Source organism: Lathyrus oleraceus, chromosome 5 (genome assembly GCF_024323335.1).
Source record: "Lathyrus oleraceus cultivar Zhongwan6 chromosome 5, CAAS_Psat_ZW6_1.0, whole genome shotgun sequence".
Lineage (NCBI taxonomy): Eukaryota > Viridiplantae > Streptophyta > Magnoliopsida > Fabales > Fabaceae > Lathyrus > Lathyrus oleraceus.
In genome coordinates, this window is record NC_066583.1 from 220890142 (window position 1) to 220962230 (window position 72089).

Below are 72089 nucleotides of genomic sequence, written 5' to 3' on the forward strand. Positions count from 1 at the left end.
TTGGTATTTGTGTTAGTGATATTTTTATAAGTTTGACATGTATCATATAGAATGTGTTAGTAGATTCAATGTGTCTCGTCATTATGATAAGTCTGGCACCTTTCAGGCCTTTGTGGCAGAAGTTTTAGAGACAAATTCGACACTTTTAGGTCTTTGTGGCAGTTTCCCATTAGAATGGGGCTTATGTATCAGGATCATTCGTGTTTCATATATTAGTCTTAGTTACATTGCATTAAGCAATTATATAGAAAGAAAAAATTAATTATATTTTGATTGGTGAAGTCTTTGTTATTCTTTTATGATATTTTCTTATGATGAGCATGATTCAACGTGGGTACGAAATTTGACATTTACAATTAACATTGTTGGTACTCAAGGAGAAAGAAATGATTGAATATGTTGTTTTGAGTGCGTACGGGGGAAAATATGATTTTGCAAAGTTATCATTTTATTTAATTAAATAAGTCGTTGTGATACATTATTTTATTTCATTTATATTAGCATCTGAACTCGTTTAGAAATGCGAATATGAATTTTCTTCCGCTATGAATTTTCAAACTATTCTTCAATTTTATTAAATCTACGGTTCTCTAAATTTAATTTCAGTTATCGTTATAACTATCCCGCATTATAGATTTTTTTATAAAAAAAGCCGCATTTTTAATTGCACTTTTAAATAATATCTTGGAAAAAATCCAGGATGTTACATGGCTCTTCATCAACTTGACATCAAAAATGTTTTTTTAAATGGTGATCTTTGTTGAATTATAATTCCTTGTGTCGAAACAGGTTGCTCGATATAATCAAGGAAATATCGAATTGTGATAGTTGTCGAAACGTCGAAGTAGTGTACCTCGACATAAATTTCAACTTGGGTCTAATTTCGTAGTGTTAGCAGAATTAAGTATTTTTGGTTTTGCTTGAGGAACAAGCTTTCCCAAAATCTATAAATAGAGAGTAACCCCCTATCATTGTAACATAACACATATTTGAAGTTACGAAGAATAAAATTCTCAGTTTGAGAGCAGAGAGAAACTATGCAAAAATTCTCAATCTTTTCTTCTTCCTTCTTCTTTCGAAAACCCTAATCTTTCTTTCTTTCCTAGTTCAATTTTGTTTATTTTCATTAAAATTGTGCAGCAAAATCTTACAACTAAGGTTGGTTGATTCACTCGAGTGAAGAGTGAAGAAAAAATGAGTAATCAATCAGAAAAATTGATTATTGTTCATCAAGATTCAATTCAGAATTCTCCATGGATGTTTGTGAATTTATTGAAGGGAAATTGGTGAATTTCCAATATCTGGTATCTAGAGAACTGGATGAGCCATTTGTGGGAAGAAAAACACGATGGTGATGAATCATCTGAACGGACATTTTTGGGCGAGTCACCCAATTCTGAAGAATAAGAATTTGATTCGTTGTCGCACACTAGTCAAAACGAGTAATTAGAAAATTGTAGTTTAGCGGAAGCGACAACTCGAGTATCGTATCGCAAGGGTTCTTGTATTATTGTTAACCTAATGAAATCGATTTAAGGGGGGTTATATTTTAGTGGTCGATTTAGAAAACAAAGCAAAAAAGTGATTAAAATAAGTGATTGTAAAATAAGTCAATCTACTATTTTTGGTTTCCGGCTAATCACTGGTTTTTACCTACCAATTCCCTAAGCGGCTTCAATCTCTATTCCATTCAAATTCGATTGACAAGCACAATAGATATATGACAGATTTATATTCCGAATTAAGCAAACGGATAAATACAATCGTGAATTAAGCAAACACGATTTACAAACGCAATTTAACGACAAAGCGACGAAAACGGCGATTAATAGTTAGGAATGCAATCATACAAATTTAATCAAAACCATTCCATAAAATACAGATTAAGCAAATGAAATTTCATAGAATAGAATTGAAAGAGAACGAAATTAAATTGATAGAATAAAAACCTCAAAGCCTTGGAAATTCGGTTACAGCAGATTGACTCTAGAAGATTAGTTCCTCTTCATGATCGCACAAAAGCAAAAAGTTATCGTGAATAATGTGTATTTGCTACAGTACCGCGGCTGCCCTTTTAAACAGAATAAGGGTTTCACTTATAATTCAAACTGGGTCGGAAAACCTAAATTCAGCCCAACAAATGGCCCAAAAGAAAATATTTCCTAAAGTACGAAACTTTAACTAATTATTTGAGACGTATGAACTCCTAATCATCTTTTGGCTTCAACATAAAAGTTGTAGCTATTTCTCTTAGATTTCTAACGTATGTCAGAACTTACAAAACAGCATCTCGTAGCTCAAGTTATGATCTGAACAGTGGACATGTATCAAATAACCGCTAAAACTGAAAATAGCAAACGAAAATAGATTAAAGGAAAACATGAACTTAAATCTAAAAACATAATAAAATAGTAAAATAAGCAAAATAAATTAGATAAATGCCTAAGTACAATTATAGAAGAATGTGCATCAAAATGCACTGATCAAATTCCCCCACACTTGAACTTTTGCACTCCGAGCAAAATTACAATTTCAAAACAAAAGGAAAGAAAACAGAGCATGCACTTCCAAAAGTTTTCAAGATACAAGGTATAAGCATAATTCTAAGTCTAAGCTTCAAGAATATGGTGTTAGTGAACAATTTTTTGTGACATTCAAAGCAGATAGAAAAATAGATTACCAAAAAGTACATCAACAACAGTAAGATCCTCACAAGATATAATTCACTCAACTCTCAAGTGTTTAGATTAACTGTTTATACTCAAAGCACAACATGAAAATTAGTACTACCGTAAGCTTGAAAGGACTCTAACATCCACAGTTGAAATACATGCACACAAAGATCAAAAGGACTTTTATTTTGTTGTAGCGTGGCCAAGGTAAGGGTGAGATAAATCCTAAGGGGTACTAGGCTAAAATTCAAAGAGATAAAAGAGACTTGAAAGAAACCCCGGGAGTAGAATTTACAAAATATTTCATTAACTTGAACAACTCTATAGCAATTATTTTCTCTTCTCCTTCCTTTTTTTATTCTTTTTTTTGAAGGAGTATGTATTGACATGTATTGAAATATTACAAACATAATTCATTTTTTTTCTTCCTCTTATCCTTCTTTTTTTTCATTCCTTTTTTTTCTTTTCTATTTTTTTTTCTTTTTCGGCCAACTTCTGAAATATTACAAATATAATTATTCAACCCCACACAACTCCAAACAAGACTCTTTCAACCTTTTGAATAGGGTGATAACATTGTTTTTCACTTATCGACTTGTAATGAGTTTTAAATAAAAAAGGATAATAGGCTCAAGGGGATTTCAAACAAGGGATGCAATTATTTTAGGGTTGGCTTTTTGGCTAATTGACTAAAAAAACAAAAGAAAACAAAATTGTCTTTATCATATCAGTGTGCACAAGTAAACAATAGCATCAACAAGAGTCAATTCAAGTTCTAGAGACCAACAGACATGAGTGAATCACACAAGAAAGAAAGAGATGGATTTTTATATGTTATCCATATAAGGCTCAAAGCTCACCAGGATTAATGATCTACTGCTAAAGATATACAATTTAGAGTCTAGTCTTACCTATCATACTAAAAATGCACAGCAAATTTTTCACATGACACCACAAGACTTTAGTCAAGAGATCTAAGAAAAATACTCAAAATTGTAACTCAAAAACCAAAGGAAAAAGCATGCAATTTTTTTTAAAGAAAGAAAACAAAAACCAAAATAAAGAAAAACTGAAAACAAAACAAATAAATGGTTCCCTCCTCCGCACTTAAAACATACATTGTCCTCAATTAAAGAGCATACATATAAAAGAAGAGTGAGAGAAAGGAAAGAACACATCCGAGAAGTCAAGGCGGATAAATGATTGCATAAGCAGCTTTTCCCAAAGAGAGATCTTCTACGGTCTCTTCTTCCAAAGTAGGGTTCTCATGGAGTAGCTTTGGGTAGTGTCTATTGATCTTGAAATTTTGATTAGTGCATTTGCCTTGTATTCCAGGATCAAAGAAGAATCTTCGATAAGTAAAAGTGTTGAATGAGCACGTGAAAGTGATCTCCTTTTTCACAACATCAAGAATCAAAGGATTACGGGGTTGCCTTACTACTTTTATTTCATCTTTAAGTGAGATCATGTGCATACATATGAAGGGGCTAATATCACGAGTGTCAGCCATGGTCCATCCAATTCACTTCTTATGTTTCTGCTTAAGTTGAAGCTTTGATGAATAATATGAATCCTCAGAAAGTGGTTTAGGCTCTAAAGAATGTGGTTGCTCAATAAATGGTATGTTTGGGGCAGCCAAAATGTCAAGAGTTTCAGCTACATAAACAACTTCATTTACACTGTTACCCTACAAGGCAGTATCAATCTCAGCACAAATATCATAAATGTTAGTGTTAGTACAATCATCACATGAGTAAATATCATCAAAACCAGATAAAGTTGGAAAATCAGCTGAAAATAAATCAGAATAAACTTCATCAACAACTTCAGAAAGCAACTCTATTTGAAAAACAAAATGTTTTTCCTCGTCAATCTTCTTATTTTTCAGTACTCTTTATGGGAAAGGGATTGATGATACATACTTTTTTTCAACCTCAACATCAATACAAGGTTCAGGTTTATTTTCAGGTGTTACACTAACAATTTTTTTTATTTTTTTCTAGGGTTGGTTTTGTTACCTTCTCGGATCTCAAGGAAATTGCACTCACATTTGGGACTTTTGGATTCACTACTGTTTGGGCAGGTAGTTGGTTCGATCCTCGAGCTTGTTGCATGACATTCATTGAAGTGACAAACTATCCAATTTGTGTTTGTAAAGTCTGAATACTAGAATTTGTTTGTTGTTGAAACTGAAGATTATTTACAGCCATTTGCTTGACAAGATCCTCAAGTGAAGGTTCAGAAGGTGAAAAGGTGGTTACTTGTGGAGGATTATATGGTGGTGGTGGTGGTGGTGGAATGGGTGGCATCAATTGTTTCACTAAAGAGGTAAGTTCATCAATTCTGGTTTCTAGAGCTTTGTTGAAAGAAGAAACCTGAATCTCATTCACACCTTTTGCTTGAACCATAAAATTATCCCTTGTTGTGAACTGTTGAGAGTTAAGTGACATCTTCTCAATCAAGGATTTGACAACAGCTGGAGTCTTATCAATACACAAAATATTATAATCAACATCAGGGGAAACAAATTCTCTCAGAGTTCTTTGGTCAGCCATGTTAAACTCAATAAAAAAGAAAAAAAAATTAACAAACAATGAGAAAACACAACTAATTCAGCAATGCAGCAACAAATAGAAAAATACCGACAATATCCTTATTAAAAAAAACAATTGAAATACGAAGAAAAAAAACTATTAAAATAAAAGGAAAAAAATACAAAAACATGAAAAATAATCTAATAACGTCAAGTAAGAATTTTGAGAATTTTTGCGGAATTTTCTGAAACTATCAAAACGGAAAATAAATCATAAAAAATAGAAAAATAAGGAATTTCGGATTTTTAGAACGGTTTTTAATCATACTAAATAGAGGCTTTTAATCCTTGATTTTTTCCTAATGAATCAACAAAAAATCGAAATAATCTCAGACGATTTTTAAAAAAAAACTGATTTTTTCCTAATTAATCGACAAAAAATCGAAATAATCCTTGATTTTTTCCTAATGCTCAAGTTTGAGGGGGAGTTTTGATATTTGTAAATATATAGTGTTAAAGAATATTTGTATACATAATAGTCACGCGTCGACTATATCATGTAATTAGTTATAATCTCTCTTTATATAATAATGTCTCCGTAGTATTTTTCAATACACACGGTTTATTCAAATGTCTCTTAATCTCTCGTATTTCAACAATACTAATCAAATAAGTAATATTATAAATTATCAAAATGAAATATTCTAAATTATCAATGAGATGAGTTCTTGTGGGTACTAGTGTCCCCATTACCCATATCTTAAAATCGAGAAAAACTCAAACTCATGCCCGAACCCCATAAAAGCGAATTTTCCAGGTCAAACTCTAGTTGGATTAGGGCGGGTACTCGCGGATATAAATTTTGTTGATATGTCTAATTTAAACTCTCATTCATTATTTTCTCCTCTCCTCTCTTAGCTCTTCATATCTCTTAATTGTATTCTCTCTTTTAAAATATGAAAGTATAATCGAGAGATTATATAGATATTATATAGATACTAGAGACTAAGAAGAGGAAAGGAGACAATAGTGAAAGAGAGGATACAAAATCCAGGGTCGACCCAATCATATCGGAGGCCCCATTCTAATTAAAAAAATGGGGCCAATTTTTTTTTAAAATACAATTATAATAATTAAAAAAATATATCAAAAATACAATTATGTATTAATTAAAAATAAATTTAATTATAATTATTTTGAGTTTTGATCAATCTTGATTTTTGTATTTATTTTGAGTTTTGATCAATCTTTACCATTCTGTTTTTTATCGTCACTCAGTCCAAGGGTGTATTTATCTTATCGTGTATGTAAATGATATTGTCAGAATTGGTAGTGGTCTTCAAGGAATGCTCTAGGTAAAACAACATCTCTCAAATCAATTTTAGACAAAAGATCTTGGTAAACTCTACTATTTCTTGGGTATTGAGGTATCCCAATCTAAGGATGGTTTTGTGATTTCTCAGCGGAAATATGCCATGAATATTTTGGAAGAAACATGTTTTTTGAATGCTAAACCAACTGATACTTCTATGGATCCAAGTGTCAAACTATTACTCAGTCAAGGAGAGCCTTTATCTGACTTATAGGGGTATATGAGATTGATTGGAAAGTTGAATTATCTCACATTCACTCGTCCAAACATTTCTTTTACAGTCAGTGTGGTCAGCCAGTTCTTAAATTCCCCTTGTCAGGAAGACATAGATGTTGTTATCCAGATTCTGAGATACATCAAATATGCTTTAAGAAAAGATCTAGTGTAAGAAGATAAAGGGCATACTCAGAAAGTTGGATACTTCGATGCTGATTGGGCAGTGTCATCCACTGATAGACGACCCACCTCTAGGTATTGTGTACTCATTAGAGAAAACCTTATATCCTGGAAAAATAACAAACAAAACGTAGTTGTAAGATCAAGCGTCGATGCAGAGTATAAGGTCATGTCAATGGAAACATGTGAACATATTTGGTCAAATTGAAGAAGCAAGACCAATGACACTTATTTGTGATAATCAATCTGCATTGCACATTGCTTCAAATCCAGTCTTCCATGAGAGGACCAGACATATTGAGAGAGAATGTGGCTTTGTCAGAGAGAAGATCGAGTCAGGTGACATCATCATAAGTTTTGTCAACTCTAATGATCAATTGACGTATGTGTTTATACACTACGCCAAAAACTGGAATAGACAGCGCCCCTTAGAGGGCGCTTTATTACAAAAGCGCACTCTAAAGTGAAGAGAAAAAATAAGGAGCGAACAACTGGAATAGACAGCGCACTTTAGAGGGCGCTTTTGTAATAAAGCGCCCTCTAAGGTGAAGCGAAAAAATAAGGAGGAGATAGAGGGACAACAATACAGGGCGCTTTTTAGAAAGCGCCCTCTAAGGTTACCCTTAGAGGGCGCTTTTAAAAAAGCGCTCTATAAGTCCATGTGCATTTCCAGTTTATAAAGCGCTTTTGGAAAGCCTTAGAGAGCGCTTTTAGAAGCGCCCTCTTAGGCCCCTTTTAGAGGGCGCTTTTGTAACAAAGCGCCCTCTAAAGTGAAGCCAAAAAAAATATGGAGGGACAACAATAGAGGGCGCTTTTGTGAAAGCGCCCTCTAAGGTTACCCTTAGAGGGCGCTTTTGAAAAAGCGCTCTCTAAGTCCATGTACATTTCCAGTTTATAAAGCGCTTCTGGAAAGCCTTAGAGAGCGCTTTCATAAGCGCTCTCTTAGGCCCCCTTTAGAGGGCGCTTTTTTTAAAAAAGCGCCCTCTAAGGTCCCCTTTAGTAAACATTAAAAATATAACATACTGCGCGTTTTGTTATTTCACTATCTGTTATTAGCGTTCTTTTTCACGTTAGGGTTCTGAGGCGTTTTCCTTCCACCTCTGTTAGATCTACATGCGCGTTTCCTCCTTCTACCAATCAAAGGTACACGCTTTTCCCAATTACTATTTTATGTTATTGCTTTGTTTTAGCTTTGCCCAATTTCTGTTTTACCTTATTACTGCACGTTTCCTCCTTCTACGTTTGTTTCGACCATGATAGCGGATGCACTAGGAAATTGACGGTTGGTTTTTAGTGACCATGATTGCGGATGCAATGGGTTATACGACCTATGAACATCTGATTTTGTGTCAACACCAGTATCATTAGAAACCTAGGTCCAAATGTGTTTGAACTCTTCATAAAATACACCACTAAATTCTATGCGTTTAATTTTTAATTTTTTTTCATCAGGTTTGTGTCTCAATAGAGGATGGGTATCTACCTAAAGTTACTTTTGTAGTGGTCCAAAAGAGACATCACACCCGTCTCTTTCCTGTCAACCCCAAAGAGACCGATAGAAGTGGAAATATTATGCCAGGTTTTTTCAATATATTTCTCAACGCAGCTGGTATATATTATCATTTGAATTTATCACTTTTTGCTGATTTTGTTGTTCTAAATTGTCAAAGGAACCGTGGTAGACACCAGCATTTGTCACCCTAGGGAATTTGATTTTTACCTTAACAGCCATGCAGGAATTCAGGTAATATTAGCTATGTCATTTAACTTTATGCCATTGTTTACTATTTGTTGCTCAATCGCCTTTTGACAGTTCTGTGTTATTTGCATTTGGACGTGTTCTTTTTGCAGGGGACTACTTATGCTGCCATCTGTTGTTTTGGTTGAGCCTTATTTTGTATGGATGTGCGATAGAACTACTAGACAGCTTTTGGATATACAGAACATGTTTGCCACCATGGGTGGATGGGCGTTTTTGTTTAGTATTGGTTAGAACTACTAGACAGCTTTTGGATACAGTGGTCACTGGGTGTTGGTTGCTATGTTTTATTCTCTTAATTGTAGTACTTTGAGAATATGTTGTTGTATATTGTTGATCAAAGAATCATATATTAATGTTGTATATATGGAGGATTAATGTTGTATATAAATGGATTCATGTTGTATATATCAATGGATTAATGGTGTATAACATTGGATTAAAGGATGAAATCAATATGAATTTTACACTTTTGCAGCATGCGAACAGGTTACCAATTAAATATATATCCACTGTTTTTCAAACAAATTTTTTTAAAATAACTAACACTTTAGAGGGCGCTTTGTCCAGAAAGCGCCCTCTAAACACTTTACATTGACAACTTTAGAGGGCGCTTTTTCCTGAAAGCGCCCTCTAAACACTTTACATTGACAACTTTAGAGGGCGCTTTTTCCTGAAAGCGCCCTCTAAACACTTTACAATGACAACTTTAGAGGGCGCTTCTTCCTGAAAGCGCCCTCTAAACACTTTACATTGACAACTTTAGAGGGCGCTTTTTCCAGAAAGCGCCCTCTAAACACTTTACACTGACAACTTTAGAGGGCGCTTTTTCCAGAAAGCGCCCTCTAAACACTTTACACTGACAACTTTAGAGGGCGCTTTTTCCAGAAAGCGCCCTCTAAGGTGTCCCTTTATGGACCACTCCAGAGGGCGCTTTTTTCTTAAAGCGCACTATAATGTGGCCACTTTAGACAGCGCTTTCTCCAGGAGAACAAAGCGCTGTCTTTACCTATGCCAGCGCCAGATTAGAGGGCGCTTAAAAGCGCTGTTATAGGCCAAAATAAGCGCCCTCTTTTCCCTTATTTGGCGTAGTGATAAAATCGATGTGAAACCTCATAACTAATTATATATACATCAAGTTTTGTGCATTTGACTTATATGCTCAAATTTGAGGGGGAGTGTTGATATTTGTAAATATATAGTGTTAAAGAATATTTGTATACATAATAATCACACGTCGACTATATCATGTAATTAATTATAACCTCTCTTTATATAATAATGTCTCCGTAGTATTTTTCAATACACACGGTTTATTCAAATGTCTCTTAATCTCTCGTATTTCAACAATACTAATCAAATAAGTAATATTATAAATTATCAAAATGAAATATTCTAAATTATTAACGAGATGAGTTCTTGTGGGTACTAGTGTCCCCATTATCCGCCTCATATCCATATCTTAAAATCGAGAAAAACTCAAACTCATGCCCGAACCCCATAAAAGCGAATTTTCCATGTCAAACTCTAGTTGGATTAGGGCGGGTACTCGCGGATATAAATTTTGTTGATATGTCTAATTTAAATTCTCATTTATTATTTTCTCCTCTACTCTTTTAGCTCTTCATATCTCTTAATTGTATTCTCTCTTTTAAAATATGAAAGTATAATCGAGAGATTATATAGATATTATATAGATACTAGAGACTAAGAAGAGGAAAGGAGACAATAGTGAAAGAGAGGATACAAAATCCAAGGTCGACCCAATCATATCGGAGGCCCCGTTCTAATTAAAAAAATGGGTCCAATTTTTTTTTAAAAATACAATTATAATAATTAAAAAAATATATCAAAAATACAATTATGTATTAATTAAAAATAAATTTAATTATAATTATTTTGTGTTTTAATCAATTTTGATTTTTGTATATATTGAGTTTTTATCATAATATTTTTTTTAATTATTGAGTTTTTTTAATAACATTTTATTTATTTTTATTAATATTTATAAAAAAAATTAAAAATTTCAAAAATGAAAACCCTCTAATATTTGGGATCTCATGCAGGTCGTGCAGCACATGCTGCACTTACGAAGGTTCAGCCAGACAAAATCCTCTTATATTACTCTGTATCTCTCACTTTAACTATTACGTTTCTCATCAAACGCTCTCTACATTTACCAACTCACTCGTCTCAATCCCAATTCCTAACCCAAGGGTGTCACAAGTGGCAGAGATTAATGTCGTTTAGCTGGTTAAGCGTCGTTTAAAAGGAAACCAGGTTCCAGTGCCAACCAGATGTAGACACGATAGCTTTCAAGATGTCGTTTAAAGTTAAACAAAACAAATCACGAAAAACACCCCTCTCTCACTCGGTCCCTCACACTTAGAAATGAACTCAAAACAGAAAATTTGATAAACAGAACGAAAGAAGAAAAAAACCGCTTCCTATCAGCATTGAAACTTCGATACGCAGTTCAACTCTCTCTCTCTCTCTCTCTCTCTCTCTCTCTCTCTCCATGTCGCTCGCATCATTCTCCATCATCCGCCACCACCGCTTGGTGGCTACCGCCACCCCTCAACTTCTCCGGCGCTTCTGTTTCTTCCCGATTTCCGCCAGACGACAAAACCCTAAGCACGAAGCCCCAAACAAGAATCTCCTGAAAGCAAAACACACATTGAAGAATTTCTCATCTCTCGCTCCCATCCTCTCCCGCGAAGACAACCCTCCTCTTTCGGAATCCCAAGCCATCGGCGTCGTCGCTTCTTCCCAAGCCAATTTCATGCGCGTAGTCGTCCAATCAGTCCCCGAAGAATCTTCTGGAAACTTCCACGGTGCTTCCGGAGGAGTGGAACTGCTGTGCGTTGTGAGGGCGCTGCTGAAGAAGATAAAGCGTAGGGTTATGGTTGGAGATAAGGTTATAGTAGGTTCTGTTGATTGGGTGGATCGTAGGGGCATGATTGAAAACGTGTTTCAGCGAAATTCTGAAATGCTTGACCCTCCCGTGGCTAACGTGGACCATTTACTGGTTCTCTTCTCGCTTGATCAACCAAAGCTTGAGACATTTACGCTTACTCGGTTTTTGGTTGAAGCCGAGTCCACTGGGATTCCTCTCACTCTAGCTCTTAACAAGACTGAGCTTGTGGATAAAGAGGTTTGCTATCTTGTTATAATGGCTTTGTGATTATGATTATCTGGACTTAATTAGTAGGGTGTATAGTGTTGTTAGATTAAAAAGCTGTAGGTTAGATTGGACCAAGTTTGGATGTGCTTTTAGGGGGTTAAGGCTTTTTGGATAAACAACTTTGTTAAACACTTATCATATAAGTACTCATTTATAAGCTATTTTATAAGAAAAATTAAGTATATGTCAAACTGTTATCATTAAGCTCTAAGCTGCTTCAAGAAGCTATCATGGAGAATTTACGAAAATAAGATGAAAAAAACTTATTTATGGACATCCCAAACAGTCTCGCATGTTCAATCAAGTCAATCCAAACAAGGGTTTATTCAATTGCAATAAGTGCTTAGTTCTTTAAAAAAAAAAATGTTTTTATGACTTTGTAGGTGTGCTAGATAACTTACATGAATGAGCTTCTTGAATAATATGAGGGACCGAAGCTGATTTCAGTTTAGGTTCAGTATCATTGGATTATTTTAGTTTCTTTTCCTGTAAATTTAAGAACTTGTTGAAAAGTTTGTTCAAGTTAGTAGTTCTCAATCGATTTCTATGAAGTTTTCAACTACCCTTTACTATGTGAAAAGATTCATTTGAATTTTGAAGGAGTGCTGACCTTTTACGAGAATGCTTCACTTAATGTTTGGTTGTTGTGTTTAACTTATGAAAATACTTTAGTTTTTATTTCTTATGTTTCTAACTTGGAATCCAACTGTGATTATCTTCTGATGTGAAGTAATTGCTTTTACTCGTGTATAGACCTTGGATTCCTGGAAGGCTAGGTTTCATGACTGGGGCTACCAGCCAGTTTTTTGCAGTGTTAAATCCGGACAAAACCTTGATCTTCTTGCATTCCAATTGAGAGATCAAACAACAGTGGTTGTGGGTCCTAGTGGAGTTGGGAAGTCTAGTTTAATCAACGCTCTTAGAAGCAACCATCGTACTTGTGATACTGCAGATGGGGAGAATTGGTTTGAACCTGTGTGTTTCTTTCTCTCGACTTTTTATGTCTTTTACTTTGTGTATGACTTTATTATTTGTTTCACCTGTGTACCTGCATTGCTTCTCAGATTTTAGGTAGCAAGTGGTTAGAGGACCAGCGAGTTGCGGAGGTTTCGACAAGAAGTGGCAGGGGGAAGCATACTACTCGTCACGTGTCTCTGCTTCCATTAACTGGAGGGGGTTATCTTGCTGATACTCCCGGGTTTAACCAGCCTAGTTTATTGAAAGTGACAAAGCAATCTCTTGCTCAAACTTTTCCCGAAGTTAGTACGTTTAATTTATACTCAACTATATCCGGTGTATACCCAGTTTTTCTGGTTTGAATTGTTTTCCCCCCTATTCAGATCAGGAAAATGCTTGGTGGAAATGAGCCTGCAAAATGTTCGTTTAACAATTGCTTGCATCTTGGTGAACCTGGCTGTGTTGTGAAGGGGGATTGGGAAAGATATTCATTCTATTTTCAACTTCTTGATGAGATTAGAATCAGAGAGGAGTTCCAGCTGAGGACATTTGGAACAAAAAGAGAAAGTGATGTAAGGTATGATGAGCAATTTGTCTTTGTGATTGGAAACCAATGCTTCTCAGTTTTAATAGGAAAGCACGATGATTTGATCAAAGAATTCAATTCTTGGATTTGTTATATATTTATATTAGTTGTTCATAAAATGAGCTTTTTGAGCTGTTTTTGTGATCATGGACATGAGGATGCTATACTTTGTTGGAACTCGAAAGCTGGTTCTACTTTTATAGGGGTTAAAATATACTAGATGCAAATATTAATTTCATTGATATATATCATATGTTTTTCAACCCAAAAGAAGCTACTAAAGTAAGTGAATGAGTGGTTTTTAAATGGCTAGGATAATCTGCAATTGAAAAATAGTAGCCAACAATCGGAATGCAAAAGTTTTCTTACTTTTGGATGTGAGTAAATTTGCAGTGCAAGTTATACCCTACAATTCATTGCTTGTCAAACCATGCAAAAATTGTAATAAGATTTCTAACAAGTAAACAACCATAGCAAGCTTATTTACATGAGATTATTAAGTAAATCAATTACATATAAGCACAGTATTTGGTTATTAATATATTTATTTTCAGGTTAAAAATAGGAGATAAGGGTTCTCAGCAAGCAGAGCCTCGCTTGGAACTTAAGAAGCATAGACGACAATCTCGTAAGAAGACTAACCAATCAATTTTAGATGATCTGGATGATGATGACGACGACAATTTGCTTGACGAAGAGAACTATCCCATTGTAAATGCTTTTAGGAATGAAAATCCTTAAATTTTCATTAATCCCCAAAATAATGAATGTAAATATCGGCTTGTATCTTTGGGTCACAACTGAGTTCGCTCTCCTTTTCTCTTTTAGTTCAGTTCAGAGACTTCTGTCACGTTGATTCAATCTTGTATAGAGTCTGTGCAAATGACATTAACAAACACACTGTTCTGGATTATGACGATCCTTGCTGATTGCATATAAATAAATTTCAAGCAACAACAAAAAAAAATTCTTGTCATACGATCGCTTTGGATTAAATCGGCTAGTCCCGAAGAGATTATTTGACTTGAGGAACTTGGAAGTGAGGTTTTCAGCCTGAGCTAAAAGGCTGAGCATACACTTGGTCAAACGTAGCAAAAACACAAGATATCTTGTGATATGACAGTTCTTGGCCGTAACAAGTAAAGCCGTTTGAGATGCTTGCAAATTTGTGTATAGCTGGTGCTTCCTCCATTCTTTATAATGAAAAAAATGACTTTAGATTTATTATATGTTTTTTGTTTATAATAAAGACTGAAATTAATTTTTGCTTATAACAAAGAATGAATGGGTTTGGGTGTTGCACAAGTTCAGCGCTTAGCCTATTAGATTTACTTTAAAAAAATATAGCAAGTTACCATCAACAGAAAGTATATCTTTTATGTCTGTTTGCTTTATGGTTAGGCCAACTACATTTCACTAATTTAGAAAATACACCATATATGCTTGCAGTATTTATTAATTTTATGTAAGAAAAATACCAAAATATACCTCTAGCATGATGATCTGTATTTTTCATGCGGGTCTATTTGTTCGCATAAGAGTAAATACTAGACATAATAACACATAGAATAAATAAAAGAAAGAATTATATTTTTACTCCCTTATCAAGTATTGAAAATGATGAAAGTAATATTATAGAGTAGAATTGAAAAATATGTATTTAAAATTGAAATTGATCATCTATATTAAAAATTATGAAAAAAATTTATAAGAGTCATCTATAAAAATTATGAAAAAAAGTCATAGAAGAGTATACTTGTTAAAAGTACAATGACAACTTCATAAGTCGCAGAGCTATCTAAGACTTTTAAGGTTGTTGTGATGTTAGAGCAACTCACGCAAGGATGATGAGAAACATTGTATAATGGTGTTTAACGGGTAAATTGAATATTTTTTCTTAACCTTAGGGTTGAGGTATTTATAAGAATCTCTTAAGTCTGGATCTTAGGCTCCAAGTAACAACACTTATGTCTCTCAGGAACATGGGGAATGAATGGTTATTACCTTATTCTTTTAGCGAAATTGACCATTATCTTTGACTATTTTTTATGACGTTACTAAATGTGAACATGTCGCTCCCACATTTTTGCAGGTGGGCAGGCAATCCGGCCAAAAGGCGCTTGTTATGATAACCATGCGAACATTGAAAATAAAGGGTGGCTAGGGGTCCTGCTTTTGGCAACGGGCGTTGCCCAATTTCTCTTAGTGAGTATTGTGTCGGCTCCTAGGTATTTTTTTGTAAATATATCAGTACATAATCCCTCAAGCACAGATTTTGTAAAGGACGAAGTGATTTAGCCTCATACCCCTCTGCGAAGTTCCAATTGGAGTTCCTCAAACGAGACTTTATGTTGAGTTAACACCTTAAATCCCGCACACAATTTAATGCATAATTTAATAAAAATTACGATCACCTAGGGTGTCAGACACATCAAAAACAAATCATGCTCTCTAACACGGGTTACAACAATTCACATAACACATGTCATCGCATGCTCACCTTCACTTAGGGTATCATCGTAACAAAATCATTATTAAATCAATTAAACACAATAATTGCAACCCATGACGTTTAGTCTCATAAACTTAAACTTTCATAAAGCAACAAAAAGAGTTGTAATATTCAACTCGCCACAACTTTAAAATCTCATTGAACATAAATAAAAACTTCAACAAAACAAAATAAGTGAAAGCAAACGTTCTCAGCTCGATGTTACATGACCAGAGCAAGACCTACTAAAGAAAACGACAAACTATTGGAAGCAACTCCAAGATCTACCTTCCACTTACTTCAGCAATGCTACTACTGAGTATTTGCGCGATGTCCGTGTAAAGGTAACATTTAAACAGAAGGGGTGAGAAACAAAAAAACCAATATAAATAGTGTAAAGAATGCTAAGATAAAGAACACACATAATGTACACATTCATTACAAAATTATCCACAATATATTCTCACACCCAATTCGTGACAGCAACCACATAATCACATCTAATCATAAGTATCATGAAAAATCAACATATGCAATCATATATACAAATGTACTCCATAACTGACTCACTAGAACTAACTACACGCTCTTGATCCATACCACCGGACAAGAGCACACAAAAACTGGACCGAAGCCCGTAAATTATGATGCATGACTCTCATCAACATGCATTATGACAAAAAGATTCACCAAAAGGATCCTCAAACACATCTCATCATTTATGCATCACATCATATATCATACACAACAAAAAATCCATGTCACAACATTAATAAACAACAAACAACAACAGCAACTCAACAAATGTACATTCATAAGTATTTATTCATGTTACTTCACCAACACAACATATCATCATCATATAACCATAGCGATTCATTAATCGATCACACAACTTAGCACAAACATTAACACATTAGGTACATAATTATAATAAAAATAGCTAATCAATATTCATCATCTGATAGCTCTGCGCGTTAATTGTGCCTCAATTCGAGTCACAAAACTCAAGTTACGACGAAAATAGTTGAAAACGAAAAATCAGCATTTTTGGAAAACACAACAGCTGTAACCGGTTACACCAAAATCCGTAACCGGTTACAGTCAAAAAAATTTCAAAAAGAAACTCATTAGTTCAGTTGTAGCCGCAACGCGGTAACCGGTTACCACTGTACATGGACGGAAAAAATAAACGCAATTTTCATTGTTGGAGGCCTTCTGGACCTTCGATTTCGATTCTGTAAAAACTTATTATCTCAGAATTCGACATACTACACTTATTTAGTGATTAAAACATAAATTTTACAAAATCACATCAATCACATCAACAAAATCATTCAATCTCATTAATTCATGTTTATCCCAAACCTTCTGAGCCCTAAAAAATGATAGAAAACATTTAACATCTCAAAACAGAAAATAATGCACATGTAGGCATATGAGTTTCATCATCAAAACAACCAATAACATCAAAATATCATATAAATTCATAATCAATCACATCTCAATTTCTCTAAAGAGAGTAAGAACCTCTCATCTCTACCCCGTCATATAAAACACCTAGATTGGTAGCTTTTTCTCCCCTCTTACCTTAGATCTACAACAATTGATGATGATTTATGCAACCTTTATGAGTTCTCTCCTCAATTTCCTAGTTTGCTCATCTTCCACTCTTTTGCCTCTTTTCTACGTGTCTGAAGTTTTTCTAAAAACCTAGGTCTTTCTTTACTTTTAGAATATATACTCCCTCACCACTTTGTCTAATTATGAAATTTGTCCAACTCAATAATAGCTTCTCTATTTTCGCCCCTTATTTCCTTCAAATCTCACAAATGGACCAATTCCATCATTTTATTATTTAATTAATTAATTCAAATTAAAATACTATTTATAAAATACTATTTATTCTAATAATTAATTTCTAAACAATTATTCCAAAGTCTTACTCCCTCTATACCTCTACTCAAGGACACTTACCCCCAAAATCACACAGCAAATAAATTGAAACACCAATTAATCACATGAAATTCTAAATAATTCAATTAAATTAGTTAATCGAATTCGAGGTGTTACAACTCTCCCCCACTTAAAAGAATTTTCATCCTCGAAAATTATCGGAAGGAAATAGAGTCAGATATGACTCTCTCATCTGAATCTCTAGCTCCCAAGTTATGCTTCCACCAGCTGGTCCTCTTCACACTACCTCCACCAAGGCAATATCTATACCATGCAACTGTTTCACTTCTCGATCCTCTATCCGCATGGGCGATGTCTCCAAAGACATGTTCTCTCTCACTCGTATATCATCCATTTGGATCACATGAGACGAATTCGGAATGTATCTCCTCAACTAAGACACATGAAACACATCATGAAGATTAGTAAGCGCCGGTGGCAAGGCAATCTGATAGGCCACCTCTCTTATCTTCTGCAAGATTTGGTATGGACCAACAAAATATGGCATGAGCTTTCGAGACTTCAAGGCTCGACCAACACCGGTTACTGGGGTAACCCTCAAAAACACATGGTCCCCCTCTTGGAACTCAAGTGCCTTTCTCCTCTTATCATGATAACTCTTATGAAGACTTTGTGAAGCTTTCATCTTCTCTTGGATCATCTTGATCTTCTTAAAAGTTTGTTGCATAATCTCAGGTCCAATTACTGCACTCTCACTAGATTCGTATCAACACAGAAATGTATTACACCTCCTACCATACAACGCCTCAAACGGGGTCATCCCAATACTCGAATAGAAACTGTTATTGTAAGTGAACTCAATCAGCAACGAGTAGCTATCCCAAGCACTTCCTTGTTCTAGCATACAAACCCTCAACCGATCCTCCAAGGATTGGATAGTCCTCTTTGTTTACCCATCAGCCTGCGAGTGATAAGTGAAACTCAACTTTAGTTTAGTACCCAAGGTTTCTTGCAAACTCTGCCAAAACCTTGACGTGAGCCTCAGATCTCTATCTGATAATATGCTTGACGGAATACCATGAAAACTAATAATCTTCTCAATATACATCTCAGCTAACTTCTATAAGGTATAGTTGATCTCGATCAGTATGAAATGAGCTAATTTAGTCAGTCTATCAACAATCACCCAAATAGAATCACATCCCTACGTCGTCTTCGGTAAACATGTTACGCAATCCATGGAAATGTTATCCCACTTCCACTTTGGAATACTCAAAGGTTGCATCATAATTGACGGTCTCTGATGTTCAATCTTCGACTTCTGACAAGTCAAACAAGCATAGACAAATTCAACTACTTCCTTTTTTATTCTTGGCCACCAAAGTAATTTCTTTAAGTCCTGATACATCTTAGTGCTACCAAGATGAATACTCAATCCACTTTTGTGACCCTCTTAAATAATACTCTTCTTAAGCTCAGGCACATCTGGTACACAAACCCTATCTCTAAACCTCATCACACCATTCTCATCAGTTCTGAAGTCGTCACCCTTATTCTGATTGATTAACACAAGTCGGTCAACCAATCTCACATTGGTCTTCTGACCCTCTTTGATCTTCTTAAGAATGTCACTCGTCAGCTTCAACATGCCCAACTTCACACTATTAAGGATCTCTTCACATACTAAACTCATGTCTCTGAATTTCTCAATCAACTTTAGCTCTCAAACCATCAACATTGACATCTGTAAAGATTTCTTGCACAACGCGTCGGTTACAACGTTATCCTTACCAGGATTGTAATTCAAGTAAAAATTATACTTTTTCAGAAACTTGAGTCATCTGCTCTGCCTCATATTCAATTCCTTCTGATCAAATAAATATTTCAAACTCTTGTGATCACTGAACACTTCAAATATGGAGCCAAACAGATAATGCCTCCAAATCTTCAACAAGAATACCACTACGGCCAACTCAAGATCATGCGTAGGATAATTCCTTTTATGAACTCTCAACTACCTCGAAGCATAAGCCACAACCTGACCATTCTGCATCAACACACCTCCTAGACCCATCTTTGAAGCATCACAATATACAACAAATGACTCACTTGGATTCGGCAAAATCAAAACAGGAGCGGACGCCAACTTCTTCTTGAGTTCTTAGAAACTCTCTTCACAATGCACATCCCAAACATAGGCTTGATCTTTCGAGTCAACTAAGTCAACGACAATGCTAACTTCGAAAAACTTCCAATGAACTTCCTGTAGTAACCAGCCAATCCAAGAAAACTTCTAATCTCAGTGACATACTTCAGAGTCTCCCATTGTAACACATCATTTATCTTCGATGGATTCACGGCTATACCAACACTAGAAATCACATGACCAAGGAAACTCACTTCTCTTAACCAGAACTCGCACTTGGAAAACTTTGCGTACAACTGTTTCTATTTCAATGTCTACAATACAGTTCTCAGATGTTCCACATGCTCTTCATCAGACTACGAGTATATCAGAATGTCATCTATAAACACAACCACGAACTTGTCTAAATACGGATGAAATATTCTATTAATGTATTCCATGAATGCTTCATGCGTATTAGACACGCCAAATGGCATTACCGAGTACTCGTTGTGACCATACCTCGTTCTGAAAGCAGTCTTTGGAATATCTTCAGGCTTCACACGAATCTGATGATAACCCGAACGCAAATCTATCTTGATAAAAACATAAGCACCTACCAACTGATCCATCAAATCATCAATCCTCGAAAGTGGATACTTGTCCTTAATAGTTACTTTGTTCAACTGTCGGTAGTCCACACATAGCCTCATATTATAGTATTTCTTCTTCACTAACAACACTGACGCACCCCACGACGAAACACTCTGACGAATAAATTTCTTCTCAAGCAGATCTTCCAGTTGCTTCTTCAATGCACCCAGCTCTTAAGCAGGCATCCTATAAGGATCCATGATCAATCAATACTCGCTTCATATCCCAATCATCACATTGCACTGTGATAACCATGATATCATTGATATGAGGAAGAATGTGGATGTAATCTTTGTTGGAGAAAGTAATTTTGAACTTTGGCTCTTTCTGCATGGTTTCCTTGGAGTTGGCGAGTATGACTTTTGCCGTCAAAACTTGTCTGGCATATTTTATACAAGGAGAATTGTATTCTTTTCCCGCCTGCGAACCTAATAACAATGGTGTTGATAGTAATATTAGAATCTTGTTTTTGTATCCTCCGAGAGAAGGTGGTGAAAACGAAGGATGATTAATGATGAGTGTGGCTCAAGTCAATTTTACTGGAGCGTCAATTATGTTTGATAAAAGTATAATGTGTGACAACCCCTTGTGTTGTAAGACTGACATAGATTTTTAAGATTGTTATGATGTTAGAGCTGAAGGAGAATTGCCATCCAAGGCGCAGCAGAATTTAAAAATTTCTCCATTTAGTGATCCTTACGAATGAGCATGATCAGTGATAGAATCGTTACCTCTTGTGGCGATCATGAACGTTGAACGATGACAACGTCTCTACTCAGTCCACACGAACGGATTCCTTCAATCGCAGTGCTAGCTGTTATGAATGAAGGCTTTGAGTGAGAGAAAGAAAGATACGAAATTCCAACTCTTCAGTTGTGTTATATTCCCATACAATGCTTCTGCACAAGAGTTCTATTTATAGAACCACTTGTGTGGGCTCCAAGCCAAAAAGCCCACTTAAGTGTATTTTGGCCCATATCTCATAATATGCCAAAATCACTTAAGGATTTGGTACCTTACCATATTTCGTATTCTACTTAAGTACATCGTACCTTACGATGTTCCTTAGTTACTCTATCTCTCATCAATACGTCCTTTGTATGTAACCCTGTAGGTTTTCGCGACGTTGGCAATTATATTAAATCACGCATTTAACATAATAAACAGTGAGCGGTATCTAGCAACACATCACTGCTACCCAAGACACGAAAATGTCATGTGATCTGACAAAACCTCCTGTGATAATAATTATGTGTATAATTACCCCTTTGCCCTTATGTCTATATTGAACACAAGGTATAGACCGTGTCATCCTTGTCCAGTTCAATATTGGGCCCATATACATTTATCCTATTACGCAGGATGGGCAAATTCCATCTAGGTCACTCATGTCCTTCAACATGCTTTGTGGAGTACCCATCAATTGTCTTTATGGTTATCCAATTATGGACAACGTTAGATCAGCAACAAAGCACTCGACTCTACATCTAGGGTCCATAGTGGTTTCAGGTCGAAGAGTGGCTGTCATACCCCGATTTTGGTCCTGAAAAATTTCCCATCCGTCATTCATTTTTTCTTTTTCTCATATATTCGAGGTTCGGAGATTCCATCCATATTCCTCCATTCATATTCATTTTCTCATTCATTCATAATTCAAAGAATTTCCATAAATTGTCAACCGTTCATTAACAATTTTAAGACACTTTTTTTTTATTTTTCTATAAACCATCTTTTTCTTCATCTATTAATTTTCCACAAACCATTCAACTTTCATTCATTAATCCATTCATGTAGGATTTAATCCAATTTAATTCAAAATATTACATACACATCAAAAGATTTCATTTGTTTTTTCAAGTGCATTTCCACATTTGATCATTTCAAATCCATTTTTTGGAATTTTTCAACTAACATTTGTGAACATTTCAATCAAAACATTTTTCAATTGATTTTCAAAGAGAAACTTTCCAAATTGACATTTGTGAAAATTTTAATTAACTTTCTTAAATCCATTCAATTAATACTTTAAGAAAACCTTAATTCTATTTGAAATTCTTTCTAACATTTGAGTCTATCACAAACTTAAAACCATTTGATTAAATCCAATAGTTTTCAAAGTCAATCACAAGCTAATTAAATCTCAATTCCATAAAATCCACGTTTATTCATGATTATTTCTACATTTAACATTACATCCCATTACACCATACATTCATTTTCAATTTCATAAACAAATGTATCCAACAATTATGAGCATTTCAATTCCATAAACCATAATACATTCACATTTCTATTCTAATTACATCTAATTATAAAGCACAACTCACATAAATCACCCTGCTATGCGTACAACCGACATGTAATGCGGATAATATTCAACCATACACAAACCATGTCAGGCCCAATTTAATACACCCAATATCAAGCTTAATTACATTAAGTTTCTAAGCACTTTTTTATTCAATCATTTCAATTTAAATCCAAAACTAAAAAGATTACAATAGTCATTCTAAAACTCATAATCTAATCCTACACCAGTCCAATGCCACGAACCAATTTCTTTGAATTCAAACTCCGAAGCAGCTTCATTGGCATTCCAATTGGAGGTCCAGAACATGAGCACCAAAACTTCAAAACAGTTCCAAAACGGCCCTTGGACCCGAGCTAACTCACATACCGCATCGCCGAGTCAACCTGCCAATTCAAACCACGAGTCAGCATTGCATAGCAGGCCAGCAACTGCAAAACCACAACAGAAATGAAAATGTTATAAATTATCTGGATACATCTATATAATATTCTACATGCTTCATACATTGTCAATAGCATAACACGATTGTGCTTCTGCACACACATACAGCAACATTTTTACAATCACAATTATCACACACACTCAATACATTTTTAATATACATAGTAGATTATACGAACAAATTATATAGAAAATAAATACTGTTATGTTGCACGTTACAGTATATTTATTACTTGCACATACAATGTAGAATGTGCTGCACACAACGAGCACATGGTATCACTCAATAAACAGCACCCACACAGCTACTACAAACATAACTATAAAAGCATTACAAGCATAACTATAAATACCTGCATTTTTTTTCGAACCATCCATGATAACAAAACCAGCAGGAGAAGCTCAATGCATCTTTAGCATCGGGAATGAGAGTGGAAGTATTGTTATATGCACCTCCTCGACCGCTTGTAGACCTCTCAGTTGCATTTTTGTGGTTGGTGTCTGTTGGAACACTTGTATGTGCTTCACTATGGTCAGATCTAACTACTCCTGAGAAGTCCGGTGAACGCTATAATGAATTGTTTCCCAAGGAATCACGAAACGCTGCAGCAGCAAGAGGTGGTGATGATAAGCAAGTTCTTAAGATTAATTGAAAGGCTGCTGTCGTATTTGTCATAGCAGCATCCACCTTTCTTGTTCTGCTGTTTTTCTTCATGACAGTATGGTTTATGTGGGTGCTCATTATACTTTTCTGCATTTCTGGTGTTCAGGGGATGCACAATTGTATTACAAGCCTCACTTTAAGGAAATGGACAAACCTGCAGTAGAACACATCACAAAACAAGGCCATGATCATGAACAGGCAACATACCAAATGATTAATCTAATTTGACATTGTCAAACCTGCAGAACCTGCACACCGGCATACCTCCAATGCATCACACATGACCAATGTGAACCACTTTGCTCACCACATAAACCTTGTATCCAATTTGACATTGCCAGACATGAGCACAAGGCTAACAAGCTGTAGTAGGCAAGTACAACAAATCCATAACAACTCAGGCTCACTCTCAGTTAGAAATGCATCTACAACAAATCTAAGAAAAACCAAGTAACAAACACAACCTCAATAAGGGCACAACAGTTCAACTCACCATCTCCTATTCAACAACTCCGCAGCAGCATGAAGGCAGCAATCCTTCTTGATCAAATTAACTGAACGTAGGAACTAGAGATCATCAAGAAGAAGGGTGGGTAAAAAATAAATTTATATTAGTTGTTCATAAAATGAGCTTTTTGAGCTGTTTTTGTGATCATGGACATGAGGATGCTATACTTTGTTGGAACTCGAAAGCTAGTTCTACTTTTATAGGGGTTAAAATATACTAGATGCAAATATTAATTTCATTGATATATATCATATGCTTTTCAACCCAAAAGAAGCTACTAAAGTAAGTGAATGAGTGGTTTTTAAATGGCCAACAATCAGAATGCAAAAGTTTTCTTACTTTTGGATGTGAGTAAATTTGCAGTGCAAGTTATACCCTACAATTTATTGCTCGTCAAACCATGCAAAAATTGTAATAAGGTTTCTAACAACAAGTAAACAACCATTGCAAGCTTATTTACATGAGATTATTAAGTAAATCAATTACCATATAAGCACAGTATTTGGTTATTAATATATTTATTTTCAGGTTAAAAATAGGAGATAAGGGTTCTCAGCAAGCAGAACCTCGCTTGGAACTTAAGAAGCATAGACGACAATCTCGAAAGAAGACTAATCAATCAATTTTAGATGATCTGGATGATGACGACGACGACAATTTGCTTGACGAGGAGAACTATCCCATTGTAAATGCTTTTAGGAATGAAAATCCTTAAATTTTCATTAATCCCCAAAATAATGAATGTAAATATCGGCTTGTATCTTTGGGTCAACTGAGTTCGCCCTCCTTTTCTCTTTTAGTTCAGTTCAGAGACTTCTGTCACGTTGATTCAATCTTGTATAGAGTCTGTGCAAATGACATTAACAAACACACTGTTCTGGATTACGACGATCCTTGCTGATTGCATATAAATAAATTTCAAGCAACAACAAAAAAAAATTCTTGTCATACGATCGCTTTGGATTAAATCAGCTAGTCCCGAAGAGATTATTTGACTTGAGGAACTTGGAAGTGAGGTTTTCAGCCTGAGCTAAAAGGCTGAGCATACACTTGGTCAAACGTAGCAAAAACACAAGATATCTTGTGATATGACAGTTCTTGGCCGTAACAAGTAAAGCCGTTTGAGATGCTTGCAAATTTGTGTATAGCTGGTGCTTCCTCCATTCTTTATAATGAAAAAAATGACTTTAGATTTATTATATGTTTTTTTGTTTATAATAAAGACTGAAATTAATTTTTGCTTATAACAAAGAATGAATTGGTTTGGGTGTTGCACAAGTTCAGCGCTTAGCCTATTAGATTTACTTTTAAAAGATATAGCAAGTTACCATCAACAGAAAGTATATCTTTTATGTCTGTTTGCTTTATGGTTAGGCCAACTACATTTCAGTAACATATTTCACTAATTTAGAAAATACACCATATATGCTTGCAGTATTTATTAATTTTATGTAAGAAAAATACCAAAATATACCTCTAGCATGATGATCAGTATTTTTCATGTGGGTCTATTTGTTCGCATAAGAGTAAATACTAGACATAATAACACATAGAATAAATAAAAGAAAGAATTATATTTTTACTCCCTTATCAAGTATTGAAAATGGTGAAAGTAATATTATCGGATAGAATTGAAAAATATGCATTTAAAATTGAAATTGATTATCTATATTAAAAATTATGAATTTTTTTTATAAGAGTCATCTATAAAAATTATGAAAAAAAGTCATAAAAGAGTATACTTGTTAAAAGTACAATGACAACTTTATAAGTCGCAGAGCTATCAAAGACTTTTAAGATTGTTGTGATGTTAGAGCAACTCACGTAAGGATGATGAGAAACATTGTATAATGGTGTTTAACGGGTAAATTGAATATTTTTTCTTAACCTTAGGGTTGAGGTATTTATAAGAATCTCTTAAGTCTGGATCTTAGGCTCCAAGTAACAACACTTATGTCTCTCAGGAACATGGGGAATGAATGGTTATTCCCTTATTCTTTTAGCGAAATTGACCATTATCTTTGACTATTTTTTATGACGTTACTAAGTGTGAACATATCGCTCCCACGTTTTTGCAGGTGGGCAGACAATCCGGTCAAAAGGCACTTGTTATGATAACTATGTGAACATTGAAAACAAAGGGTGGCTAGGGGTCCTGCTTTGGGCGACAGGCATTGCCCAGTTTCTCTTAGTGAGTATTGTGTCGGCTCCTATGTATTTTTTACAAATATATTAGTACATAATCCCTCAAACACAAATTTTATAAAGGACGGAGTGATTTAGTCTCATACCCCTCTGCGAAGTTCCAATTAGAGTTCCTCAAACGAGACTTTATGTTGAGTTAACACCCTAAACCCCGCACACAATTTAATGCATAATTTAATAAAAATTATGATCACCTAGGGTGTCACACACATCAAAAACAAATCATGCTCTGTAACACGGGTTACAACAATTCACATAACACATGTCATCGCATGCTCACCTTCACTTAGGGTATCATCGTAACAAAATCATTATTAAATCAATTAAACACAATAATTGCAATCCATGACGTTTAGTCTCATAAACTTAAACTTTCATAAAGCAACAAAAAGAGTTGTAATATTCAACTCGCCATAACTTTAAAATCTCATTAAACATAAATAAAAACTTCAACAAAACAGAATAAGTGAAAGAAAACGTTCTTAGCTCGATGTTACATGACCAGAGCAAGACCTACTAAAGAAAACGACAAACTATTGGAAGCAACTCCAAGATCTACCTTCCACTTACTTCAGCAATGCTACTACTGAGTATTTGCGCGATGCCCGTGTAAAGGTAACATTTAAACATAAGGGGTGAGAAACAAAAAACCAATATAAATAGTGTAAAGAATGCTAAGATAAAGAATACACATTATGTACACATTCATTACAAAATTATCCATAATATATTCTCACACCCAAGTCGTGACAGCAACCACATAATCACATCTAATCATAAGTATCATGAAAAATCAACATATGCAATCATATCACTACGCCAAAAACTGGAATAGACAGCGCCCCTTAGAGGGCGCTTTATTACAAAAGCGCACTCTAAAGTGAAGAGAAAAAATAAGGAGCATACTATTGGAATAGACAGCGCACTTTAGAGGGCGCTTTTGTAACAAAGCGCACTCTAAAGTGAAGCGAAAAAATAATGAGGAAATGGAGGGACACCAATAGAGGACGCTTTATTGAAAGCGCCCTCTAAGGGTAACCTTAAAGGGCGCTTTTGAAAAAGCGCTCTCTATGTCCATGTACATTTCCAGTTTATAAGGCGCTTTTGGAAAGCCTTAGAGAGCGCTTTTAGAAGCGCCCTCTTAGGCCCCCTTTAGAGGGCGCTTTTGTAAAAAAGTGCCCTCTAAAGTGAAGTCAAAAAAAAATAATGAGGAAATGGAGGGACAACAATAGAGGGCGCTTTAGTGAAAGCGCCCTCTAAGGTTACCCTTAGAGGGCGCTTTTAAAAAAGCGCTCTCTAAGTCCATGTACATTTCCAGTTTAGAAGGCGCTTTTGGAAAGCCTTAGAGAGCGCTTTCAGAAGCGCCCTCTTAGGCCCCCTTTAGAGGGCGCTTTTTTTACAAAAGCGCCCTCTAAGGTCCCCTTTAGTAAACATTAAAATTATAACATATACCGCATGTCTCTTTATTTTCCCTTTCTACAAGCTATTTCGTTTACGTAACTGGGTTTTCTCTCTACTGCGTCCACCGTCTACTGCGATTACTCTCGTCCTCCGTTCGTTCTCCCTCCCTCACCGTCGTCGTCGCCGTCGCCTTTTTCTGCTGTTGCGTTCACGTTCACGTCCACCGTCACTGTTCACTTTCTTCTCCATCGTTACCGTCACCTTGAAGGTATTTCTCTTCTCCATCTTTACCGTTCACTTTCTTCATGTGTTTGATTAGGGCATTTTCTAAACTTAGTTTTACATTTTGTGCATTATGTTGATTAATGTTGTTTAGGGCAAACTGAGTTTTTTATTTCTGATTGAAAACTGATATCATTTGAAGTGTGTTTGAGCTTGTGCTTGGAAGTTTGATGATTATGGATGCAAGTTTGTTCATGTTCCAAACACCATAAGTTTGCATTGGTCTTTTGCATGCAGTAGGTGTGTGTGAGTTTGCATTGGTCTTTTGCATGCAGTAGGTCTTTTGCATGAGAAATGGAAGGTATATGAATGTGTTCACGTATTGAATCATTGTCTTACTTGGGTCTTATTGAATCATTTCTATATTACAGATAAAATGGCTAACCAAGACGATACCCATGACAAGAATGGATCACGTAACAATGTTGAAAAAGAAATCAAACGAGGATTGACTGTTATGAAGTCAATCATTCGTGCAAGAGACAAGGGTGTAAAATTTGAAGTGCATTGGAGTGCTGAAGACCAACTAATTGAGCCTAATGGTTCAATGTTGGCAAGTTACATTGGTTTCCTTGTTCGACAACATATTCCGATTACATGTGATAATTGGAGAAGTCCGGACTTGAAGGTTGGCAAAGAAAAAATATGGTCGGAGATACAGGTACTTACCATATATTGTTATATGTTTTTTTTTGTTGACTATTTGTTGACCATATATTGTTATAATATTACTTTATAATAACACACTCCATGTGTATGTTTTTTAGAGATCCTTTCACATCGATGAAAGCCGGCAAAAATATTGTATTCAATTGGCCGGAAAAAGACTCCGAGGATTTCGATCCTTTTTGTGCAACAAATTTCTCAAGGATGAGGAAGGAAAATTTGTTGAAGGAGAACGGCCAATGAAGTATGCCGAGATTATTTCAGCCGATGAATGGGATAACTTTGTCGCCAAATGAAGAAACGAAAAATTCCATGTAATGTCTATTAATTATGGTATTATACAATTGTTAAGTTACTTGGTTCTAATATGCCTTAAACTTTTTTATCCAGGAAGTAAGCGACAAAAATAGGGAAAGGGCATCAAAACCCGCGTATCCGTACAAAAAAGGGCGTACGGGTTATGCACGGTTACAACAAAGAATTGTGAGTATATTCAAATGCTATGAGCTTATACATTGTCACAATATGTTATAATTGATGATCTTATAATCTAATTCAATGTGTAGCTAGCCGAGGAGAAAAGTGACGCAACATCTCTTCCGGAGCACGTATTATGGAAGGCTGCTCGGGTTGGGAAGGATGGGGTTGTCGTTGAAGCGGTCCAAAATGTTTATGACGAATGTGTAAGTATATGTAACATTATTTCTTTAATTATATCGAAAATTTTGTTAGACATATAATTCATTTTTAATCTCCTCTAATAATATTTCAGGAGACTTTATCCCAAACCGTACCTTCAACCGAGGTCCAGGATTGCAGGAGCGTACTTAGTCGAGTACTAAATGTTCCTGAGTATTCCGGTCTTGTGAGGGGTAAGGGTTTTGGTGTGACTCCGTCGTCATTTTATAAAAAACCAAAAACAAAAAATCCTACCAACAAAGAGGTGATGGAGACCTTGGCGGAGTTAAGGGCACAAGTACTCCAACTGCAAATCGAGAATGCAAGGTATAGAGAGGAAAGGTGCGCCTCTGAGGCAAAAGATACTAGTGACCGAGCTAGTATCAATTATCAACCGAAATTTCCCGAGGTAATTATATATGTTATTATGAAATTAAAATAACACTTTTTTACTTGACACATATACACGTTAACAATAACATTTATTATTGGTTTAGGGCATTCCACCTTGTCAGCTATATCTATCGTCACCAACTTATCGCATGGTTGGCAAGGGAAAAGTGCACAATACTTCGGGTGAATTACTTCACCATAATCCCCTCCCGGTGGGATTTATGAAAGTTTCGGTTGACCTTGTATTAGATACGGACGCCGTTCTACCATTACCTGACGTTGTTTCAGAGACAACGTTGATGCGAGATGCAGTCGGATCCTTTGTTGGTTGGCCGTCAGATCTAATTTTCCCTGATGCCGAGGTATATATGTTCTAAATGATTATGAATATTTAGTATTCACATTTCAATTCAGCTACAATTGTGATATTTAATCAATCCTTATTACATGGTAATGTTAGACTCCTACAAGACCCACACATAAAGTTGGTAAAGGGATTTCAAGACGCATCGAGTCGGTTGCATCTCAAAAAGAGGTACAAATATATATACTCATTGAATTATATACGCAACGATTCTGTTGCATCACAAAAAGTCATGATTTATTTTATATGAATTTTTAGGTTCCCGGTCGAAAGTTGAAAAGCGCTGCTAAGGATATTCCAACGACGTCCGGGACAAAATCTCAAATTATGATGCGTCTTGAGAAAATGGTGGATGAGTCCGATATTATGCACGGGACCATTCGTACTATAGATTTTGATGAAGGTGTTTTCGGAGCTGCTCATTTCGAAATAATTGGAAAGGAGGACTTCCAACAACTTTTTGAACACACCGAATTGGGCATCGCTGTCATTCATACATACATATGGTACTCCGATCAATCTATAATTTACTTAGTTGAACAATTTATTTACACATTTCAATGAGTAGTCTAATGTTTATTATGTTTCTATTTAAGGTATATGTATGTAACATTGATGCGGGAAAATGAATTGTGTAACCGTTTCAATTTTATTGCTGCTTCCCGTATCAACGCAACGTTAATAACGAAAAATCCAACATCCGTAAAGAATGATCTAGTTGATAGATTCATGGCGGCCGGCGATAATTGTAACACCCTTCTAAAATACCCCAAAAAATTTATTAAAATAATAAACATATAATCAGAGTAATAGTGCACCAAGGGTGTCACACAAACATTCCACACCATTTAAACAATATAACAATCATGCTCTTTTATTTAATTTAAATATAAAGTATTTGCACAATTACGCAGCGGATAGAGGTCAACTCAATCATGCAAAACATGTAACATCACATGTAATTTAGTTCAACAACAACAACAATAATAGTCAAAGTTTTCTCGCCCGATGTTACATCTATCAGAGCATGACCCACTAGGGAGACTACACTAGACTCCAAGCATTTGCTTCTACTCAACTCATTTCTCGTTACCTGAAAAATAGTTGTAAGGGTGAGTTCCTCAATCAATATAATAAGCATTATAAAACAACATGTAATGCCAAGTAATTAACACATCAATCACCCTAATTGCAATACACATTCAGTAATAGCTCATTGGCTTAAACATCATACTCAACATCAATATACAATACCAGTATAATCTCAAATCATACTTAACAACAACACAACACACGTATAATATTGGAACACATCCATTCATATTATACGCCATACATATTTTTATGCAATGAGACCCTACACATGCGGTACCGACTATTCTCGAACATATAGTTCAAGCTCACCGATCCCTCCAGATACGGCTACTAAGCTCACTAGTCCCACTCATTTGAGACCTAGTGACTCACTCACTAATTCCTCACCATGGGAATTAGCTACAGCCCCGAAGGCTAGACTATGCACACTAATCATCTAGTATGCAAACATCAACAACAAACCCACAATGGTTCACTCACTAATTCCTCACTATGGGAATTAGCTACAGCCCCGAAGGCTATGCCATGCATGCTAATCATCTAGCAATGCAACATCAACAATAATTCAAGAATAAACATATGCTCACACTCTGGGCCATACAACAGTCCATTCACACATACATGCATAATATACACATTCACAGCATCATGTACATCATTATACATCATCAATCTTTCATCACATAAGCATGTCAGATTATGCCAAACAACAACCACAATATTAGTACATTTCAATATTGCATATACTGCTCAAAACAGCGGGAATTTATCCCTATTACACCATAGGCAACATAGGCCAACCCTCAATTAGGTACACCACATTTAAAAACAATAATTTTTCACTCTGCAACAGTGTTAACCGGTTAACGCCCTGGGTTAACCGGTTAACGCAGGCAAAACTCACTTTCTGGCAAAACGCAACAGCGTTAACCGGTTAACGCCCTGGGTTAACCGGTTAACGCAGGCAAAAACTCAATATTTTCACATTTCAATACAGTGTTAACCGGTTAACACCCTGGGTTAACCGGTTAACGCAGACCAAACAACAATTCCTGCGCTAACACACGGCAGAATGCAGAATTCCGCCGTTGGAGAACTTCCGGACCTCCGATTCCGATTCCGTAAACAGCTATACGATCGGGAAAACATTACTCACACAAATACCGATTTAATTTCAACTTTCAGCACAGTTCATCCAACAACATTTCAACATTTACAAATCCCAATTAGGGTCAAATTAACGGCTTATCACTACCCATGACATATTATCCCAAAATACCCATTAATCGACGATAAACCCCCCCTTACCTTAACAATCCGGCGAATCTTTGAGCTTCAAGCCTTTCCGTTCTTCAACTTTTGCTCTTCAGCTCCTTTCTCCTCTTCTCTGCCCTTTTCCCTTTTCACGATTTTCTCTGTTTCCACGTGAAATGTTTTTACTCCCAATGGGACTTTTTCCTTAATTCCAACTTATATATATTTTCCAAATAATAATTATTATTCCAAAATAATAATAATTCAAAAATAATAATAATAATAAAATTTCCAATTATTTAATTAAATTAATAATTAAATTATTAACTCAATTCAAATAATTATTTTATTATTATCGGGGTGTTACAACTCTCCCCCACTAAAAGAGTTTTCGTCCTCGAAAACATACCTCAAGCGAACAACTCTGGATAAGACTCCTTCATCTTACTCTCCAGTTCCCACGTCACGTTGCCACCTGCTGGTCCTCCCCAAGCTACCTTCACCAAGGCAATCTCTTTACCCCGCAACTGCTTCAACTCTCGATCCTCGATCCTCATAGGTGATGTTTCAACAGTCAGGTTATCTCTCACCTGTACATCATCTGTTTGGACTACATGCGACGGATCATGAATGTACCTCCTCAACTGAGACACATGAAAAACTTCATGCAAATTCGCAAGCGACGGCGGTAAGGCGATACGATAGGCTACTTCTCCTATCCTCTCCAAAATCTGATAAGGACCAATAAATCGAGGTGTCAACTTCTTCGACTTCAAAGCTCGACCAACACCAGTTATCGGAGTGACGCGAAGAAACACATGATCTCCCTCTTGGAACTCAAGTGACTTCCTCCTCTTATCGTGATAACTCTTCTGACGACTCTGAGCAATTCTCGTCTTCTCCTGAATCATCTTAATCTTTTCCGTAGTTTGTTGAACAATCTCCGGTCCAACCACAGCACTCTCACCGGACTCATACCAACATAAAGGTGTCCGACATCTCCTACCATACAAAGCTTCAAACGGTGCCATACCAATGCTCGAATGAAAACTATTGTTGTAGGTGAACTCAATCAAAGGCAAATAACAATCCCAAGCACCTCCTTTTTCTAAAACACAAGCTCTCAAAAGATCCTCCAGTGACTGAATCGTCCTCTCAGTCTGACCATCAGTCTGCGGGTGATATGCAGAACTCAATCTCAGTTTAGTTCCCAAAGCCTTCTGCAAACCTTCCCAGAACTTCGATGTAAATCTAGGATCTCTGTCCGAAACAATACTAGACGGAATACCATGCAAACTTACAATCTTCTCAATATACAACTCGGCTAATCTCTCTAACGGATAATCCATTCTGATCGGAATGAAATGAGCCGACTTTGTCAATCTGTCAACAATCACCCAAATGGCTTCAAAATTCTTATTTGTCCTCGGCAACCCAGAAACAAAATCCATACTGATACTATCCCACTTCCACTCTGGAATAGCCAACGGTTGCATTAGCCCAGACGGCTTCTGATGCTCAATCTTTGACTTCTGACAAGTCAAACAAGAATAAACAAAACTCGCAATTTCTCTTTTCATTCCCGGCCACCAAAATAACTTTTTCAAATCATGATACATCTTCGTAGCTCCAGGATGAATACTCAGGCCACTACGATGTCCTTCTTCAAGAATACTCTTCTTAAGTTCGATAACATCCGGAATACACACCCGGTTACCAAATTTCAAAACACCATTCTCATCAACTCTGAATTCACCACCTCGACCTTGATTCACTAAAGTCAACTTATCAACCAAAAGCATATCGGATTTCTGACCCTCTCTGATCTCATCCAGAATACCACTCGTTAACTTCAACATTCCCAATTTAACACTATTGTGAGTACTCTCACACACCAAACTCAAGTCTCTAAACTGTTCGATTAAATCCAATTCCTTAACCATTAACATAGACATATGTAATGATTTCCGACTCAATGCATCAGCCACTATATTTGCTTTACCCGGATGGTAATTCAAACCAAAATCATAATCCTTCAGAAACTCTAACCATCTCCTCTGTCTCATATTCAGCTCTTTCTGATCAAACAAATACTTTAAACTTTTATGGTCACTGAAAACCTCAAATCTTGACCCGTACAAATAATGCCTCCACAACTTCAGAACGAAAACCACAGCTGCCAACTCTAAATCATGCGTCGGGTAGTTCCTCTCATGAACCCTCAGCTGTCTCGAAGCATAAGCTATAACCTGCTTATTCTGCATCAACACACCACCCAAGCCCAACAATGAAGCATCACAGTAAACCTCAAATGATTCCGACGGACTCGGTAATATCAGAATAGGAGCAGTAGTTAACCTTCTCTTTAACTCTTGGAAACCTTCTGCACATTTTGAGTCCCAAACAAACGCTTGCCCCTTTCTAGTCAACATCGTCAACGGTAACGCCAACTTAGAAAATCCCTCAATGAACTTCCTATAATAACCAGCCAAACCAAGGAAACTTCGAATCTCAGCAACAGACTTCGGAGCTTCCCACTTTGATACCGCTTCTATCTTAGAAGGATCAACAGCAACACCACCTCTTGAAATCACATGACCAAGAAAACTAACTTCTTCTAACCAAAATTCACACTTAGACAGTTTAGCAAATAACTGCTTTTCTCGCAGCACTCCTAAAACCACTCTCAAATGCTCAGCATGCTCTTCTTCAGATTTCGAATACACCAAAATGTCATCGATAAACACCACAACAAACTGATCCAAGTACGGATGGAAAATCCTATTCATGTACTCCATAAATACTCCAGGCGCATTAGTCACACCAAAAGGCATTACAGAATACTCATAATGTCCATACCTCGTTCTGAAAGCAGTCTTCTGAATATCCTCAGTTTTCACACGTATCTGATGATACCCAGATCTCAAATCTATCTTGCTGAACACACTCGCACCAACCAACTGATCCATCAAATCATCAATCCTCGGCAAAGGATACCGATTCTTGATCGTCACTTTATTCAGTTGCCTGTAGTCCACACACAACCTCATAGTACCTTCCTTCTTCTTAACCAACAACACTGGTGCACCCCACGGTGACACACTTGGACGAATAAACTTCTTATCCAACAAATCTTCCAACTGACTTTTCAATCCAGCTAACTCAACAGCAGACATACGGTACGGAGCCATCGATATCGGTCTAGTACCAGGTACCAATTCAATCGAGAACTCAACTTCACGCTCTGGCGGTAACTCATTCACTTCTTCCGGAAACACATCAGGAAAGTCACACACCACTGCTAGATCACGAATCACTAGTTTATCTTTAGCCTCTAAAGTTGCCAACAGCATAAACAACTCTGCCCCATCTGCCACTTCCTCATTCACCTGCCTGGCTGATAGAAACAGACTCTGCCCTTCCTCAGTCTCAGGAAATATCACCGTCTTATCAAAACAGTTGATATAAACTCGGTTAAACACCAACCAGTTCATACCCAAGATAACGTCAATCTGCACTAATGGAAGACACACAAGGTCTATCCCAAAATCTCTACCAAAAATATTCAAAGGACAACTCAAACAAACCGAAGTAGTAGTCACTGAACCCTTTGCAGGAGTATCAATCACCATACTTCCACGCATCTCAGATATCTCTAACTTAAGCTTCACAGCACAATCCACAGATATAAAAGAATGAGTAGCACCTGTGTCAATAATAGCTATAAGAGGAAAGCCATTAATATAACACGTACCTCTGATCAAACGATCATCTGCAGAAGTCTCAGAACCCGATAAAGCAAAGACCTTGCCTCCTGACTGATTCTCTTTCTTCGGCTTAGGACACTGTGGACTGATATGACCCAACTCTCCACAGTTGAAACAAGTTACAGTCTTCAATCGGCACTCTGCAGCCAAGTGACCACCTTTCCCACACTTGAAACACTTCATCTCAGCACTGGTACACTCATGAACACGATGTCCAGCCCGACCACATCTATAACACTTAGCAGGAGCACTAGAGTCTCCCCCACTAAGCCTCTTCATCCCACTCTGCTTCTGAAAACCTTTGCCAGCTGCATACGGTTTTCCACGATCCATCTGATTCTTACCCTTCCTATCAACCCTCTGCTGATAGCTCTCTGCTCTAGCCTTGGAATCCTGTTCAAAAATTCTGCAACAGTCAACCAAGTCAGAAAACACCCTGATCCTCTGATATCCAATAGCTTGTTTGATCTCAGGACGCAACCCGTTCTCAAACTTCACACATTTCGAAAATTCTCCAGCAGCCTCATTATAGGGAGTATAGTACTTTGACAGCTCGGTGAACTTCGCAGCATACTCAGTAACCGACCTGTTACCCTGCTTCAATTCCAAAAACTCTATCTCTTTCTTTCCTCTGACATCTTCTGGAAAATACTTTCTCAGGAACCTTTCCCTGAACACAGCCCAAGTGATCTCAGTATTCCCAGCAGATTCCAACTCAGTGCGGGTAGCAACCCACCAATCATCAGCTTCCTCTGACAGCATATGTGTACCGAACCTGACCTTCTGGTTATCAGCACACTCAGTTACTCTGAAGATCCTCTCGATCTCCTTCAACCACTTCTGAGCACCATCTGGATCGTATGCTCCCTTGAACATTGGAGGATTGTTCTTCTGGAACTCACTCAGTTGACGAGCAGCTCCCATTCCTACAACATTTGGATTCCCCCCAAGTACTCCAGCCAGCATACCCAGAGCCTCAGCAATCGCAGCATCATCTCTACCTCTTCCAGCCATCTCTATTCTGAAAACCCAACAAACTAAAACAATAAGTACTGATAGGGTTACACAACACCTATCCCGTACAGAGAAAACAGAATAATTACGACTCGACACGACCGACTATGCTCTGATACCACTAATGTAACACCCTTCTAAAATACCCCAAAAAATTTATTAAAATAATAAACATATAATCAGAGTAATAGTGCACCAAGGGTGTCACACAAACATTCCACACCATTTAAACAATATAACAATCATGCTCTTTTATTTAATTTAAATATAAAGTATTTGCACAATTACGCAGCGGATAGAGGTCAACTCAATCATGCAAAACATGTAACATCACATGTAATTTAGTTCAACAACAACAACAATAATAGTCAAAGTTTTCCCGCCCGATGTTACATCTATCAGAGCATGACCCACTAGGGAGACTACACTAGACTCCAAGCATTTGCTTCTACTCAACTCATTTCTCGTTACCTGAAAAATAGTTGTAAGGGTGAGTTCCTCAATCAATATAATAAGCATTATAAAACAACATGTAATGCCAAGTAATTAACACATCAATCACCCTAATTGCAATACACATTCAGTAATAGCTCATTGGCTTAAACATCATACTCAACATCAATATACAATACCAGTATAATCTCAAATCATACTTAACAACAACACAACACACGTATAATATTGGAACACATCCATTCATATTATACGCCATACATATTTTTATGCAATGAGACCCTACACATGCGGTACCGACTATTCTCGAACATATAGTTCAAGCTCACCGATCCCTCCAGATACGGCTACTAAGCTCACTAGTCCCACTCATTTGAGACCTAGTGACTCACTCACTAATTCCTCACCATGGGAATTAGCTACAGCCCCGAAGGCTAGACTATGCACACTAATCATCTAGTATGCAAACATCAACAACAAACCCACAATGGTTCACTCACTAATTCCTCACTATGGGAATTAGCTACAGCCCCGAAGGCTATGCCATGCATGCTAATCATCTAGCAATGCAACATCAACAATAATTCAAGAATAAACATATGCTCACACTCTGGGCCATACAACAGTCCATTCACACATACATGCATAATATACACATTCACAGCATCATGTACATCATTATACATCATCAATCTTTCATCACATAAGCATGTCAGATTATGCCAAACAACAACCACAATATTAGTACATTTCAATATTGCATATACTGCTCAAAACAGCGGGAATTTATCCCTATTACACCATAGGCAACATAGGCCAACCCTCAATTAGGTACACCACATTTAAAAACAATAATTTTTCACTCTGCAACAGTGTTAACCGGTTAACGCCCTGGGTTAACCGGTTAACGCAGGCAAAACTCACTTTCTGGCAAAACGCAACAGCGTTAACCGGTTAACGCCCTGGGTTAACCGGTTAACGCAGGCAAAAACTCAATATTTTCACATTTCAATACAGTGTTAACCGGTTAACACCCTGGGTTAACCGGTTAACGCAGACCAAACAACAATTCCTGCGCTAACACACGGCAGAATGCAGAATTCCGCCGTTGGAGAACTTCCGGACCTCCGATTCCGATTCCGTAAACAGCTATACGATCGGGAAAACATTACTCACACAAATACCGATTTAATTTCAACTTTCAGCACAGTTCATCCAACAACATTTCAACATTTACAAATCCCAATTAGGGTCAAATTAACGGCTTATCACTACCCATGACATATTATCCCAAAATACCCATTAATCGACGATAAACCCCCCCTTACCTTAACAATCCGGCGAATCTTTGAGCTTCAAGCCTTTCCGTTCTTCAACTTTTGCTCTTCAGCTCCTTTCTCCTCTTCTCTGCCCTTTTCCCTTTTCACGATTTTCTCTGTTTCCACGTGAAATGTTTTTACTCCCAATGGGACTTTTTCCTTAATTCCAACTTATATATATTTTCCAAATAATAATTATTATTCCAAAATAATAATAATTCAAAAATAATAATAATAATAAAATTTCCAATTATTTAATTAAATTAATAATTAAATTATTAACTCAATTCAAATAATTATTTTATTATTATCGGGGTGTTACAATAATACTACACCCAGTTTGTATTTTTTACCGTTTAATTCTGGCAACGGGTTAGATTTTCTTTCTAATAATTTCATTCTAATCTATGTATATCTTTTACGTAGAAAATTTTCATTCATCTAAATTTTTGTTTTATTTTACAGTGGTCACTGGGTGTTGGTTGCTATGGATCTTTCGAGACTAATAGTGTATTATCTCGATTCTTTATCGGGTGATTGGAGTAAATATCCGAATATGAAGAAGACGGTTGACGCGTAAGTGAAATTCCCCTAAATATTCGTGTGTATTTGTATATTTAATTATGTCTGTCAGATTGATCTCAATATACGTTTTTATTTTGTTAGGGCAATAATAAAATTTAGAACGAAAAAGAATTACCGCAATAGGAAGGACATTACCTGGATCAGAGTTCAGGTATATATTAAGTATCTTATTTTTGCTTATAATAGTGTTTGTTTTTTTGCTTATACTAGTGTTTGTAAGAAATTAACTATATATATATTGTTTGTTTTTCTGTGTAGTGTCCTCAGCAAAATAATTCGGTCGATTGCGGATTTTTTGTATTGAGATTTATGAGAGACATCATTGCGTTGAATCGTATAGACATCCCAAAAATGGTATGGAATAATAACTTAGAGTTTATTTTAATATTATCGGATATTTCATCTAATTTGTTACTAAATCATGAATATGTTTTATTCTCTTAATTGTAGTACTTTGAGGAATACAAATCTTACTCAAGAGCAAATTTGGATGAAATGAAGGATGAATTGTGTCAATTCATTGTTGATCAAAGAATCATATAGCTAGGTTGTATATTGTTGTACATATATGTATGGAATGTTGTTGTTGTATGATGTTGTTGTATATATGTTGTATATTGTTGTTGTACTTTTATTAAATCATGAATATGTTGTTGTATATTGTTGATCAAAGAATCATATATTAATGTTGTATATATGGAGGATTAATGTTGTATATAAATGGATTCATGTTGTATATATCAATGGATTAATGGTGTATAACATTGGATTAAAGGATGAAATCAATATGAATTTTACATTTTTGCAGCATGCGAACAGGTTACCAATTAAATATCCACTGTTTTTCAAACAAATTTTTTTAAAATAACTAACACTTTAGAGGGCGCTTTTTGTAGGAAGCGCCCTCTAAACACTTTACATTGACAACTTTAGAGGGCGCTTTGTCCAGAAAGCGCCCTCTAAACACTTTACATTGACAACTTTAGAGGGCGCTTTTTCCTGAAAGCGCCCTCTAAACACTTTACATTGACAACTTTAGAGGGCGCTTTTTCCTGAAAGCGCCCTCTAAACACTTTACATTGACAACTTTAGAGGGCGCTTTTTCCTGAAAGCGCCCTCTAAGGTGTCCCTTTATGGACCACTTCAGAGGGCGTTTTTTTCTGAAAGCGCACTATAATGTGGCCCTTAAAGGGCCACTTTAGACAGCTCTTTCTCCAGGAAAACAAAGCGCTGTCTTTACCTATGCCAGCGCCACTTTAGAGGGCGCTTAAAAGCGCTGTTATAGGCCAAAATAAGCGCCCTCTTTTCCCTTATTTGGCGTAGTGTATATACAAATGTACTCCATAACTGACTCATTAGAACTAACTACACGCTCCTGATCCATACCACCGGACAAGAGCACACAAAAACTGGACCGAAGCCCGTAAATTATGATGCATGACTCTCATCAACATGCATTATGACAAAAAGATTCACCAAAAGGATCCTCAAACACATCTCATCATTTATGCATCACATCATATATCATACACACAAAAAAATACATGTCACAACATTAATAAACAACAACCAACAACAGCAACTCAACAAATGTACATTCATAAGCATTTATTCATGTTACTTCCCCAACACAACATATCATCATCATATAACCATATCGATTCATTAATCGATCACACAACTTAGCACAAACACTAACATACTAGGTACATAATTATAATAAAAATAGCTAATCAATATTCACCGTATGATAGCTTTGTGTATTAGCTTTCTAACACTTCAAATTGTGCCTCAATCCGAATCACAAAACTCAAGTTACGACGAAAATAGTTGGAAATAAAAAATCAGCATTTTTGGAAAACACAACAGCTGTAACCGGTTACACCAAAATCCGTAACCGGTTAAAGTCAAGAAAATTTCAAAAAGAAACTCATTAGTTCAGTTGTAGCCGGTTACACCAACGCGGTAACCGGTTACCACTGTACATGGACGGAAAAAATAAACGCAATTTTCATTGTTGGAGGCCTTTTGGACCTTCGATTTCGATTCTGTAAAAATCTATGATCTCAGAATTTGACATACTACACTTATTCAGTGATTAAAACATAAATTTTACAATATAACACATATTGACATCAACAAAATCATTCGATCTCATTAATTCATGTTTACCCCAAACCTTCTGAGCCCTAAAAAATGATAGAAAACATTTAACATCTCAAAACAGAAAGTAATGCACATGTAGGCATATGAGTTTCATCATCAAAACAACCAATAACATCAAAACATCATATAAATTCATAATTAATCACATCTCAATTTCTCTAAAGAGAGTAAGAACCTCTCATCTCTACCTCGTCATACAAAACACCTAGATTGGTAGCCCTTTCTCCCCCCTTACCTTAGATCTACAACAATTGATGATGATTTATACAGCCTTTATGAGTTCTCTCCTCAATTTCCTAGTTTGCTCATCTTCCCCTCTTTTGCCTCTTTTCTACATGTCTGAAGTTTTTCTAAAAACCTAGGTCTTTCTCTACTTTTAGAATATATACTCCCTCACCACTTTGTCTAATTATGAAGTTTGTCCAACTCAATAATAGCTTCTCTATTTTTGCCCCTTATTTCTTTCAAATCTCACAAATGGATCAATTCCATCATTTTATTATTTAATTAGTTAACTCAAATAAAAGTACTATTTATTCTAATGATTAATTTCTAAACAATTATTCCAAAGTCTTACTCCCTCTATACCTCTACTCAAGGACACTTACCCCCAAAATCACACAGCAAATAAATTGAAACACCAATTAATCAAATAAAGTTCTAAATTATTCAATTAAATTAGTTAATCGAATTCGAGGTGTTACAACTCTTCCCCACTTGAAAGAATTTTCATCCTCGAAAATTACCTGAAGGAAATAGAGTCAGATACGACTCTCTCATCTGACTCTCTAGCTTCCAAGTTATGCTTCCACCAGCTGGTCCTCTTCACACTACCTCCACCAAGGCAATATCTATACCATGCAATTGTTTCACTTCTCGATCCTCTATCCGCATGGGCGATGTCTCCAAAGCCATGTTCTCTCTCACCCGTATATCATCCATTTGGATCACATGAGACGAATTCGGAATGTATCTCCTCAACTAAGACACATGAAACACATCATGAAGATTAGTAAGCGTCGGTGGCAAAGCAATCTGATAGGCCACCTCTCTTATCTTCTGCAAGATTTGGTATGGACCAACAAAATGTGGCATGAGCTTGCGAGACTTCAAGGCTCGACCAACACTGGTTATTGGGGTAACCCTCAAAAACACATGGTCCCCCTCTTGAAACTCAAGTGCCTTTCTCCTCTTATCATGATAACTCTTATGAAGACTCTGTGAAGTTTTCATCTTCTCTTGGATCATATTGATCTTCTTAAAAGTTTGTTACATAATCTCAAGTCCAATTACTGCACTCTCACCGGATTCGTACCAACACAGAGATGTATTACACCTCCTATCATACAACGCCTCAAACGGGGTCATCCCAATACTCGAATAGAAACTGTTATTGTAAGTGAACTCAATCAGCAACGAGTAGTTATCCCAATCACTTCCTTGTTCTAGCATACAAACCCTCAACCTATCCTCCAAGGATTGGATAGTCCTCTTTGTTTACCCATCAGTCTGTGAGTGATAAGTGAAACTCAACTTTAGCTTAGTACCCAAGGCTTCTTGCAAACTCTTCCAAAACCTTGACGTGAACCTCAGATCTCTATCTGATACAATGCTTGACGAAATACCATGCAAACTAATAATCTTCTCAATATACATCTCAGCTAACTTCTATAAGGTATATTTGATCCCGATCGGTATGAAATGAGCTAATTTAGTCAGCCTATCAACAATCACCCAAATAGAATCACATCCCTACGTCGTCTTCGGTAAACATGTTACGCAATCCATGGAAATGTTATCCCACTTCCACTTTGGAATACTCAAAGGTTGCATACGGTCTCTGATGTTCAATCTTCGACTTCTGACAAGTCAAACAAGCAAAGACAAATTCAACTACTTCCTTTTTCATTCCTGGCCACCAAAGTAATTTCTTTAAGTCCTGATACATCTTAGTGCCACCAAGATGAATACTCAATCCACTTTTGTGACCCTCTTAAATAATACTCTTCTTAAGCTCAGGCACATCTGGTACACAAACCCTGTCTCTAAACCTCATCACGCCATTCTCATCAGTTCTAAAGTCGTCACGCTTATTCTGATTGATTAACACAAGTCGGTCAACCAATCTCACATTGGTCTTCTGACCCTCTTTGATCTCTTCAAGAATGTCACTCGTCAGCTTCAACATGCCCAACTTCACACTATTAAGGATCTCTTCACATACTAAACTCATGTCTCTGAATTGCTCAATCAACTTTAGCTCTCAAACCATCAACATTGTTATCTGTAAAGATTTCTTGCACAACGCGTCGGTTACAATGTTATCCTTATCAGGATTGTAATTCAAGTAAAAATTATACTTTTTCAGAAACTCGAGTCATCTCCTCTGCCTCATATTCAATTCCTTCTGATCAAATAAATATTTCAAACTCTTGTGATCACTTAACACTTCAAATATGGAGCCAAACAGATAATGCCTCCAAATCTTCAACAAGAATACCACTACGGCCAACTCACGATCATGCGTAGAATAATTTCTTTTATGAACTCTCAACTGCCTCGAAGCATAAGCCACAACCTGACCATTCTGCATCAACACACCTCCTAGACCCATCTTTAAAGCATCACAATATACAACAAAGGATTCACTTGGATTCGGCAAAATCAAAACAGGAGTGGACGCCAACTTCTTCTTGAGTTCTTAGAAACTCTCTTCACAATGCACATCCCAAACATAGGCTTGATCTTTCGAGTCAACTAAGTCAACGACAATGCTAACTTCGAAAAACTTCCAATGAACTTCCTGTAGTAACCAGCCAATCCAAGAAACCTTTTAATCTCAGTGACATACTTCAGAGTCTCCCATTGTAACACATCATTTATCTTCGATGGATCCATGGCTATACCAACACTAGAAATCACATGACCAAGGAAACTCACTTCTCTTAACCAGAACTCGCACTTGGAAAACTTTGCGTACAACTGTTTCTATTTCAATGTCTACAATATAGTTCCAAATGTTCCACATGTTCTTCATCATACTACGAGTATATCAGAATGTCATATATAAACACAACCACAAACTTGTCTAAATAGGGATGAAATATTCTATTAATGTATTCCATGAACGCTTCATGCGCATTAGACACCCTGAACGACATTACCGAGTACTCGTTGTGACCATACCTCGTTCTGAAAGCAGTCTTTGGAATATCTTCAGGCTTCACACGAATCTGATGATAACCCGAACGCAAATCTATCTTGCTAAAAACATAAGCACCTACCAACTGATCCATCAAATCATCAATCCTCGGAAGTGGACACTTGTCCTTAATAGTTACTTTGTTCAACTGTCGGTAGTCCACACATAGCCTCATATTATCGTATTTCTTCTTCACTAACAACACTGACGCACCCCACGACGAAACACTCGGACGAACAAATTTCTTCTCAAGCAGATCTTCCAGTTGCTTCTTCAATGCACCCAGCTCTTAAGCAGACATCCTATAAGGATCCATGATCAATCAATACTCGCTTCATATCCCAATCATCACATTGCACCGTGATAACCATGATATCATTGATATGAGGAAGAATGTGGATGTAATCTTTGTTGGAGAAAGTAATTTTGAACGTTGGCTCTTTCTGCATGGTTTCCTTGGAGTTGGCGAGTATGACTTTTGTTGTCAAAACTTATCTGACATATTTTATACGAGGAGAATTGTATTCTTTTCACGCCTGCGAACCTAATAACAATGGTGTTTATAGTAATATTATAATCTTGTTTTTGCATCCTCCGAGAGAAGGTGATGAAAACGACGGATGATTAATGATGAGTGTGGCTCAGGTCAATTTTACTGGAGCGTCAATTATGTTTGCTAAAAGTATAATGTATGACGACCCCTTGTGTTGTAAGACTGTCATAGATTTTTAATATTGTTATGATGTTAGAGCAAGTTAACACATGGATGGCGAGAAGCTCTTCCCGGGTGAATCAAATCTTTTTTTTCTCAACCTAACTCATCTCTCAAGAGCATGGAAAATAGGTAGTTATTCCCTCATTCTTTTGTGTATGTCATCTTTGACTATCTTTCATGTCATTATTGAATGTGGACACGTTCTTCCCACACTTTTGCAAACGGCAAGCAATCAAATCAAAGAGCACTCGTTATGATAAATAGGCGATGACTAGGGGACATGCTTTAGTCTAAAGCATGTCCACTTACTACTCTTGGAGAGTATTACGTCGCCTTCTATGTACTCCTTACAAATATACCACATAGAGTAATCTTTCTTCTCAATTTTGGAGGAAAACCACTGTTTTGGAACTTAGTCTTTCCCTCTTACTATTTTATTTCTTAAAAGTTTCAAGTCAAACAAACAAAACCTTAGTAAATCAAAAAACCAACAGAATAAAAGAGAGAACAGAAGAAAACTTGTATCACGCGAAATTTTTAATCTACACTGAATAAGCAACAAAACTAAGTTTTAGAATTCTTAAAATTATTAACATGTCATCTTATGAAATAGGTTAGCCTTGACTCTAACTCCAATAGACTATGAAATTATAACTATGATGTGATTAGATAATATTTTGCAAAATACAGATTGATCGAGTGGAAAAGCAGCTTTTTGGCTTTTAATCAAATCAACATTTGAAATTCAAAATTAATTTTTTTAACACAATTGTAACACCAAAACCATGGTTTAGATCAACGATACAACATTCAAGGTAGAAAGGCAAGAGAAAAGACAAATTCATAACTAAAACAGAAAATTGCTACTATTTTTGCAGTCCAAGAAAGTAAAGTACATTGTAAATTTTGTAATATTATCCAGTAAAGGGGAAAGCATGATTTTGTCAAAGCATGGAATTTTAACTAAAATACCAGAACTAACATGTGTTCTTTACCCTACTTCTTAATGGGTTTCTTCTTCGAATTCACAATTGGAGATGGTTGTGGCTTTGGGTGCTTTTCTACCTCACTTGGATCCAACCACTTGAGAGGATGGCGGTTGAAAAACGGCCAATTCGGAACAGTCACCAATGTGGTGAGAACCACACCACCAGCATATATGAGGATCATCGTCTGGAAAGAAGCCGTAAGGTATCCCGTGCCAAATGCAATCACAGCAAACGCAAGCAACATTATCTGCATTAGCTTCTCTGCTAGGTTTTGCCCTTGCCAATCCATCTAATGAAGCAAAAAGTTAAGAAAAAACACTGAGCAACCACCCTAGAAGTCAATGCAGCAACAACATTAACAACAACCATCACCATTAAAACTTCGCTGCTAAGTTCTAATCTAACCATTTCTATAAAAAATAAAAATAAAAACTCCACAACAAAATCAGATGAAAATATTGAAGCCATCCAAAGGGCTAGATATCTCATTCTCCTCGGTAATAACATAAGAATTTTTCATATCTCTACTTTTACTATTTTATACTCTATTAATTTCCAAGCCAAACATGAAGATCTTATAGAGAAAAAAGTACAGTTTATTATCCATAGCCCTTGACAAATGATGTATATGTAAAAATGAGGATGAATGATTGATTTCTGATCGAAAACAACTGTGACATTGCATAGACTCAAAACATACAACAAAATGCCACAAAAGCCTCACAACCTATGAAACACGGAAACAGACACTAACATAACACCGACACCGACACTAACACGTCGACACCAATAAACTTTGAAAAAATACTTAATTCCAACATTGGCGTATGACCGTGTCAGATTATCTGCTTAATACAATATTTGAAAAAACCTTCAAATTAGTCTCTCCAACCTATAAATATATACTAGTCCTTAAAATGTACGAAATTTGTCAATTTAAACCTAAAGAATATGAAAATCCATCAATCTAATCCGTAACATCTTAATATCAGAATTACATTGATGGATTTTTATATATTTTAGGGACTATTTATACTTATAGTTAGTGACTGAATTGATGAGACAGTGATATTTGGGGGAGCTAAATTGACGGTTTATTACACAATATTTGGTGCAGAGCAAAACAAAAACTAAATTATACTCAAAACCTAAAATTCATAAAGGGATCGATTAGATTCATACGATCTTCAACAACACACGCCTGTAACATGAAATCCCTAATTCCCAATATAACCAACACAAGAAATTGAAGCTAAATAAAACCCCTAAATTTTCAAAATGGGGTTTGTTGACGAAGAAATTGAAGCTATATTAATGAGGACTAGTGATTCTTCGCCGCACAAAAACAAACCCGTTTTTGGCAGAAGAAGAATTGGGACGATAGTTTTGAAATTGAAGAGAAAGAAGTGTGTTACCTTTGGAAGAGAGAAACTTGAAGTGAGATGGAGAAGGTGAGTTGAATTGATCAAATGCAGAAAAATTTATGCGAGCAGTGAGTACCTTGTGGGTTATGGCAAAAGAGGTTTTATGCTTCGACGAGATGAAGTTCTTGTACTGGTGACGTGGTTGCACCAATAATAATAAGAGAAAAAAAGAACGAATAGTATTTTTTAGACTTTTGGTCCAATCAATATAAATTATTTCTAAAAATCTATAATATGGTGAAAAAAAAATTTAAAAGCAAAATACATACACAATAAAATATCATAGATCAATTTCGAATCTTTTAAAGACTCACATATAATAATAAGAGGGTTTACAATTTAATAATATTAATATTTGTTAATTTAATTAAGTCTTATAAATAACTCAACTATTTTTTTTTACATATCAAAATTAACCATTGTAAACTATTAATATCGATAATCGTTTTTGTTAACACCAAAGAATGAATTTTTTTTAGTGTTGTTAGTATAAAAGTAGTGACCTTCGTACGAACATTCCGTACGATATGTCAAGCGAGAGAACTTTAGAATTGTGATTTGTAATGAATGATGATCGGGTCTATCTTTTGAGACAAGTATATATAGCTCTCCTTGTACCTAGCTCTTGAGGAGGTATATATAGCTCTCCTTTACAAATGATGATCTGGCCTAGACGGGTATGTATAGTTTTCCTTAACCTACTAAGACGTATAGAGTCTTAAGGTTATTTCCTCTTACATGATTTGTCTGACTGCGCTCCATCAGCAATCTTACTTGATGACTCATTTATGAAAATGTATCACGATGTTGCGACTTTTTCCACGTGACGAGTACTGGATATAACTCGTCTAAGATTGTAGAATCCTAATTTTTCATATCTTAAATAATATATCTAATTATATTTGAGATTTTAACATCGCTAATTATTACAAACTAAACATTGAAACTAAACAGCTATAATAATTAATTTATCAATTAATTATTCTTTATTTTATTATTAATATTATTATTCAATTTGAATATCATCGTTTTATTTTACAAACTAAACTTTGAAATTAGTCATTTAAATACTTATTTTGAAGTTAATTAATTATCCATATTATTTTTTATTATTATTATTTTTGTTATTTTTGTTATTATATTACTTGATGTTATTTTATTTGAATATCACCATTTTACCCTGCAAATTAATCTTAAGAAAAAATAGTAAATAAAATAACCTTAAACTAATAAATGTATTAAATAATTATCCTTGTTGTTATTATTATTATTATACTTATCTTTTCATTTTATAAAAGAAATATATATTTTACTTTTCTACTAATATCCTACATAATCTTATGTCATGAAATAGTAGGAAATCAAGCTTCCATACATTTCTCACCAACTATTTTCACAAAGTCATATTAGAACATCTATGGAAACTATTCATGTAAGACTTGTAAATATTTGATAAAGACATATTTATTAACAAGAGTTGAAAAGTTAGAAAGCATGGGCAAAAGAAGATATATTTATATTATTTTAATATCTTACAACTAGTCTAAATAGGGGTCTTTCTCACCCCATTTTCATTCATTCATTCACAAATCATTTTTCTTTATTTCTTTCCTTCTCTAGTTTCTTCATATATCAATATTAGTTTTAGTTGTCAAAGTTTTCACGGTGTCGGTTTGTAGCTTTTAGAGTTATTTTTGGGTCAAAGTTCTTCTAAAGTTTTAAAGGAGTCTGATACGTCAACGTTCTGCCTAAATCATTTTCATAAGTAATCGGTTCTGGGAAAACATCGGAGATAACGCTCGTGGACTTTCAACAATGCTCAACAATAAAAGGTGGGGGCAAGGTCTCGTATACGTTGGGACGGTTAGCGTAAAATAGCTTAATATATATGTGTGTAGTGGTGACCCAAGCCCTACTAGCGATAAATAAGTAAGGAAAGCCTATTCTCGAATAATGATTTTCCCAAATCACTAAGCAAGGTTACGCCGGTCTTAATTATTTATCATAAGAATGATCTATGACAATTTGAGGTTGTATTGTGCTTGCATTGTTTGATTAATTATCTAATTATTTATTTTATTTATACTTAAATGATTGTGATTGATAGACTAAGAAAAAGATCTATTAAGGAGAGAAACAACAACATTGATTAGATATTAAGTGTTAGATCCCCAATAAAAGAACGGAAGTTGGATACATTTAGTAGATGTATTCGGTTGGGTTTTGGCTAAGGAAAAGACTTGGTCGACTATGTCCTTTACGGTCCACCTCTCTTACCTGGGAAGCCAACCATACATTATTCACTGTATAAGACATTTAATGGATTCGGCACTCAATCGAAGTATCTAGATAATAAGTATGACCTGAAAAGTTGATACGATATTTCCCAAATATTAACTTAATAATTATGGTTGAGAGTTGCTACAAGATGATTGAGTGATCATATAGACTTGCATTGAGGAGTGTGTAAGTCCACCGCCATGCGGTATGGGACGTACGAGGTTGATCAATCGCCTACAATCCCGACGGAGATTATTATTTATGCATGCTAAGCAAGATAAGGGTCTTGGCCTGAATCCTCAGGGACGATCGACTTATAACACCTGGACTCCATGTGAAGTTAGGTGGTGTAGCTTTTGGTAATTGGGAGTACGTTGGTGGCATGTGATCTTGTGATATCTGATCTTGGTAAATGGGATAGATATCCTTGACAGCATTTAGTGGCCTGAGTCAGCATATAGTTCAAAGATGCATTAGAATAAGAAGTCATAGAGTAGAGGTAACTATGGGATAAAGATACGCTTGTTTGAATAATTGTGGTTGTCATATATATTACTATTTTACATCTTATTCCCACTTTTAAACTTGTACGTAAATCTTAGCCCTGTATTCTTTTTGTCTTGAATTTTTGGATCGATCTAGGACGATCAGGCGAAGAGCTAGACCATTTAAGAGGGAAGGTTATGGAGTGACGGGTTACGATAACGTCAAGGTTGAAGGTTGCTAGCGTTTTGTCAAACGCTGATCACATCGCTACTACTACGTAATATTATGTACAGTCAGTATAAGTGTCAGTCCCGTTGGACTTAGGAGGTCCTTCTGTTATGCTGTCTTTTGGTTTTCTTCATGTAATTTTATTTTAAGGTTTATCTATATGGAAAGGCCACTAGTCTTAACGGTGTCAAGCTATATGTAAAATATATTTGAAGCATATATATGTGAAGTAGTATGTTTTAATTAATTCAGTCTTGTTATTTAAAAATTTCAATTTTTCGGTATTTTTTATAAGGATTTCTAAATTTTAATTAGATTTCGCTAATGGGACATAGGATGTCTCAAATATCCTTACTACTTTCCAAGTGAAGGTAACACAAGGGCTGAGATCATCGATATCATGTGAGTTTGGGATTAAATATTCATGATGGCCCACAACTCTCAAGTGTGAGGTCTCTAAGGGCGAAGTGGTTTTAGGGAAGACAAGATGGTTTAACACCACCGAGCATAAATCCTCTATAGGGTTGGTTTGGGAGAATATGAGATGTTTCACGTCTCTAAGTATAAGGCATGTAAAGGGGAAGTGATTGATGATGTGATGTTGCTAATTGATGATATTACTTAGGTAATTTAGTAATCATGGTTGTGGGGTTGGTAACGCTTTAAGTTCCATATCTAACGATTCCATGTGAAAGTTATTGGCATTCCCTATCAAGTTATAAATTGTCTCGATAAGGCCATTTGATTTAAGCCCTTGATTGTGCACATGCTTGGGAAACACTCCATTGATTTTCTAAATAAATTGTCACAAATGTTTGAGCTAGAATCCAAACTAGTATCTTTTCTCTCTTATATCTTCAACGTAAATTTTTTAAACATCATCATTGTTTCTTTGTTGCTCAACTCTTGTTATGTCCATTTTATCATTGTAGCAATCTCAATATCTTCCTACCACGTCCCGCACATGTATTGTCTCCTTTATTTTCATTATTTTCATTCCCTTCCTTCTTCAAACATGATCTTACTTAGAGAGTGTGACAAAAACAGGAATGTGGTTGAGGCCAAAAATCCCAGAGAGATGTATGAGTTGTGGACTCATTATATTGAAAACGTGAAATGGGAAAATGAGAGTGTGTATTGAGACATATTTGATAGAGATATTCTCTAGAGCAACAGTTTGTAAGAACAAAAATTGTTCTACAACAGATTCCTTGATTTTGATGATAACAAAGGATGAAACCAAAAATGGCACCCTAACGAAAAGTTTCTAAGTGTGCAGGGTTCTAAGGAAAGAAGGAAGAATTCATCAGATACATAATCATATCAGATACAAATTATCAGAAGACCAGAAGCATCTGAAGTAGAAACACGTTCAAGATAATCTAACTCTGAGCAATACATCAGAAGCATCTGAACAAGAATACGCTCTAGAAGTTCTGACTCTGAACAACGGTATGTCTAACTCCAGAAACTCTCAGCGCTATCTGAAGAATCCATCAGAACTCAAAAGAGATCTACATCAGAAGCAAGATTCCAAGATTCTCAGATACACGAAGACTCTGATCATGGAATTGCTAATTATGAAAGAGTAACGTTAAAGTCAAGTAAAGATTTGCAAATGGATTTCCTAATATAGAAAGAGACGTTAATCTCCAATTTCAATAAAGAAGGTACCATATGTGGTAAGTAGTCATTTCAAGGAGAGAAAGTTATCCTGGCAGAAGCTATTTATGTTATGGCGTAAATTCATTTTATTACTCATCAGTTTCAACTACTACCTCACTGATCTATATAAAGGACTGCAAATCAACATTCAGCATACAACATATACAAGCGAAAACTATACTGAAACATCAACTTTCAAGAAAACTCTCTTACTCTCTAAATCTTCACGAAGCTTTTGCTTATAACGTGAATCACTTTGTTCTTACTATTGTAATATTTGCTTTCTTAGAAGCACTCTAGATTACATAAATCTTTTATCTATTGTTTGTTTATTTCCTCAAGTGACTCTGTGTAGTCTGTATACTTGAGAGGACTAAGAGATCTTTCTCTTAGACGTTGTTTGTAATCAATCTTTCAAGATTAGTGGATTAAGTCCTTGTTGAAGGCGAAATCACCTCGGCCGGGTGGACTGGAGTAGCTTTGTGTTATAAGCGAACCAGTATAAAATCCTTGTGTGATTTTCATTTTGAAAAAGCGCTTATTTTTCCAAACAATTCAAACCCCCCTTTCTTGTTTTTCTCACCTTCAATTGGTATCAGAGCTCCGGCTCTGTTATTGATTTTCTAATCAAACACTTAACAGTGTAGAGAGATCCAGTACGAGAAAAACTATGGCCCACTCAAATGAAAGAGATAGTTACAATGCTAAGCCTCCTGTTTTTGATGGAGAGAAGTTTGACTACTAGAAAGATAGAATCGAAAGTTTCTTTCTGGGTTATGATGCTGACCTCTAGGACATTGTCACAGATGGATACACACCTCCAGTCTTAGAAAATGGAGCTGAAGTTCCCAGAAATAAGATGTCAGAAGATCAGAAACGTGTCTTCAAAAATCACCACAAGGCCAGAACCATACTTCTCAATGCCATATCGTACAACGAATATGAAAAGATCACCAACAGAGAAACAGCCAAAGATATACTTGACTCTCTGAAGATGACTCATGAAGGAAACTCCCAAGTCAAAGAGACAAAGGCTCTGGCGCTTATCCAGAAATATGAAGCCTTCAAAATGGAAGATGACGAAGCTATAGAGGCAATGTTTTCTAGATTCCAAACTCTTATTGCAGGTCTCAAGGTTCTAGACAAAGGGTATACAACTGCAGACCACGTCAAAAAGATAGTCAGAAGTCTGCCAAAGAAATGGAGACCTATGGTTACTGCTCTGAAGTTGTCAAAGGATCTGAACAATATCAGCCTTGAAGAACTTGTCAGTTCTCTCAGAAGCCATGAGATAGAACTAGAGGAAGATGAGCCTCTGAAAAAGAACAAGTCTGTAGCATTAAAGTCCAGACCTGAAAGACGCAAACCTGACAGAACCAAAGCTCTCCAGGCAGAAACTGAAGATGCTGACGACTCTGAACCAGAAGACTCTGATGATGAAGAAGAATTGTCCCTACTAACCAGAAGAGTTAAGCAACTCTGGAAAAAGAGGAACAACAACTTCAGAAGACCAAGACCCAGAGGGGATCGATCAGAATCAACTTCAAAAGGTAAATCTAACAAAGATATTACCTGTTATGAATGTAAAGAAACAGGTCATTACATGAATGAATGCCCCAAGCTAAAGAAAGACAACTCCAGAAAAGAAAGCTTCAAGAAAAATACCTTCAGGACAAAGAAAGGACTGATGGCTACCTGGGATGATAGTGAATCTGGATCATCAGAATCTGACTCTGATGAACAGGCCAACGTGGCACTTATGGCTACCACATCCAGGAGTAGCTCAGATGAAGAATCTGAAGAGGTATTTTCTGAACTCTCTCGATCTGATCTAGAATCTTGTTTTTCAGAAACTCTTAGCTCATATCAGAAATTAAAACAAAAGTTTAAAAACATTAAAGGCTGTCTTAAAGCAAAATTTGATAAATGTAGTGAACTTGAGATGACAATTCTAGCACGAGAAGATACAATCAGATCTTTAACATTAGAAAGAGATGGAGCAAAGAGAAAAAGCTTAGAATTAGAAGAAGCGTTGTCTCAAGCACCACAAACTTCAAATAAAATAATTTATGAATACGAAGAAGCCTTTCAAGAATTTCTGAAGAATGGGATAGATAGGAGTATTATGGCATCCATGATTTATGGAGTAAGTCGGAACAATAAAAAGGGAATTGGGTATGATCCTAAGGAAGATAAAACTTCTACCAGTGACCAACTTAAATCTCCCTTTTCATATCATTACACACACACACAAGAACAAAAATTTAAAAATGCTAGAAAACCCAAAGTTATAAGAAACTCTGGGAAAACTAATCTGAAAGGACCCAAGAGATTCTGGGTACCGAAAGATAAGATTATCTATGTTGCAGATATCCTATGCAGCAAAGTTCAGACACCAGTCACGGTACCTGGACTCTGGATGCTCGCGACACATGACGGGAAGAAAGTCTATGTTCCAAAGTCTGGAACTTAAAGACGCTGGATTTGTAGGCTTCGGAGGAGATCAGAAAGGAAGGATCAGAGGCTCCGGAACTATTGGTAATGGTACTCTTCCCTCTATATCTGATGTCCTTTATGTAGAAGGATTAATGCATAACTTGTTATCCATAAGTCAATTAAGTGATAACGGTTATGATGTAATCTTTAATCAAAAAACATGTAAAGCCATTAATCAGAACGATGGCTCTGTCCTTTTCACAGGCAAGAGGAAAAACAACATTTATAAAATTAATCTTTCTGATTTAAAAGAACAAAATGTTAAATGTCTGATGTCGGTTCACGAAGAGCAATGGGTATGGCATAGACGCTTGGGCCACATTAGCATGAGGAAACTTTCTCAGCTAAATAAACTCGAGTTAGTCAGAGGCCTACCTAAACTGAAGTTTTCTTCAGATGCTCTGTGTGAGGCATGTCAGAAAGGAAAATTTTCAAAAACGTTTTTCAAAAAGAAAAATGTTGTTTCTACCTCTAAGCCTCTGGAACTTCTTCACATTGACTTATTTGGTCCTGTGAAAACAGCATCAGTCAATGGAAAGAAGTATGGACTAGTCATTGTTGACGATTACAGCCGCTGGACATGGGTGAAATTCCTAAAGCACAAGAGTGAGTCTCACTCTGTATTCACCAGTTTCTGTTCCAAAGTGCAAAAAGAATTTGACTCTAAAATTATTAGAGTCAGAAGTGATCATGGTGGGGAATTTGAAAACAAAGATTTTGAGGAATTATTTGACTCTAATGGAATATCCCATGATTTCTCCTGCCCTAGAACTCCACAACAAAATGGAGTTGTAGAGAGGAAGAATAGGACACTCCAAGAGATGGCCAGAACCATGATCAATGAAACTAATATGGCAAAGCACTTTTGGGCAGAAGCTGTAAATACAGCGTGTTACATTCAGAATAGAATCTCTATAAGACCTATTCTGGAAAAGACTCCCTATGAACTGTGTAAAGGAAGAAAACCAAACATTTCATATTTTCATCCTTTTGGATGTTCTTGCTTTATCTTAAACACTAAAGAACATCTGAACAAGTTCGATTCCAAAGCACAGAAAGGTATTATGTTAGGATACTCAGAACGCTCTAAAGGCTACAGAGTATACAACACAGAAACCAAAATTGTGGAAGAATCTATTCATGTCAGATTTGATGATAAGCTTGACCCTGAAAAGTCAAAGTTAGTTCAAAGTTTTGCAGATTTAGAAATCACTCTTGCAGGATCTGATAAAACTCCAGAAGCAACTGTCACTCAGAACTCTGAAGAAATTAAATCCCCAGAAATCCCAAAGAAAGTTAAAAGTCGTATCAATGTATCTGAAGATTTGATTCTGGGAAACAAGGACGAACCTGTCAGAACCAGATCTACCTTCAGGACTTCTGAAGATACTCCTCTGGGACTAGTCTCTCTGATTGAGCCTACGTCTTGTGATGAAGCACTTCAAGATAACGACTAGGTTTCAGCCATGCAAGAAGAATTAGATCAATTCTCAAAGAATGATGTCTGGGATCTCGTTCCTAAACCCAGAGGCACTCACGTCATTGGAACCAGATGGGTTTTCAGAAACAAGCTGAACGAGAAAGGAGAAGTCGTCAGAAACAAAGCTCGACTGGTAGCTCAAGGTTATAGTCAACAAGAAGGTATTGATTATAATGAAACCTTTGCTCCAATCGCAAGGTTAGAATCTATTCGTCTTCTTGTATCTTTTGCTATTAATTATTCTATTAAATTATATCAAATGGATGTCAAGAGTGCATTCCTTAATGGTTATATATCATAAGAAGTGTATGTCAACCAACCTCCAGGTTTTGAAAATCCAAACTTTCCAGAACATGTTTTTAAACTCAAAAAATCTTTATATGGACTTAAACAAGCTCCCAGAGCTTGGTATGAACGTCTAAGCAATTTTCTTCTGGAACAAAACTTTATCAGAGGGAAAGTTGATTCCACACTCTTCTGTAAGAACCTTAATAATGATCTCATGATATGCCAGATTTACGTTGATGACATTATTTTTGGTTCTGCTAATATCTCTGTTTGTCAAGAATTCTCTGAGTTAATGCAGGCAGAATTTGAAATGAGCTTAATGCAAGAACTAAAGTTCTTTCTGGGAATTCAAATTAACCAAACTTCAGAAGTTACATATGTTCATCAAAGCAAATACATTAAAGATATTCTGAAGAAATTTGATATGGCTGAATGTAACTCTGCAAAAACTCCCATGCATCCAACATGCAGTCTTGAAAAGGAAGAGGTAAGCACAAAGGTTTGTCAGAAGCTATATCGAGGTATGATAGGCTCTCTTCTCTATCTGACTGCTACTCGTCCTGATATTCTCTTTAGCGTCTGTCTCTATGCCAGATTCCAATCAGATCCTAGAGAATCTCATTTAATAGTAGTTAAGAGAATTCTCAAGTATCTGAAAGGAACTCCTAACCTGGGCCTGATGTATGAGAAAACATCAGAGTATAGACTCTCGGGATACTGTGATGCAGATTATGCAGGAGATAGAATAGAACGAAAAAGCACTTCTGGAAATTACCAGCTTCTGGGAAACAATCTGATATCCTGGGCTAGCAAAAGACAGTCAACAATCGCTCTATCAACTGCAGAAGCAGAATACATCTCAGCATCACTATGCACAACTCAGATGCTCTGGATGAAGCATCAGTTAGAAGATCTGTAAATCTTTGAGAGTAACATTCCTATCTTTTGTGATAATACTGCTGTTATTTGTCTAAGTAAGAATCCCATTCTACATTCCAGAGCCAAACACATTGAAATAAAACATCATTTTATCAGAGACTATGTTCAGAAAGGGATAGTAACATTGAAGTTCATTGATACAGATCATCAATGGGCAAATATCTTTACTAAGTCTCTAGCTGAAGATAGATTTATTTTTATCTTAAAAAATCTGAACATTCAAAATTGTCCTAAATAAATTGTGCCTCTGAGAATGTAAAATGAGACTCTGATGTAAACAAATGTACTTCTGCCTCTGACTCTGATACTTCTACCAAGTTAAGAAGATATCTGAGTTAGAAATCTTCAGAAACTAATCCTTTGGTATTCCTGAAGATCAGATACATCAACACGTGGAGCACTTAGCGTCTAACCCTAGAACTTCTAGACAGCTGTCCAGAAGAAGATCAAAGGTGAAACGTTTGAGATCTCCTCGAGCAGTGTGCGTACTGTTGGGATTAGACATTCATTAATTAGCCTTAATCATTTCTCCCCCAAGCGTGCTAAATTGAAATTTGTGCTAACGCAGTATTATGTGTCGTTTTGCATGTGTTTTAACTTAGGGTATTTAAACACTTTTCTCACTTTTCACACACTTATCACTCTCACTCACTCTCAAACCCTCTCTAAAACCCTAAACCTCTCTGAAGCATTTCTGCAAACTCTTCATCTTCTTCTTCAACCATGGACGCTCAACAACAACAAGTTTTTCAACTTTTCCCAACAAATGGAATCAAGCTCAACTGCTCAAACTTCAAGCATTCCAACTCCAACTGTTACAGGAGTCTCCATCACCCCAGTTTACAAAGAACCCCATGTGCTTGACCGTGCACCCCACATTAACCTAGCAACTCCCTTTGAGGGCCTGGATGTGTTATGTGAAACACTGGTGGATTTCGACAACTTGAGGAGAAATGGCGTTGATCTTACTGAAGAACTTCGTCAACAAGGTTGGGGAAACTACTTCCAAAGGCTCTATGGCCCTGTTTACCCACTTCTCATCAAGGAGTTCTGGAGATTTGCAGATGCTGATGATCATTTCATCGTCTCCTATGTTTTGGGGGTAAAGATAGTAATTACTGAAGAGTCAATTGCTTCTTTGTTGAACATGGAGAAAGATGGAGGAAAAAGGATTTACAACATCAACCCTAGATCAAGGCGCGTTGCTGAAGTAATCAATCCAACCATCTTCAAACCCAACACTGAAGGAAATCCTTCAAAGAACAAAGAGCTGCATCAGAACCTCAGAGTGTGGCTTAAGATCATTCTGGGAACTATTCACCACCGCCCAGCATCTAACTCCTCTGATTACATCAATGCAGATCAGAAGTGCATTCTGTATTGCATTCACAAGGGTGTGAAGATCTGCCTTCCTGCACTACTCTTCAGATACCTAAGAGACTCTGTCAGGGAGACCAGAAACAACATGAAGCCCAGATCCTACATCCCTCTGGGAAGATTGTTATCTGATGTTTTCATCGAGAATGGGCTGGTAGATCATCTAGAGAAGGCCAAGCTGATGCAAGATCTGGCAATAGATACTGGGAAGCCTCTGAACGCCAGAAATCTCAAGAGTATGGGAATAATAAAGAAGATTCAAGTCAGACCCACGCTGGACACATCCTGGGATTCCTTGAAAGATCAGAGGAAGCTGCCTCATGGTCTTGCTAGGTTCTACAAGAATGAACCCAGAGATGCGGTTGCTATCTATCTTAATTGTCTGTTGGATGAAGGTGTTGACATCTCTGACTTCAGCCTCGACGATTGTCTAGATTCAGAAGAAGACTTCGTCAGGTACAAGAGAGGTCTCTCTGAGAAGAAGATAGCATCACAGGCAAAGAAGGCAAGACTTGATGAATCCTCTGGAAGCAGATCTCCAGCTCCTCTGCAAATTTCTACTGGTACGTCTGTTCCTCCTCTTTCCTCTGAACCTCTGATGGTTTCCTCTACTCCTTCCTCTAATCCTCTCCCAACACCACCCATTTATACAACCTCTGAAATCCCACCTTCTACAACCAGAACCTCACAACCTTCACCAATTTTAAATATCGCCCGTACATTCATACCTCCTTCTGAACCTGAACAAATGAACCAAAGCACTTCCTCTTCATCATCTTCAGAACCAGAATCACCACCATACCTTCAAATCTCCTCTGACCAAGAATACTTTGACCCTGACTCCCCAACCTTAGCCCAAATTCAGGCTCAAAACCTTGCTTCATAACAACCAACACAAACACAATCTGAAGCAACTTCACCTCCACCAGAACAAACAACCAACATTACTTCTGAAGACCAACCCTCTGAAACTCAACCCTCTGACCTCCACACCTCTGATATCACCCCTCCAAACACCTCCGCTGAATCTGAACCTTTAGACTTAAACCCTCTTTACGCTTCACCCCAAAGATCTGAACCTCAACCTGAAGCAGAATTTGAACCTCTCACATTAAATCTCAGCCCTCCAATTTCTTCACCTCAAACCTCTGAACCAAACCTTTCTGTACCTACCCTTGAGGAAGCCATCATGCTGGTCGCAGGGGCTTCAGTACAAAAGGTCAAGTCTCTGACCACTAACTCTGAAGTTAGTGATGATCCTGACTCTGTAAGGACACACTAGAACAGAGTCATTGGTTGGATGACCTCTGAGGCTTTTAGACTGAAGAACATCTCTGAACAAGTCAGAAATGGCTACATCAGAGATGCTGAGGAAAGACTTCAGGAAAGACTTGCTAGAGAAGCTGAAGCCAGAAGGCTGGAAGAAGAGAGATTAGCAAGAGAAACTGAAGAAGAGGCTAGAAGGCTGGAAGAAGAAAGAGCAAGAGAAGATGAAATTCTAAGGATAAAGGAAGCTGAAGCACAAGCTGCTGCTGAAGCTGAAGCACAAGCTGCTGCTAAAGCTGAAGCGCTGGCTGCTGCTGAAGCACAGCAGGCTCTGACTCAGGGGGAGTCTTCTTCTTCTGTTATCCCTATGGTTCTCCAGACGCTGAAAGAACTAAAGCAAGATCAGAATGAACTCCGTGCCAGAATGGATAAGCAAGACACTGTCAACGACAACATTCAGAACATGTTGGCTATGTTGCTTCAGAGAATGCCTCCGCCTCCGAACCCGTAGGCACTTAGGATATTTCTTTTGCTTGCCTGTTGTTTTGTTTGCTTTCTCTGATTCTGATGTTTTCCTGTTGCCTTTGTGTTTTTATCGGAATACAATGTTTTTCTCTTAAATTCCTTATTTTTGCTATGTCTTTTTTATTCTAACAAAAAGGGGGAGAAGTCATTAATAGCTCTGATGAAAATAATGTCTAAATACCTTAAGCACTCTGCAACATATTTTTCTTAAAAAATTAATTTATCTAACTCTAGACTTAAGAAATTGCAGAAGGTATCAAGAAACCTCATTGCTTGGAAGCTCTGGTAAGAACTTCTGAACTCCCTAGCCTATCTCAGGGGGAGCTTCTGTCTATCTGATCTAATATTATTCATGTTTCATCTGCTAATTAAGTTTGTTTTGTCATCATCAAAAAGGGGGAGATTGTAAGAACAAAAATTGTTCTACAACAGATTCCTTGATTTTGATGATAACAAAGGATGAAACCAAAAATGGCACCCTAACGAAAAGTTTCTAAGTGTGCAGGGTTCTAAGGAAAGAAGGAAGAATTCATCAGATACATAATCATATCAGATACAAATTATCAGAAGACCAGAAGCATCTGAAGTAGAAACACGTTCAAGATAATCTAACTCTGAGCAACACATCAGAAGCATCTGAACAAGAATACGCTCTAGAAGTTCTGACTCTGAACAACGGTATGTCTAACTCCAGAAACTCTCAGCGCTATCTGAAGAATCCATCAGAACTCAAAAGAGATCTACATCAGAAGCAAGATTCCAAGATTCTCAGATACACGAAGACTCTGATCATGGAATTGCTAATTATGAAAGAGTAACGTTAAAGTCAAGTAAAGATTTGCAAATGGATTTCCTAATACAGAAAGAGACGTTAATCTCCAATTTCAATAAAGAAGGTACCATATGTGGTAAGTAGTCATTTCAAGGAGAGAAAGTTATCCTGGCAGAAGCTATTTATGTTATGGCGTAAATTCATTTTATTACTCATCAGTTTCAACTACTACCTCACTGATCTATATAAAGGACTGCAAATCAACATTCAGCATACAACATATACAAGCGAAAACTATACTGAAACATCAACGTTCAAGAAAACTCTCTTACTCTCTAAATCTTCACGAAGCTTTTGCTTATAACGTGAATCACTTTGTTCTTACTATTGTAATATTTGCTTTCTTAGAAGCACTCTAGATTACATAAATCTTTTATCTATTGTTTGTTTATTTCCTCAAGTGACTCTGTGTAGTCTGTATACTTGAGAGGACTAAGAGATCTTTCTCTTAGACGTTGTTTGTAATCAATCTTTCAAGATTAGTGGATTAAGTCATTGTTGAAGGCGAAATCACCTCGGCCGGGTGGACTGGAGTAGCTTTGTGTTATAAGCGAACCAGTATAAAATCCTTGTGTGATTTTCATTTTGAAAAAGCGCTTATTTTTCCAAACAATTCAAACCCCCCTTTCTTGTTTTTCTCACCTTCACAGTTGTAGTAGCTACAATGGTAGCTCATATAATGACTAGACTAGGGATATTGAATTTATTTTGGTATCTTCTTATGCCCTACGAGAAGGATGTTGAGACGGGTGGTGGCCTACTTTGATACAAGCATGTATTATCTATACGGCGAAGTGATGAGCTTTCACTGCGTGTTCATCACCAAAACAGGAGTGAAGGAATTTCTTGAAGGATTGATGATCTCCTCTATAGGTAGTGAGGAGGATCTCATTTTGGAACCTTGTATGGATGGCGAGAAGACATGGATTATGCGGCCTCATGGAGTGATGAAGTGGTACATGAGTCCCTCCTCGTGTATGTGTTTGTGTCCTTTTAGATTTAGGGTGAAAATCTCATTCACCCCTTTTGAGTTAGATGTCTTGAGGATGGTCAACATTTCCTCCTCCTAACTTCACCCAAAACAGTTAGGCGTTTGAGAACGGGTTCAAAATAACTATTTGAGGGTTTAAGGATCATTCATATTTTGGGAATATTCTTTCCTTTCTAGTCAAACGGGGTGGACGAGGAAAATTGGATCTCCATCATTTCCCCTTCAAATATAGGATTATTCTTGGTATATTGCTCAAACTATTAGAATTGAAATACAAAGATTTTTTTAATGTCGATGATAGCAACTACAAAGAGGTATTTCTGTATAATGACAGAGGCTATAAGTTTCCCCTTTGTTGGACGCATGACCCGATGTCAATCATTGGCTTCGATTATGACATACTCAGTGAATTTGAAAATGAAGGAGTCGATCTTCTAGAAAAAGACATATGTAATGAGTGTTACTGATCGGGTGGAAGTGGAAGGCAACCCTATGGTCCTCGATGCTTTCATATGTAATTTCATTTCATGATTTCAGTCTTACCTTTAGTTATTATTATGTTGGACTAATTGTTTGATCTTGCTCATTCAGGAATAATGGTCATGCGTAAGTAGTAGAAAGGAAGACCTTCCTTAAGAAATCCAAAGAAAAGAGATCCCATGATGTTGGTGCCAACGAGTAGAGCGACCCAGTTGGGGTGATGACGCAAAGACCTAAGAGAAAAGTTTAGGAAGAGTCTAAAATATAAGCACCAAACTCCTTACCCCCTGTGACTGAAACGATTGATGTATCGTTGAAGACGAACACTCAATTATCTTAACAAAAAAATATGTTCAATCAGATTTACACACATGATCAATCGAGATACGAAGATGATCTCCTTGCAGCAAGCAATTTTCTTATATACCCTTCATTTATGTGTTGTATTTTTCATGTGATAAAAATTGTTTTTAATTGTGTTTGTGATTAGTATATTTCATATTTGATATTGCTTAAAGTTGCAAACAAATGCAGCTATTACAATTATAATTACGGTAAATATCGTCAAATTTGTATGTTGCAACCATAATTTTAGTTGCATATCTCAATTTAAAATTGAGACGACAACTAGAAGTTAATCAATTTAAATTGTATTGTTACGCATTGCATCTCAAGTTTGGATTTTATATGGTCAACAATCACATATATTCAAATAGTCGGCACATTAATGGTCATTGGATCGAAATCTAGACCATTCCATATAAACCAAATAACAATTGATATATTGAGTACATAAATGTATGGGATTGTGTATAGGACAAAAACACCAACCATTTTTCTTTGTTTTCATTTTATATATTGCTTTCTCTAATTGTTATATCTTGAACATTATGAAGTTATATTCATCATTGTTATGGATTATGAGTTGTGTGACTTAGAGATACCAACAGTCCCGGTTAAGACTTGATTGTATGTCTTCAACCTAAATCCCCACATATCACATTATAATATTGGTTTTCAAATGATAACTACTATCTTCGGTCTTGTACTCCTATAAAGATTTGATGTCTTAAAAGAAGGAATAGATTATACATTTCATATCCTCTCTTATTGCACCATAGAAGGTACCGGAGTGTCCTATAGGTTATCATTGCTCTTATAGGTGACATGTCATATTAAACCCTTCCAATAAATCCTCGTTTTAATATAATATGCATTCATCTCGTGAATGACAAATCATCGAAAAATAAATATTGTTGTTTAATTTCCTAAACTCTTGTCCCGTAGGTGAGATATATCAACTATACACTTGAATTAGATGCATCAACTATACACTTGAATAAATCTAAAGAGCAAAATTTTAATAATTAACATATTGGGCAAGCTATATCACCTACATTAATGAATTTGATCATCGTCTTCATCCTAAATAAACTTTCGGACTTTAATATGAGAGAAGATAAATTTTCAAATCTTCAATACTATGACAAGATAAAACTTGTTAATTTTAAACATTACGGCGAGATAAACTCACTTAATTTTCAATAAGAATGACAACATAGCCGTGAGAATAACGAGATAGTCTCCTTGAAAAATAATGGATCATTTTGACTCGTATATGAGATCATTTAAATGAACTTGCTAAGTTGAGATGTATTCACCGAATAAGTGTGTTATCTCGCTTAAAATAAGTTGAACGAATTCACAGAGTTATGATTTACTCAACAAAACATCAAAAAGGGTAAAATTACAAGATATGGTCATTAGAATAACAGTCGAAATCAGATCATATTCAAGGCTTCTCAATCATTATCCAAAATAATAATTTTATAAAGTTGATAAATGTAAACCAATTAAACAAACCATAAATCATTAACATATATTGACAATGGTGAATATATATGTGCATGAATAATATAAACAATGGTCATGTAAAACTCATATTTTTGCCTTTTAATCATTTTGTTCTCTTAAGTCTCGGGCTTAGGTGGCTATGGAATATTATATTTCTAAATCTCATATTTTTGTCATAAGAATTTCGTCTTTATAGATCTCATTCTAACTATGGATTATCATATTTTTGCGATTAATTTTATATGACATTCAAGACCGATATACTCAATATTCAAATTGGGTAACCCATAATCCAAATTGTATCTTAAGAATTAGATTGGAGGAAGTTTTTTGACTTGACTAACTTCTCCACTAACTTCTCTAATTTCTCCATAAAAAAAGAGGTGAAGGAGAACGAAAATGAATCTAAAATATATACACTTCAATCCTAAGCCTCTTGACTCGACTAACTTCTCTAATTTCTCCATAAAAAAATAGGTGAAGGAGAACGAAAAGAGATCTAAAATATACACACTTCAATCCTAAGTCTCAGGATATCGTCAAACGAGATACCCTTTATATATCTCGATCATAACGAGAACATTGTTGTTCGACAAATGAAAATTGACCAAGATGTATCTAACCTTGATGATTTTTACGCTCTCACAGACATTAAAAGATATCTATCATATATCATTGAACTTGCACATATTCTCTTGAGAAACCTACTAGCCAGACTTAAGGGTTGTAAGTGTTCAAGACATAAAGGGTATAACTGCAGCATTTCAAAGGCATCCTAGTGAATGACATCAATGGATTCTCTCTCTATAGTGTTAATCTGTGACAGACAAGTTCTCTTTCACTTTTATTTTGTTGCTTAGTCTCCTATAGATTAGGGACATCTAGTCCTGTTGCCTCCAAATGATCAAGCTCACGCTCGGGAGCAAGTCGGTGCGTCCTGAACATATCTCCAGATGTGCCCTTCTTGAATAAGGCATTTTATCTTTTTCAATTGATCGAACTCATCCATAAGAGGGCTTTTCGCCTTATGCTATTTGCACTGTTGGTAGGATTTGTTTCCCATAATGCTCTCCTGTGATATATACATCTCGCCATATTTGTTATCACCTCCACCCCATTATCTCCTCCATTGAGATAGCAAGTGTTAGGGGTAAAGGAACAGTTAAAGTGAACTTCCTTGACAGAGGCTTCATTAAATTTGTTGCACCAATAACATCCAATTCTACTACAATGTCTAAAACATTTTGAACAACTACTTTAAGATATATATATATATATATATATATATATATATATATATATATATATATATATTATATATATATATATATATATATATATATATATATATATATATATATATATATATATATATATATATATATATATATATATATATATATATAGATATATATATATATATATATATATATATATATATATATATATATATATATATATATATATATATATATATATATATATATATATATATATATATATATATATATATATATATATATATATATATATATATATATATATATATATATATATATATATATATATATATATATATATTATATATATATATATATATATATATATATATATATATATATATATATATATATATATATATATATATATATATATATATATATATATATATATATATATATATATATATATATATATATATATATATATATATATATAACTCAATAACTCATAAGGTGGAATGAAAATAGAAGAGAAAAGATAAAAAATATTTCACATTTGTTTAAATGATTTAATTTTTAGATAATAATAAGATAATGTTTAAAATGAATATTTTGTAATTATAAAACATTAAATATACATTAGAGAATTTACGCAAATCACAAGGTGGAATGAAAATAGAAAGAAAAAGATAAAAATTATTTCACATCTTGTTTAAATAATTTAATTTTAAGATAATAATAGGTTAATGTTTAAAATGAATATTTTGTAATTTTAAAACATTACAATTAATTACATTAGATGATTTACACAAATCACAAGGTGGAATGAAAATAGAAGAAAAAAGATCCAAATACTTTCACATCTTGTTAAAATAATTTAATTTTTAGATAATAATAAGATAATGTTTAAAAAGAATATTTTGTAATTTAAAATCACGAGTACAGGTTTAAATCAAAGTGAGATGTCTTTTCAATCAAACTGGTGGCTAAAATGGGATGATTTCTCAATCATAATAAATATGTTTTGATATGTCGAAATAGTCTCAACCGGATCATACCCGATCGAAACCAGTTGGAACTGCAAATCAGCTCCTAAAACTACATCTAAGTAGAGCTAGACAGAACGTTCAACTCAGCCAACCAAACTATTCAGAATATGTTAAAACTGATTCTATGTTTAATTCAATTTTTGAAACACTATGCTTTTCACAAAATTAAGTAGGACTAACAAGAGGAATGGCAGACAACAACCAGAAAGAAAGATTTGAGGTATATACTAAGGGGCAAAATCCAGAAAACCTACAACTCATTGAACAAGTGGGAAGAAGGAAAAAACATACAAACTCAGATCAATCATGCAATTACCACCTTAAAACTTAACAAACATGTCAATTAAGGGGCAAAAATCCAGAAAACCCACAACTCTTTAAACAAGAGTGAATAAGGAAACAGCATATAATTATAAACTCAGCAACATATTTAAGGCCCAGACAAGGTAAATAAAACTCAAATCCAATCATGCAATTACCACCATAAAATTTAACAAACACGTCAATTAAGATAAACCATAGTGTATGAATCAAAAACTGCTGTTCAAACTTCAAAAACAGCTCATAATAAAGAAAGAGCAACAAAAATGCCATAATCTAGAAATGAAGGACCCTCAACTATTAGTTCAACCAACAACAATCTAAGATGAAGCACCACTTCGAAGAGCTTGAGACTTCTTCTTGTTTGTTGCCAACTGGGTCTCGGGCTACAAGAATAATAACAACAAATAAGTTTGATGCAGCAAATAAATCAATTTTTAACAGCAAAATGACCAATATATGTACCTCTTTCTGGACAGGCTCTTCCTTCTCGGATAATATGAGCTCAATGTGGCATGGAGATGACATGTAAGCTAAGCAAAAAAACACAAACATATAAGATATAGAATATATTGGAACAGTAAAGAATTCATTCAGAGAGAAAGAAAGGCTCAACATACGATTGATTCTTCCATGAGCCCTGTAAGTACGACGTCTTTGCTTTTGAGCTTGATTGACCTGGATATGAGAAACATAGAGTGCATCCACATCCAAACCTTTCACCTGGAAGTAGACAATCAATGGAACGATGTGAATGAAAGTTGGTTAAAAATATCTAACTGTAAGTAAAATACATTATATAAAAGACTAACATTAAAAATACAAAAGACATACTTCAGCATTACTCTCAGCATTCTTAAGCAAATCAAGAATAAATTTAGCAGACTTGGCAGGCCAACGTCCTTGCCCATTGGAATGCCTGTTCTTGGCTTGGGCTGTTCTCCCAACACCACGGCAAAAGCGTCGGAAAGGAATAGCCTGTTTGTGGGCCAAAACATCTTCCAAGTATCTTTTGGCTTTGGTGAGTGGCAACTTCCTGATTGCAAACGCGGTTTCCCTAGTGTTCTGCAAGGGAAATTAAGAAAACAAAATCTCAAATCTCTGATAAAACATAGTAAACCCAAAGCAAGTAAATAAATCTAAATTAAACTATCAAATAAAAACAATAACAAATGTGTATTAAATCAACCAACGGGAGGTACTAGCAGAGACATGATTTAAATTAAAATGATCAAACAGATTAAGAGATTAATTTAAATGGTAAACACAAATTCAGTAGATCAACTATTCTAGCTAGTGATAATTGAACATGAAAAATATTTAATTACTAAAACTAAACAATCTATCATTTTCGATTCACTACCAGTGATGAACAAAAAGATCACAGAAATAAGTACCTTGAAATGAACCCTAAGGTCAGCGCCTCTGGCCTTCGTTGCTGCAATTACAACGGAGATTCACGAATTAGGTTAAATAAATCTAAAATCAACACTTCAATATAAATATTGATTTGAACGAATGAAAAATCATACACAAACAATGATAGTATAAATCTAATAGAAATCAAATATCATAGCGTTCAATGAATCGAGAAAGCGAAAGGGGATTTACATTTGGTGGGATTGTCGGCCTCTTGGGAGTACTTCACCATGGCTACTCTTCCGCAAACAATTGATTTCGGAGGAGGCTGAGAGGAAGAAGATTAGGGTTTAAAAGATGGAGTTTTTTGGTTTATAAATGTACCTTATTTCATGCAATTGATGGGCCTAGTTAGGGTTAACAGACCCGGCCCGTGATGCGGGCTTTATATTTATTTTTGGGCCGTAGCAAATCAGTCCAATATAGATACTCGCAGCGAGTTCTTCAAATGGTTTCACTGAACAATTACTGAATTTTATTTTATTTTGATAAAACCGTGTTTTCCATGGTTATAGAGTTAATTTCTAAGATTTATTGACAAGGGTGTAATGTATTCGATTTGGACCGGTTTTTAAATTCAATAAAAAAAATGATTTTTTTTATTTAGTTTGATTTTAATCGTCAATTGAATCAATTTTTTATTATCCGCTTACATATCTATTTAACCAATTGATATGTGCACCTAGTGTTCTTTTTATCACTTCACATTTTTGTTAACATATTGATGAATCATTAAAAAGTATTGTTATAATTCATATTTGACAATTATTTATTATTAATTAATTAATTTAATTTTTTATATTTATTGTATAAAATTTTTATTATTATTATATATTAATTATAATTTATTATAAAAACTATTTTTAGACAAATATACGCTAAAGAGTTGTTAAAAATTGTTATTAGTTATGTGTGAATAAGTTGTTGGATCTAGTTAAAGTGAAAAGTGAATTTTGAGAAAGTTTATGATTTAGTTAGTTGGTTCTTCATAGATTATATGCTTTTTAGAGTTGGAATGCTTTTTAGAGTTGGTTTTAATGATAAGTGGAGAGGTTGGTTTCATGCTTATGTGTTTTCTAATAATCATGTGGTATTGGTTAATGGCACTTGGTTTTGTGCTTACCTATTTTCTAGTAATCTTGTGGTCTTAGTTAATGGTTGTCTGATCCAAAAAATTAGTCTCCAAAGGAGTCTAAAGCAAGGTGATCCCTTAGTTCCTTACATTTTCCTTCTTGTGACATAAGGTCTTAGTTGGTTCTTTCAATGACTATGGACATATGGTTGTTCTCGGGATTCAGAGTGACTTCTTTAGATTTGGTGGTCTCCCATCTTCAGTATGCGGAGGATGCAATTATTCTGGAAATACTTCCATATATAATCTTTGTTCCATCAAGGTTATTCTTCGTGTTTTCTTGGACCTAACTAGTGATTTACTCCATTGTAAGCAAGAGTCTTTTGTTCAGGTACCTTGGTCTTCTAGTGGGGGTCAACCTCTAGTCGGAATCAACGCGGAAAAGAACCCTTATATTTGATTAATATTTGGATTTGATTATTAATCTCTTATCAATTATTCGAGATTTTACCCCCTTCCTCAAAGAGTGATATTGGTGGTGGAGTCATCCTAAAGACAAATTTTATATTGTAGCCTCTGTTTATTAAATCCTTGTCGCCTGTGTGTTTCCTAATGATAGTTAGGTTATTTTTGTGGATTTAGTTATTCCTAGCATCTAGGGTAGTTGGACCCCTTCTAAAGTCCTTGTGTTTTACTAGAAGCTTATTCAAGATAGGATTCCCACTAGAGATAACTCATTTAAGAGGGGGTGTCCTTAGTTTTGGGGGTGTCATTTATCCTTTATGTTTGGGATCCCTCAAATCGTCCTTTCATTTTTTTTATGACATGTGAGATAACAAATTATGTTTGGCATAGGATCTTTAGTTGGTTGGGTTGGTGTCTAGATCTGGCTAACGATCTTACGAATCTCTTTCAAATGTTTTATCCGCTTGGTGGAGTGCATAGGATTATGAGGGCTTTTATGATCTAGCATGCAGTTGTTTGATCGTTATGGAAATCTCATAACGATATAGTGTTTTTAGATGAGTCAGTGAAGTGGATGTATGTGATTGTAGGTATGAAGTCTATATCTACCTGTTAATTTGGTTTTGATGATTGACAAAGACAAGTCTTCATCAGTCTTGATGTTCAAGGCTTGTCGATCCAAGCAATGATGCATGATATGTTGATAAAGTGATGGTGTTTGATATATTGATCAAGTGATGGTGCTTGTTATGTTGGTGATATGATGGCGTTTGATATGTTGGTCTGATGATGGTGTTTATCTTGGAGATTT

At 35.7% G+C, this 72089-nt stretch overlaps 4 protein-coding genes across 5 annotated transcripts; 2 read left to right on the plus strand and 2 right to left on the minus strand.

Annotated features, from left to right (window-relative positions):
- Positions 1-10911: 10911 nt before the first annotated feature.
- LOC127083095 (small ribosomal subunit biogenesis GTPase RsgA 1, mitochondrial) lies at positions 10912-25455 on the plus strand. Of its 2 annotated transcripts, none has more exons than XM_051023331.1 (5): positions 10912-11886; positions 12670-12891; positions 12981-13175; positions 13257-13450; positions 14014-14437. In XM_051023331.1, exons 1-5 carry the CDS (start codon positions 11251-11253, stop codon positions 14198-14200), a joined length of 1434 nt encoding a protein of 477 aa, XP_050879288.1. In that variant the 5' UTR covers positions 10912-11250; the 3' UTR covers positions 14201-14437. The 2 variants fall into 2 exon arrangements, with proteins under 2 accessions (XP_050879288.1, XP_050879289.1); XM_051023332.1 differs by lacking the exon at positions 14014-14437 and adding an exon at positions 25099-25455 and having other exon boundaries at positions 10915-11886.
- Positions 25456-39883: 14428 nt separating this feature from the next.
- LOC127083096 (uncharacterized) lies at positions 39884-40634 on the plus strand. The gene is made up of 4 exons (XM_051023333.1): positions 39884-40037; positions 40128-40197; positions 40305-40400; positions 40497-40634. The coding sequence occupies exons 1-4, from the start codon at positions 39949-39951 to the stop codon at positions 40587-40589; spliced, it is 348 nt and encodes a 115-aa protein (XP_050879290.1). The 5' UTR covers positions 39884-39948; the 3' UTR covers positions 40590-40634.
- Positions 40635-46973: 6339 nt separating this feature from the next.
- Positions 46974-48724, minus strand: LOC127083097 (signal peptidase complex subunit 1). The gene is made up of 2 exons (XM_051023334.1): positions 48534-48724; positions 46974-47407 (listed from the first exon to the last, which is right to left on the minus strand). The coding sequence occupies exon 2, from the start codon at positions 47405-47407 to the stop codon at positions 47126-47128; it is 282 nt and encodes a 93-aa protein (XP_050879291.1). The 5' UTR covers positions 48534-48724; the 3' UTR covers positions 46974-47125.
- Positions 48725-68452: 19728 nt separating this feature from the next.
- LOC127083098 (60S ribosomal protein L17-2) lies at positions 68453-70061 on the minus strand. Its single transcript, XM_051023335.1, has 6 exons — positions 69934-70061; positions 69720-69760; positions 69157-69387; positions 68943-69045; positions 68788-68855; positions 68453-68708 (listed from the first exon to the last, which is right to left on the minus strand). The coding sequence occupies exons 1-6, from the start codon at positions 69971-69973 to the stop codon at positions 68643-68645; spliced, it is 549 nt and encodes a 182-aa protein (XP_050879292.1). The 5' UTR covers positions 69974-70061; the 3' UTR covers positions 68453-68642.
- Positions 70062-72089: the final 2028 nt, after the last annotated feature.

What these genes read in the sequence shown, in the direction of transcription:
- LOC127083095 (XM_051023331.1), top strand. Translation starts at nt 11,251, where the DNA reads ATGTCGCTCGCATCATTCTCCATCATCCGCCACCACCGCTTGGTGGCT. An exon ending in CTGAGCTTGTGGATAAAGAG is followed by an intron (nt 11,887 to 12,669) that starts GTTTGCTATCTT and finishes ACTCGTGTATAG; the next exon opens with ACCTTGGATTCCTGGAAGGC. An exon ending in TTGCTCAAACTTTTCCCGAA is followed by an intron (nt 13,176 to 13,256) that starts GTTAGTACGTTT and finishes CCCCCTATTCAG; the next exon opens with ATCAGGAAAATGCTTGGTGG.
- LOC127083096 (XM_051023333.1), top strand. Translation starts at nt 39,949, where the DNA reads ATGGATCTTTCGAGACTAATAGTGTATTATCTCGATTCTTTATCGGGT. An exon ending in ATGAAGAAGACGGTTGACGC is followed by an intron (nt 40,038 to 40,127) that starts GTAAGTGAAATT and finishes TTATTTTGTTAG; the next exon opens with GGCAATAATAAAATTTAGAA. An exon ending in GTATAGACATCCCAAAAATG is followed by an intron (nt 40,401 to 40,496) that starts GTATGGAATAAT and finishes TCTTAATTGTAG; the next exon opens with TACTTTGAGGAATACAAATC.
- LOC127083097 (XM_051023334.1), bottom strand. Translation starts at nt 47,407, where the DNA reads ATGGATTGGCAAGGGCAAAACCTAGCAGAGAAGCTAATGCAGATAATG.
- LOC127083098 (XM_051023335.1), bottom strand. Translation starts at nt 69,973, where the DNA reads ATGGTGAAGTACTCCCAAGAGGCCGACAATCCCACCAAAT. An exon ending in GGCCGACAATCCCACCAAAT is followed by an intron (nt 69,761 to 69,933) that starts GTAAATCCCCTT and finishes TTGTAATTGCAG; the next exon opens with CAACGAAGGCCAGAGGCGCT. An exon ending in ATGCTGAGAGTAATGCTGAA is followed by an intron (nt 69,046 to 69,156) that starts GTATGTCTTTTG and finishes GTCTACTTCCAG; the next exon opens with GTGAAAGGTTTGGATGTGGA.